General features: G+C 31.6%; 2 protein-coding genes and 1 long non-coding RNA gene across 3 annotated transcripts; 1 reads left to right on the plus strand and 2 right to left on the minus strand.

Moving 5' to 3' along the window:
- Positions 1 to 2,705: 2,705 nt before the first annotated feature.
- On the minus strand, positions 2,706 to 3,733 carry LOC105786049 (uncharacterized). The gene has a single exon (XM_012612303.2). The coding sequence runs from the start codon at positions 3,553 to 3,555 to the stop codon at positions 2,923 to 2,925; it is 633 nt and encodes a 210-aa protein (XP_012467757.1). The 5' UTR covers positions 3,556 to 3,733; the 3' UTR covers positions 2,706 to 2,922.
- A 17,614-nt stretch (positions 3,734 to 21,347) lies between these two features.
- On the plus strand, positions 21,348 to 29,061 carry LOC105786034 (pleiotropic drug resistance protein 1). The gene is made up of 24 exons (XM_012612285.2): positions 21,348 to 21,865; positions 22,201 to 22,321; positions 22,915 to 23,003; positions 23,081 to 23,165; positions 23,248 to 23,407; positions 23,485 to 23,561; positions 23,650 to 23,703; positions 23,788 to 23,878; positions 23,969 to 24,270; positions 24,355 to 24,636; positions 24,736 to 25,052; positions 25,175 to 25,335; positions 25,417 to 25,520; positions 25,603 to 25,759; positions 25,844 to 25,966; positions 26,047 to 26,207; positions 26,326 to 26,658; positions 26,899 to 27,189; positions 27,283 to 27,366; positions 27,448 to 27,581; positions 27,714 to 27,941; positions 28,033 to 28,204; positions 28,289 to 28,543; positions 28,636 to 29,061. The coding sequence occupies exons 1-24, from the start codon at positions 21,528 to 21,530 to the stop codon at positions 28,903 to 28,905; spliced, it is 4,389 nt and encodes a 1,462-aa protein (XP_012467739.1). The 5' UTR covers positions 21,348 to 21,527; the 3' UTR covers positions 28,906 to 29,061.
- Positions 29,062 to 29,387: 326 nt separating this feature from the next.
- On the minus strand, positions 29,388 to 30,121 carry LOC105786042 (uncharacterized). Its single transcript, XR_001131304.2, has 2 exons — positions 29,976 to 30,121; positions 29,388 to 29,698 (listed from the first exon to the last, which is right to left on the minus strand). It is a non-coding gene; the product is annotated as an uncharacterized LOC105786042 (long non-coding RNA).
- Positions 30,122 to 72,089: the final 41,968 nt, after the last annotated feature.

The raw sequence follows: 72,089 nt of genomic DNA on the forward strand, positions 1-72,089 counted from the left end.
AGAACATTAAATATGAATTAATATCCCTAAAATATTAAAACACGAAATAAGCATACATAATTGAGAACAAGAATCAAGTATTTATCATGTAATTCATCAAATAATAAGATTCGTCATAGGTTTCATCTTCCTTAGGTATCTAGGGAGTTTAGTTCATAATCTGAAAAGAAAACATCTCGAAGTTAGAAAAAACTACAAGACATAAGGAAATTCAAATAAACTTCAAAAAGGAGTTAAAAGGAGATTTTCAATCTTGAAGGAGATCCGCTTCTGAGTTGGCTCCGATGGTGTTCTTCGAGTAATTTCTTCAATCTTCTCTGCATGTCCCCTTAAGTCCTCTTATCATATGTATTTATAAACTTTAGAATGCTCAGAAATCCTAAAAATTGAGTTTTTTTTTAGTAAAAGGGAAGCAGGGTGCGAAATCAACACGAGCAGGCACATGGGCGTGTGGCCAGCCCGTGTGGCTTACACGGGCATGTGCCCAGCCTGTGTGGAAATGCGCAGGCCGTGTGGATCTTGAAAATAGCTTTTTTTTGTCTGATTTTAGCCCGTTTTTCGCTCCTTTCACTTCTCTATGCTCACCTAATGATAGAAACATAAAGTTAAAGGATTAGGACAATCAAATTCACTAATTTACATAATAAATCATCCAAAAACGATTTAAGAATGAGATTAAAAACATGTTACTTTTACGGTTTATCAGAGTTCTTACTGTTGGAAAAAAAAAGGTTTGAAAATGGTTTCCTTGCACAGCAGAAAATAAAAATTTTGAAAATCAACCCGATTTGTGATATTTATAGCAACAAACCCTAGACCGAAATCGTACTTGTGTTTTCGGATAGACGAATCTTTGTCATTATTGGCTTTCAACCAAATAATCTTCTATGTTGTTCTCGTACCATGAATTGCTTCGAGTGTGGGCTCGAACGATTTGAATCAAACACAGAACTAGAAATGATTTTTTTCTTTAATGTGAAAACGAAACTTTTTTCTCAAATAGAAACCGAAAAAATTGTTATTTCGAAAAATATATTTAATTATTAAAGAATAAAAGTCTCTCAATTTTAAGGTAGAATAACGATATCTTAAAGTCATGTAAATAGCCCTACGAGTGCCATCTATTTATAGGGAGAGAAGGTAGAACATTTATTGAATTGTAGAAGTTTATTTCAACTAGTAAAACAAAATCCTAGTTCAACTAGGATGTAGTGGGCGACAACCTTAGTTCGTAATACTAGGGTTTGTCGTCCTACCTTATAACGTAAGGGGCTTTTGGGCCTCTTCCATATTGGGTCCAATTACAAATACTTACCGAGCTTTTAATCCGATACTTTATAATTTGATCCAACCTAATATTTATTTTTCTATTTCCCAAAAAATAAAGTTCAATATATTTCCAACTAAATAATTTTCTCAACCAAATGCTAATTCTATTAAAATCATGACGATTTTACCGTAAAAGAATATATGAGAAAATATATTTAATATTTCCGTATTCAATGATTCACGATGAGCAAATGATTTATTTCAATTTTTGAACTTCATTTAATTTGAAAAACATAAATTCATTTTTAGGTCATTTTCATTTTCATTTTGGAGAAAACCTTAATTATTTTCAGATGTTTCCTATTTCTCCATTTCTATTTATTTCTGTAACGATCCGAAAGTCAGTGGTGCCGAAAAATATGGTTTCGGAATCCTATTTTTGATGTTCGAGTCTGTAAGGTTAATATAAAAATATATTAAGGTTTAGTCCTTTAATTTTATTGAATTGATAGTTAATTAAGGTATAATGACTAAGTTGTATTCGCAACTATAGATTTATAATTGGAAAAAGGCTCAAGGAGTTATATAGAAATGAAACCAAGGTCTAAAAAGGTAGATATACCATTTTAGAATATAATGGACAGTTGGTAATATGTTTTCTTAAAATAATATTAAAGTTTTAAATTAAATTATTATAAAATGTATAAAATAATAATAAAAGAAAAGAAAAGAAAAAAGGAAATGGAGAAAGAAGAATAGGGTTGAAGCTCAAAAACTTTCTGTACTTGCATGATCGGAAATTGTACTAAATCAAAATAATTGGGAAAAAGATAAAGTCATTGAATAGTCCTTAAAAGTTCAATTTATTTGTTTATTTAATCAGGTAAATTTATATGACATGATTGTATATTTGATTTATGAATTTGTGTATGTCCAATAGTAATTTTAAAATGTTTACAATTTAGTATAATTACGAATGATCCGACTCATCGACAAGTCTATTCTCTACACTATAGCAAACTTATTTGCTTCTTTTTAGATGAATAAGAATACACTGAAAGACCTTTGTTGCCACCACTTTTGCTTTACTTTCTAAAAGCACTTTAAATGGGAAATCTATTTTGTTTTGTAAAGCTTGGAAATTTAAATAAAAATTTATCAAAAATATGAATTATTATTTGATTTATTTTTTTTACTCTAGGAATTAAGAAATCATCATATATCTCATTTCTAAAATATTAATTAAAAACACTTGTCGGCATTCACTATCAATATGTCAAATAATTATGTTAAAAATTAAAAATTAAAATATTAAATATTAATACCAAAAAGTACACAAAACCAGAAACAAGAAAGAGTATTCTCCTGAAATGAGTTTTCCAGAAGAATGACATATATTTCGTTTAAAATTGAAATTAAGGCAATGCAAATTGTGATTTAATCAAAATACGTTTTATAGTTCAGCTGAGCTATACAATATATGTTCTTAGCTACAATTCACTACCAATTTTAGACCCTTAAACTCTGCAACTGATTTGACTGACTAATACAGACACCCAAAAAATATAAATTTTCATGTGACATTGGAGAGAATCTTTAATTCCAAACAGTTGGAAAGTGAAGAAAAATAATAAAAAAGAAGAGAAAATTTCACTAGATACTAGTACCCCACAGGCTCCAGAAACGAGAGTTTAATAACCCTACCACATCTGGTAAAACCTTCCTGGCCAAACCCTTATGGCTAACTCCACCCCCACCACCGGCTACGGCGGCCGCCACCTCCATTTCCAGTTTTCCTTCACCCACTTCATCGTTACCCTTACTTTCAGTCTCTACCAACCCTTCACTTTCATTAGGTTCACAAATGTTATTAACCATTATTACCTTCTCTTTCTTCCTTGAAGCTTTGCATTGTTTCTTTGGGGTTGCTTCATTTTGCACCAAATGGTCTTCAAAAGCTTCAATAACTTGATGAATGAGGTCCCTATTGGGTGAAGAATCCCACCTATGCCAAAACCTGGTGTAACACTCAAAACACCCACATTGAAAAAGTGGGGCTTTGTTATTACCTTTCTTGCACTTGTTCTTGGGTTGATGGGTTAAAATAATGGACCTTGTTATCATGTAAGCCAATACTTCTTGGTCTTGTGGTGGTAAAGTTGAGGCTAATGCTAGGATTGCCATTGGGAAAAGCTTGAAAACTGAGTTACGGTCTTTGTATGAAGACGGTGGTGATGAAGAAGGTGAAGAAGGATGGACTCTTCTACCTTTCTTTTTGACCTCCATTGTTGAAGAAACCTAAGGATTGGGTGGGTGTGTTCGGATTGGGAAGAAAGAGAGAGAGGGTGGTGTTGTTTCTTGGGTGCGGTTCGAGAGTACTCAAGACTAAAAAGCCTTAAAACTTGCAACTGCGTTTGAAAAAAATCAAATCAGACCGGTTGGCTGAATTATGTAAGTTGAATGAAAAAAATTGATCATCAATTATTGCCCTAGTTTCAGTGAATACTTTAAAAAAAATTAATATATATATTTTTATAAATGTCTACTATAATTTATATTTTTTTAATCTTTAAACTAAACTAAAAATAAATATAAGTGTACTTAAATCGAAACATATTTTATAACTTAAATTTAATATTTAATTTTTTAACATTTAATATTTTTTAACAAACAACACTTTAGTTAAAATTATTAAATGAATTAATTTTGTAAATATAATTTTGTTTTTTTTTTGCTTTTCATGAATATTTTAATTTTTAAATATATGGGTTTAACTTTTGATTGGATGTTTTCACAATAATGGGGAACCATGAAAAGAAAGTTTGTATTTATTATATATATTGTGTTCTAGGATTTTGGGAATGGGATACATTTCAACTTTAAAAAATCAATACTTAATAGTTTAAGTAATAAAAAGATCCTTTTTATATTAGGTGATTATCACTTTACTAGTTGTCCTCCAATTCCTCTTTTCATTAAATTAAGGAGAAAAGGGCTTAATAATTATTGCATCAACTAATTGGATTTAAGAACAAAATCATTGCTGATTGACTAAATATGCCCTAATCAAGTTTATGAATCAAATTTCAGGCCATTATTCTCAATAAGAGACAAATGACTTAAACCCTTAGTTTGTCTTAGTTGTATGTATATTAGACAACAGCTTGTCGAGATTTCATATGTCATCTTTTGTCCAAGCTCTTTTTCTTAATGCTTCCCACGTTGATTTGTAAGAGACAGATTACGTAAGGTTCGATAAAGCAAATCAATCATACTTTCACATAAAAATTTTATAACCACAGCCATTCTTATTCATGTTATGGTTTAAAATAACACTATGTTCGGGCCGAGATGATATTAAAGTAAAACTTTTTCAATAATATCAAATCAACATTCAAATTTGATACAAATACCTAGGAAAGAAATTTAATTTTATATTTTCAATCACTTATTGGTACTCTGATTTCAAAGAGATGGAGGTGATTAGTTTTACTTTCTTGAAAATGTTAAAAAATATTTTATTGAAAAATAAAATTGAAATAATTAGGTGAAATTTTGAAAAATATGGGTTAAATTTTTCTTAGATCCTTATACTCTTCACAAATTTGATTTTAGTCTCTATACTTCTATTTCTCATAATTTAGTCTCTCAATTTTCATATCTCAAAATTCAAGTCAAACTACTAATATCGCTAATTCTTTTTTGTTAAATTTGTTCGTGTGACATTTTGAAATAAAAAATTTCACTTGCTAGCAAGCAATTTGAAAAATGGCATTGTAATGAACTTGAATTTAACAAAATAATTTTAACAGTGTTAATAGTTGGATTGGAATTTTGAAATCTGAAAAATAAAGAGATTAAATTCTTAAAAATAAAAGTATAGAAACTGAATTTTAAATTTATGAAAAGTATAAAACTTATGACATATTTTAAACTAAAACATATTTTTGATATTTTAGCTAAAAATGCTTTCGAAAATTATAAAAGTAAAAGATAAAGATTTTGAATTTAATTGACTTCAACTTTTTTTATTATAATTTTTAAATTCACCACTGATTTTTTTATTATATTAGTAACATTTTCTTAAGCATCGTAACTTTATTATTTATCAACAATTATTTTATTTGATTGGTTTTGTTTATTTAAATTAATTTGATTTTTTATTAGAAAGATTTGAGTTTCATTAAGAACTTATGGAGGAGAGGATATTTAAACTCAAGCCAATAAATTTATTTCATACATTCTGATCTAAAATTATACTCTTTAGTCGGTCCACATGGTGAAATGTCAAAAAGCAAAAGAGACTCAAGGAAATTGGTATCATTCTCCCACATAGTGAAATTGTGTGTGAATATAAGAACAATCCTGAGCAATTATATAAATTCGGATAAATCATTAGTTCGACCTATCAAGGCATACCAAACTCTAAGACAATCGGTCTCAACAAGCACATTATCAAAACCGTGCGATGGTAACCATGACAGAGCCTCCCTGGCAGCCATGACCTCCGCAATACTACGGTCCATCCACTGCTGCCAGTAACCTGAAATCCCTCGAACAATAGCGGCCCATCCAGTTGCATTCTCATTATCGACAGTAGCAGCATCAACATTACACTTAATCCGACCAAACGGTGGCTTTGACCAACCCAAATCAACAGCTGGAGATAATGGTGCATCTACCTGCACTCTATCTAACGGGCAGACATCCACTCCTATAGATGAAATTCGCAAAATACAGCACTTGGGTGGCCGAAACATGGTAACTGAGTATATGAGATATTAACAACTGCCAGCTGACAAACATCACGTGCAAACTAACACCCCAAAAGTACATGCACAAAATCCTCGTATTGGCCACAACAAACAGAACCAGTCAACAAATTAACTCCCCTATGTATCAAATTCGCATTACAAGGGACAAAACCCCGTAAGCAATGCCACACAAATTTCTGTTCTTTCGAAGGTAGTAAACGAGTTCACCGCGAGTTTATAACCAGAGCTCACCATGTAACTACTACCAACCTTATTGAAATTCCATATTTGACAGTTCGGATGCTAATGAAGACTAATTAGAATACATAATACCCGCTATGCATATATGGAGAGATAAAAGCCCCTCCACGAGATTCATGTCCCATGAGCTATCATTACCACCCACTAGCTCATTCACCATCATATCCTTTAAGCCTTGAAGTGGTATCGAATCAACATAAAAATTATCTTCATCACAAATCCATGGTCTTTGAACCCTATCCCCTTATTACTCGTTTCCACACGCCATCTAACTCTCTTGACAAGCAACTTTATAGCAGCATGAATACTCTTCCAAATAAAGGAAGAATATTACTTTCGTATCCACTGTTTGGAATGCTGGGATGTAATTCTCTTAGTGTAATATTTATGTCTATATATATACTTGTATTTTACGAATAAATTGGTTTAATAAAATATCCATCAGTTTATTTTTTTGTCACCCAACTATGAAAAATTACAAAATGGTCACTCAATTATTTATAATTTTTATTACCAATTGCCTAACGGTGGCAGCTTTTAAAAATAATATAATAGCAACTTTAACCCTCAATATTTATAAATTATGTTAATTTAGTCTTGATTCTAAAAAATTAACCCTCAACATTTACACATAATATAATTTGATTTTTTTTTGTAGTTATGCTAATTTTAAAAGTTGTTACTGTTAATTAGATGGTGATAAGAATTAAAAGATAAAACTGAATAGTTGAGTAACTATTTTATAACTTTTCATAATTAACTGAATTAAAAAATATTGGATAACTAGTAATATAATTTACCCAAAAAACAAACCAATTTTTGAGAGCATGCGAATGCCAATAGTGCCGGTATATGTTTTTCTAAACTAAAATTTTTGTAATAAAAAAGCTACAATAACCCATTTAATTTCTACTATGAAAGTTAAAAAGTCAAATTACCCTTAAAAACTAGGACCCAGGGGGGGCCTCCACCACAACATCATCACATGCACGGACAATCAAATAATTTTCCTTTTTCTACCACGAAAGTTAAAAGTTCAAATTACGTTAAATCTTAATATTATTTTTTCAAGATTCAAACTCGAAATATTATTTAAAAACATTAAACTTCTTATCTCTTCATTCAATAGTTTTCTTTTTTTTTTTTAAATATATCTGAACTGAATTTCATTAAAATCAAATTCGAATCCGATCAAACATTTAAATAAAGGGTAAAACTTTTGTCACAATTCACACCATGTTCTTCCTTTTTAATACTCAAATTCGAAATTTTCTCAGTTCAATAATTATTAGTACAATCACATGTTAAGACTTTTCACATGCAATGAATGACATTGAGCCACTTTGGCAATCCACCAAGATTGAAGTGGATCAGTACTATTTATATGATTTGGAAGTTATCCTTGTCCTATTTTAACCTGTTCTACTATTTTGATGTATTATTTTGCGAGTCTTGTATTATTGGTTAAAGACACAACTCGCTAATTTAATTATTGTACATTTAATTTTGAAGTGTAAAATTTTAAACATCATACAGTTTTTTGGCCAATAAACATCATACCTTTAAATGTTAAAAATTCCTTACTTTTCGTATTTTAAAATGACATTAAAAAAAAAAAAAGAAAATAAAATTTAGTATTTTAAAAATACAAAAAATTAATTTGTTCAATCTTTTCCACTTCACTTCTCAATATGATAAGTCAACGCATTTTACATTTAAAATTACCAATGTTTGGAAGTATAGAGGTACAAGTGCTTGCTAAAATCCCTGAGGAGTTTTTTTTTTTTTATAAATTTGAGATCGATAAAATAGTTAAGTGTCCAATTGTAATTATTTAGTACAGTTGTTAGTTTTATTTATACACCAAAAGAAAATTACCAATGTTTGTAATTTTATCTGTTTGTATAAAAATTATATATATATATATATAGATAAATTAAATTGCTAACTTTTTAGTAAAATGATTAATTTGCTCTTAAGCCTATAATATAGGGACCTGTAAAGAAATTTAACCTTTACAAAAAGGAAGGAACTTCAGTTTTCCATTTGAGTATCTGAGTCTTAAACACAAATTACAACAGTACTTTAAAATTTGAAACCAATTGCCATAAATTGAAGGGTCATGTTCTTAGATTAATGGAATTGTTTGATTTTTTTGAGATAATATATAATTTGTCCAAAATTTATCTATTTATATTTAGTTGGTATTTCCGCACTAACACTATTAGCTTGTACTGATGTGACACTACTAGTCAATCCGATGGTGCCACGTGCCGGGCTCTCAGATAAATAGATAAATTTATGTTATTTTACCATCCTATTTTTAGATTTTGATAAATAACTCAATGCTTGAACAAATGTACGAGTAAAAATCCTTAGACAAACATCTAAAAAATGCTACATCATATGTTTATATTCAAAAGCCATCACCAGCTCATCACCTTCAAACCTTTGCTTCATCAACTCATTCGCTATATATGGCATTTAAAAACTTTCCATTAAAGATTATGCAAAGTGTTGTCTTTGACATAGATTTAGTTGCCTAGAAATTTATTATTAGGGGTTTAGTTCGGATTAAATTCAAATAATTCATTCTGATCCAAAATATGTAATTAAGATTTTGTTCGAATTCGTACATATTTGTAAATAGCTAACTTAATTTATTTAGATCTTTTTTACTATTTTTTATTCTATTACGTTTTAATTTAATATTTAATATTTTTATTTTTATTAAAATTTTAAGAATAGACAACTCAACATATTTTTTAATGTTTACATTATAATATTACATCTTATGCATGCGTGTAAATCCAATCGTCATATTTCATACTCCATTCATGTAAATCATGCCATATTTAAATAAAATTTGGGCCTTGAATGAGATTAATTAGGAGGACTTGAATTTCAATTTTTAAGTATAAGGACTAAATCATAAATTTTATCAAAGTATAGGGACTAAGAACACTTTTAACCTTATACATAATCTCTTTCTTTAATTAAATATTTCTATTAGCAATGTACTATTTTCATTTATAACATTATATGATTATGAATTACGACCAAATCACATTAAACTATAAAATCAAAACTATTTTTTTAAGGCAAAATCAAAACAAACTTATTTGGTCAAGATTTTGAATTTGGGTCCACGAAATTCTTCTGAGCAATTAGTTGCGGTAAAAATATCATAGAGGCCCTTATATTAGGAGTTAGATTACATTTTGTCCCCTCAACTAAAAAATAGGTAAATTAGTCCATGTACATTAGACCAAAGAGCAAATTGATTTTTTTCTGTTAGTAGTTCCAACCATTTGTACTGGTGTGGTTGACGGAACAACTAAATAGTAACACGTGGCTTGCCATGTGTACTTCATGCTGACATATAGGGACCGGTTTTTAACAGCGGAAGGGATGGAATTTTTAATAGAAAGATTAGCTGTTCTTTGATCTAACATATATGGACTAATTTATCTATCTTTTTTAGTGGAAGACGCAAAATGTAATCCAACTTTTAGTACAACGGCCTTTATGATACTTTTACAAATTAGTTGTAAAGTTTAAGACAAAATAATCTTTAACCAAAAACATAAAATCCATAGAGGGATCCAAATGTTACTATCAAAAGAGAAGCCTTGTAACCAAAGAACTCAAATCTAATTTGTTTTGAATAAGTCAATTATAATGTTATTGAATTCGCAAATGGTGAAATGGCCAAAGATTACCCAATTCTTACTCTATCTAGAAAATCAAATAATGGGGCCTCACTTTATTTTATTTTTCAAGAATTATCACGTTTTGTTGAAAAAATTTAAAATGATAAAAATGTCTACATAAATTTTATAATTTTATTATAGGTTTATATTTAATGTCTAATTTCAATAAAGTTACATAATCACTATGAACTACTAGTTTTAGTATTATAATCAGGGAAAAGCTAGAAAATTTTTAGGGTCGAAATTAAATTATAATTTTTACGATAGTAAAATGTAATTTCACAATTTTAATAGCTTATATCTTTATAATTTTAAAGGACTAAATCAATTTTATCATTTTTAAGGGGTCAAAGCATAATTTTACCTTTACTAATATAAAATTTAAAAATTTTAAGGATGGGACCCTATCGGACCCCTAGCTACACCCTTGATTACAATACCTAAAGCAAAAAAAAAAAAACTTTAATATATTTTAGAAATTTTATCACTGTGTTAAATTATGTACTTAGAATACAGATGTTAATTTTAAAATAACATATAATAAATAATAAAATGTAAGATTTGAAATTAATTACTAATAATACGTGGAATATGTACAAGATTAAAATTAAACATATATATTAAATTGTGAGCAAAATAGATTTGAAATTAATTATGACTACTAAGTGAGTGATTTTTTTAAAATTTCAAAATGTCACAACAACCAATTTAATAAAAAAATTAACAGTGTTAACAACTAGACCTAAATTTTAAAAATTGAAAAGTAAAGAGACTAAATACAAATACAAAAATTTTAATTTTAATTTTCAAAAGGATAAAGACTATAACCACATTTTAACCTTATTATTATAAGACTAAAAGAAAGTCAAACCGAGTCTTTATTAGTACTCATTCCTTGTTCTTCAAGTTGTTTTGTTACTTCTAGTACAAGAATGACATCATTTGTGGCTTTTCTAGATTCAACTAATCTTAAATTAAGTCAAAAGGATAATATATATAAATGGATATATAATAATATTTATATCCCTTTAAAAGTTGATGATGTCACATTATTTTATTAATATCTAAAAATTATATATTTTAAGATAATTTTAAAATAAATTACTCCCATAAATAAATTATCTAAATGTTGTATTTAATGACATTTTTCCATAAAATTTTGAATTTCTTTTTTTTTTTAAATTTATATGCAAGTTAGAAGGTATCTAAAATTTGGAACACAAGAAAAGTAACGTGTTAGATGGATTTTTTTAAAGAGTGTTTCGAACGGTACCAATTGATAGTAGCATTTGGTACGCAGAAAAATTATCATGTTTGAATTGGCAAATTCTGGTTATAATTTCTTTAGTTGGTTGAAGTACTAGTCAACCCATCCTTGATATCCAAATTAGTTTTAGCAAGAGATCTTGAAGATTTGTTTGGATTAGAACAAAGCAATATCATCCCTTATCTTATGGATTGGATCGACTCAAGTCCATTGAGGGAAAGATATCAAATTGATTGAAGAGTTATCTTGTGCGTGTTGTTTATCTTATTTATTTTTAGGGATACTTAATTACAACAGAATAAGTATGCTAACAAGTCTCATTCACTTATATATTATTAGAACTAGTGTAAGAATTGTACTGATTGAAAGCACTTTACTTTGTTTAGTAAGGAATGTTTTTGTGAGTGCATTTATATTGTAATAATCAAGTGTGCGACTTGGTTAAAGTTGTAAATTTTCAAGAAGAAAAATTTAGAGGGAAGATATTTAAATCTTAGGTGGTGAGTGGTAGATGTTGAAATCATTTATTGTACGATGTACTAAGATAATAAATATTCTCTCTAAACAAGATTCCGTAGATGTAAAGAAATCAAATTGCGTAAATATTTTTCTGCACTTCTGAATATTTATGCCCGAAGTAGTTGGGAATTACTTCTGGCATTGCTGAAATCTACCTTCAAATATCAATTTGAATTAATAAATAAATAGTTTGAATTTGATTAGTCTAATTAACACGTGAAAAAGAAAAACAAACAAAACAATTTCACCTAAGTTAAGAGATAAGACGCAACAATGAAGGTTCTAAAAAATTGGATTTATTGTCAACGCTCATCTAATCTGATGGCACCATAATATTGGAACTTATTTGGTTATTAATTTTACTGCTTTCCAATGCGTTGTGTTGTGTGTGATTTACATTAATTTTTAAATATTATATTTTTTAATTATAATAATTACATAATACTTTTAATTGAATATAATAATTAAATTATTTTTAACATATTTAAAATAATGACTAATTAACATAATTAAGTGATAATTAATATGTTTAGAATTTTATTCAAGTAATAACTCTATTTTACATCAATAAAATTAACACCAACTTTTGTTCATGTCAAAACAATTTAATTAACAATTGTAAATTATAATTATAATTATCATAATTTTTTCCCTATTTTTTATGCTTAGAGCTCCATTTTAAAATTAGAACAACTATTTTAACTGATAATTGTAATTTAAATTTTAATTATTTTTAAATGTGTAATTATCACAAAGATGGTTTCATGTGCTCTGATTCATTATTGATACAGGAGCACTTCCAAAGTGTTTCAAAGAGGGGAACGGTTATCTTGACGTAGGTCTGCTTCTGGCCTAGATCAACCTAAGTTAAATGGAGCATCTACGATCCTGATTAAAAAGTTAAACATGAAACTTCATGCACCTTAAGATTCATAGGACGAAAAGAGTATTTTTGAGGTCTTTATACTTTTTATGTCTAGCATTGAATAGACCGGGTATTCACCCTATCAGCATTTCAAATCAATGATGGGTTTGATTCGAATCTTGCCTAAACGGCACCCGAATCGGACCGAACCATTTGTCAGGCTATTGTTCTCTCGTTTTGTTCCTTCAAAGTAATGGAGTAAGACATCGATTTCTTAAAAATATTAATTCTTTTGATTGCATGATAGACTTCCTTGAAAAACATTGGTGCATGTGTAAACGAGGTTCTCTCCCAACTAAGCTATAGCCCTTGTGTTTGTAATACATATTTTATCATATTATGTAGATAATTTCTTGTCAAGATCAATATTACATGATCTAACATCGTAATCATACCCTTTTGGTCGATTTGATTGACATTACTTAGAAGTAATATTGGATTTATAATCCATTAATGTAATAGGTCCCTTTTCTTTCTCTTTATGACTCTTTATGATAATAAATGACTTATTTAATTCAACAATTAGAGTATTGCTTTCATACGGCGAGAGTCATTGGTTTAAATTCAATAATAGGTTTAGGGTTTATTGATCCCGATGTCCAATAAGCCATAAAAGTAACATGTTTTTAATCCCATTTTTGATGCGTTTTTGGATGATTTATTATGTTTATTGATCCCGATGTCTGACAAGCCATAAAAGTTTCATGTTTTTAATCCCATTCTTGATGCGTTTTTGGATGATTTATTATGTAAATTAGTGAATTTGATGCTCCTAATCCTTTAAATTCATGTTTCTATACTTAGGTGAGTATAGGGGAGTGAAAGGAGTGAAAAACGAGCCAAAATTAAGCAAAATGAGCTGTTCCAGCATCCACACGGCCTGAGCATTTCCACACGGGCAGTTCACACGCTCGTGTGAGCCATATGGGTTGCCCACACGCCCATGTGCCAACCCGTGTTGATTTCGCATCTTGTTTCCCTTTTACGCAAAAAAAAACCCAATTTTTAGGGCTTCTAAGCATTCTAAAGTTTATAAATACATATTAGAAGAGGACCTAAGGGAGCACGCAGAGAAGATTGAAGAAATTACTCAAAGAACACCATCGGAGCCAACTTAGAAGTGGATCTCCTTTAAGATTGAAGATCTCCTTTTAACTTCTTTTTGAAGTTTATTTGAATTTCTTTATGTGTTGTAGTTTTTTTGACTTCGAGATGTTTTCTTTTCAGATTATAAACTAAATTCCCTAGATACCCAGGGAAGATGAAACCTATGACGAATCTTATTATTTGATTTCTAAATTACATGATAAATACTTGATTCTTGTTCTCAATTTTGTGTGCTTATTTCGTGTTTTAATATTTCAGGGATATTAATTCATGTTTAATGTTCTTATTTAAGTGGAGCAAAAGTCCTTATTTAAGAGTAGATCTAGCATAATTGAGTAGAGGTGCATGCATGTAACACCCCCAACCCATATCCGTCGCCGGAATTGGGTTATGGAGCATTACCGGACATATCGGATAACTTATCACTAGTTCACAAATAAATAACATACATAGCATACTTTAATTAATACATTACCTAAATACATGCCACAATATCAAAAGAAAGGCACATCACTAAAATTTATCTGAGGTCGGGATTGCTCTGGATGCTGGACCGGACACTGGCTTTCTACTAACCTGCGCACGGAGACAACCGTACGCTGAGTATAGGAATACTCAGTGGTATTACCATAATTCAAATTAAAAACATTAATCGATAAATTATAGACATTTAAATTTATGTCTACAATTATTCATTAATTATCTCGTACTTTAAATCAACTTGATAATTAATAACAATAAGCAATATTTCAATCTTATATTTAATTGTATTCATACCTTATTTCACTATCTAAATTTTTATTGGATTTTTCAACAACAATTATAATAACTAATTATTATCTTTTAATTGATTCGTTCATTTATAATCAATTTACACTTATAATCTTTTAACACTCAATTTATTCATTAAATCCATAAATAAATTTCAATAACTTGTATTCAATTAAATTCGCATATTATTTCACTATTTCAAATCATTTTATTTTCACTTCTCATTTCTCAACAATAGCTATTTTAATTTTCTTTTCTTCACTTAGATTTTTACATTATCTCATACTACCAAAACCACTTCATGAACTATATCATTATCTATTTCTTGAACCCATGGTTCAAACATTTCATTTTCTATATCTCAATTTAATATCTCTTTTTGATCCATATTCAAGATCATTCAATAAAATTTATATTATCAAAATTATTCATTTACCCCTATTAACTTGACTCGGACTCTGACAGATACGCGGATTCCACCCAAACACACCAGAATATCCAACCAAAACACACCCGAAATAAATATAAATCCTCCATAACACACCAATATATCATATCCTCCCAAACACACCAATAAGGCATTAAATGCCTCTTTGAATAAACCGAAGCATATAATAACATAATCATCTTCTCGGTCGAGCTACAAATCTCCTCATCACATCACAAATCCTATGGCATGCCATTTGTATCCAATCTAGTCCGATAAGTTAATAGGGTATTCGAATCACATTTCAATTCAATCACTTTCTCATACTTTCAATTCCAATTTAATCACAATTTAATTTAATATATTTTTCACCTTCCAATCAGTATACCATCAAATGTTCATACATATTCATACTTCATTTTAATTTCATTCAATTCACATACGATTCAATATCATTTAATTCAATATCGATATTCACCTAATTTTTATTTACTAAACATATTATTCAAAATTCAACAATTGCTATTAATAAATTCAATATCAATACGTATTTATCATTCAATTCAATCATGATACTTACTTCAATTTGCTTATCATGTATATTAATTTAAATTTTTAACAATTAATAATTAAATTTGAATTATGGTAATACTAACCGTAAATTTTCTCGAGCCACTCCTTGTTCACCTTCTCCTTTCCTTTATCGGACAATGACTCTTGCACGACATTAGGTACGTAATTAAATAATTAAAAATCATTAATACACAATTTTATCAAAATATTTCCATTTATACCTAAACTTTACCTAAATTCTAATTTAATCCCTTATCAATACTAATTTTATTTTCCCAATCTAACTCCATATTCTCTCTTAATTCTTACTATAAACTCATTTTAACTTTTCATTTTCACCATAAATTCCTAATTTTGAAATTCTCTCAATTTAGTCCATATTAATTCAAAGCCTATAATTTATTTTACAAATCAACCTTTTACTAACTTCTAACTTGAAATTTAATCAATTTAACCCTAATTCTTTCATCTATTCAACATAATCAATGTCTAGAAATATAACTTCTCAAATTTCAACATAAATCCAATAATACTTTGTTCTAGAATACCAAAACTCAAAATTATAAGAAAATGACTTAATTTGACTTACCAATTCAGCTTGAAATCTTGAAATCCCAAATTTTCTTCCTTTCCTTCCTTTTTTCTTTTCTTTCCTTTCCTTCTTTCCTTCTCTGTTTCGTTTGCCTATTCTGTTTCTATTCCCTTCTCTTTTATTTCTTTTATTTAATTAGTTTAATATAATAACAATAAAATAATAATATAATATTACTTACTTAAATAATAAGTAAATATGTAATCATTACTAATATATATGTATTTCATTTTCCACATTTCATCATATACACCATGCATTTGTCAAAATTTTGTTTATTTGAAATATAATAATATAATATAATTAATATAATTTACAATATAATAAAATAATAATATACTTAAAAAATCTAAGATTTTTATCATGCATATGCCGACTCAACTTTAGAAAAAGGCATAATTGCCTATTTGGCCCTTTTAACTTTTTAATCTATTATTCAACTTTTACCCTACTTCAATTTAGTCCTTTTTTACAATTAATCCTAATTAAGTCAAATTCACCTAATTAACTACACAAATAACTTCTTAAATATTTATAATAAATATTTACAAGTCGATTTATCGAAGCGGAGTCCCGTAAATCTATTTTTAATTAGATCTTTTTAATCAATTAACCATCGAAACATTAAAATTTCTTAACGAAACTTTAATACTACCTAATGACACTCGTAAATATTTATAAAAATATTTACGACTTAGTTTATAATATTGAGGTCTCGATACCTCGTTTTTGACCCAATTTACCTAATAATTTATTTTAAATCGCAAAATTCACTAATTTTAGAAATATTTCTAAAATCACGCTTAACTTATAATTATTAATTAATAAATTTTCTAACTTTTTCATCGGATTTAGTGATCTCAAATCACTGTTCTGACACTACTGAAAATTGGGCTGTTACAATGCAATCCTAGAGATAGGACGACATAAATCTACCGGATTAGAGTCAAATCTAATAGAGGTGTCGAAACTATTTTTATAAACGAGGTCGACTTTAATCTTGAAAATAAAAATGAAGATGAGAGTCGCCACCAATCCTTTTTGATGAGGTGTGATCGGGTCACCTCAGAAATGGTTATTTTTAATAATCGGTTTGATTTATTAAAACAATGTTTTTTTGGTCTACAAAATTTAGAAAGACGGGTTCGGGAGTCGGTTACGCACGAGAAAAGATTAGCATCCTCGTAACGCCCAATAAATTGGTACCTAGTTGATTAATTAGTGTCTTAATATAAAAATGTGTAAAGATTTTAAAATACGATCCTTGTATTAAAAAACTTGTATAAATCAAATTACCCGTTAAGACCCTCTCATTTCGGAGAGAGAAATGTCACACCCAATGAGTTAGGGCATGATATTTCACCTACTCAAAAATGAGCTTGTCCTAAAAACTCATGCAATAAAATTTAAAAGGATATTCAATTGTTTAAGTCAGATGAAGAAATCATAGCTCAATACGTTAGGGCACAATTTCTCAGAATTCCAAATATTGAATATTGCCTTTATTATTTTTTAGAAAAATCCTCATCTCGAGAAAACAACATGTCATATCCAATGCGTTAGGACACAACATATCGAATTCCCTAATAATGAGCTTTTTATTTATGTGTTTTGATTAAAGAATATTCTCGATTATTTGGATTCAACGAGAAAAATTGGAACCCAATACGTTAGGGCTCAATCCTCTCGAAGATCCCAAATACCGAATATTGCGTTATCTTGAAAGCTTTTGAATAAAATGATTCCCAAAACTTAAACCATATTAAACATAATTTTTGAGCAAATAAAGCATGATAGAAATGATAATATGCAATGCGAAGTAATAATTTGTAAACCAAAAAAAAAAATTCTAATGGATGACAAATAATCGATAAGTACAAATAAGCAATACAATACACATAAGGGCAATAATCTCACATCACACATTATATAAATATTAACATTAATATTTGAAAGCTAGTGAAAAAGCTAATTAAAAAATAAATCTTACAATAAAATAAAAAATGATTTAAACTAAATAATATGTTTACAGAATAAAAATATGATTTAAACTGAAATATTTAATATTAGGTTTGAGTTTATTAAAAATAATAGGATAGCAAATAATAAATATAAATGAAATCTAATAATAATAATATTACAAAACTAATAATATAACATAATAATTTAATAGTAATGAATAAGTAAATATAAAAAGAAAATACAAGTATAATATAACTAGATTAATTAACAAGATAACAAAAAAGGACTAATTCGAATTTTAAAACAAAGATTTGGGCAAAATCAGGAATAAAATAAAAGGATGGACCATTTTGAACGTGCGAATAACAAGGAAGGACTAAAAGAGAAAATTTTCCTTCCCTTCCAAAATGGCGTTGTTCAAGAAAGGACTAAATTGAAATCGCAGAAGAATTAAGGGGTAAAATTTAAAAACAACTAAAAGTACTTGATTGTAAAACCATTAAAAAGTGGAAGGATTAAAAGGGTAAATAACCCAAAACTTGAAAAATCGCGGATCCCCTGGGTTGGATCGGGTCGACGCGCGGGTTGAGCCAAAACGACGCCTTTTTGGTACCTGAGAGGCCTGCCCAAAATGGTGTCGTTTTGCAGGCCTATTTATATTAGTTTTTTTTTTGACAAAAAAAAATTTAACCACTGTTTCAAAAAAAATACTAAAAAGTCTCTCCCCATCTTTGGCGAAGCCCGAATTCGTGAAGGGGGCTGTTGTCAGCTCATGGCGCCTCATTGTGTCACGGTGGTCGACGCCTGTAAGTTTCCGTTTCCTTTTTCTTTTTCCTTTTTTTTATATATTTAGTTTTTAAAAACAAAGGGAAATAAAAAAAAGTTGAATATAAACAGTTTTAAAAAACGAAAATAAAAAAATGACCTTTCGCATGTTTCTAGTTTTTTTCGACCTGCTTTGGTTTTTGCTATTTTTGTGCTTGAATCTCTTTTTTATTTCAAAGAAAAATCCCCCTTTTACATTCGGTTCAAATGGCTTTTATAGCCATCTTTTTACACTTTTAAATTTTTGTTGTCACTTCCTCTGATTTCTTTTTGCAGGTGCAAGTGGCACAAGTGGCAGGGGAGTGGCGGAGCAGGTGGTGGCAGTTGGGAGCAGAGGCTAGGGCAGGAGCGACGACTAGCTAGGGTTTTCTTTTGGCTGGTATTTTTTAGTTTTGTGGGCTAGGGTTGTTAGGTTTTCTTTGGCCTTTGGGTCATATTGGGTCTGCTATAAATGGACTATGTATATTTGGTCTGATTTGAGGTTTGGGTTTTAATTAATTTGTTTGGGTCTTATTGGGCCCCGGGCAAAATTTGGGTCTTACAAGAGGAATCCATAGATTTAGTTAATGCAACAACAGGAGTTTTAATTAGAAAGAGATTTCGATTAATCAACCTAGAGTCAGTTGTTCTTACTTTCGAAAGAGCTATTAACATAATTTAAGGATTTTTACTGATCAAGACACAAGTGAATAAATTATTTAATTTAGATTCGGAATAATAAGTGAAGTCTGGGTGGATTCTTTCCTGTGTATTATCTTTCTCTTTGGTTATCTTCAAATATTTTCCTAATTCATTCTCTGTCGCGTTCTTAGTTAATTTAGATTATTAAATTTAGATTAAAACAATCATCCCAATTTATCGGCTAAATAATAGAAAAATAGTAATTATTAGTACTTTTAGTTATTGTGGATACGATATTCCCTACTCACCATGGCAATACTATTGATTGATAGGTGCGCTTTCATTTGTCTTAATTATAGTTAGTTTAGTGACCATCAATGTCTAACAAGTTTTTCTACACATCTTCTTTTATTGATTTTCTATCTTTTTCATCCTATTCTGTTTCCGTTTTCAATTTTCTTGTTAGATCAAAATCTGATTCCACTTTTGATTGTATTTGATTCTATTCAATCGACGGAATCAAAATGGGATGTATAAACGGAAGTTCTATTTCTACGGAAATTCTTTCGATTAACCAACTCGTTACGAAATCGCGTTGATAGCCTCGACTCGTGTCCTAGCCCGTCTAAGAGCTAGATTTGCCTAAATTGTTTGCCTCTTGCCTTCAACTTTCCTCAAGTTAGCTTCCACTATTTCAAGAGCTTGCTGAGCCTTTTGTGGATCAATGTCACTACCCTTCTCCACATCATTTACTAAAATGGTGATTTCATTGTTGCCTATTCTAGCAAAACCACTCATCAGAGAAACTTCTATTAAATTATAATTATTTTAAATATATAATTATCATAATTTCTATTTTATTTTATTTTTTAATTAATGATTTTAAATTAAACATTATAATTATTTTTAAATAGAAATTTTAATAATAGAATAGAAAATAAAAGATATTTTCTGCAGTTGATTTGTTTTTTCAAATTTGTAATTATATATTATTGAAATAGATGAAGAGTGACATGGGAGTCTCTTGGATTTTCGCTTTCACATAAAGATGAGTTGAAAAGTCTTAAATTAAGGATTTATCTAGAAGCCATTCAATTTCAAAGAAAAAGACAAGTGGCATGGGAGTCTTATGGATTTTCTCTTTCACATCAAGATGAGTTGAAAAGGCTTATATTAAGGACTAGTATTATTATGATTATTTTGTAATTTAGGTTTTTCTAATAATATTAAAAATAATCTATCTTATTATTTAAGCATCTATTGAGTTAGTGTCACAAGTTAATAAAGTACCAATCCGATTAGAGAAATTATAAAATATTCTTTTGTAAGTAAAATAAATTATTTTATTCTATGATACTTTAATTTTTTTGTTAAAAAAAGCCAATGAAAAACTTGCAAGTGGTGAAATCTAAACCTACACTAATTATATTGACAAAAATTAGCTTTACCTCTTAACCAAAAGCTTATCCTAATATAATATTTACATTTTAATTATATTATGCATACTTTATATTACCTCTATTAATGCCACCATAAGTGCCACATTGGCACAAATTAAGAGTGTTAGTGCAGAGATACTAACAATATGGGTGACGGAATACAAGTTTAAGTATCGATTTAAAAAAAATTCAGATACCAATTAGATAGTTTTAAACAAATTTAGGGGAAAAATTACATTTTAACAGTTAAAAAGAAAAGGAAAAACAAAAAATATTCCATAATTCAATCCATGCAAAAGAAAGAACTTGGAAAATTTTGAAGTTTGACATTTGAAAGAGCCGCCAGCAGCCATGCGTTGTAGTCGCCCGTAATCCTTCTATATATGCCAAACATCAAACTCTCCCTTTTAACTTCATACCAGAAACAAATCCCTAAATATAATTATTATTCATTCGTTTTTTATTCTTTGATTTCGAGCTCCGAGAGATATTGTTTTGGGTAATGGAGGGGGGTGATATTTATAAAGCGAGTACTAGTTTAGGGAGAAGTATACGGTCTGGTAGTTCTTCGATATGGAGAAACAATGGCATCGAAGTTTTCTCAAGATCTTCTCGAGATGAAGATGATGAAGAAGCTTTAAAGTGGGCTGCACTTGAGAAACTACCCACCGTAGCTCGTTTAAGGAAAGGTCTATTGGCAAGCTCTCAAGGTGGTGCCAATGAAATCGATGTTTTCGATATTGGATGGCAAGAGAGGAAGGCTTTGCTTGAGAGGTTGGTCAAAGTTGCTGAGGAAGATAATGAGAAGTTCTTACTCAAGCTCAAGAATCGTATCCAAAGGTATGAAATTAGGGTTTTTTTTTATGAATAGATTCTCAAATTTGTATACTCACACCCACTCATTTAAACTATCACGTAGATATAGTTGTGAATCAAGGCTACGATCTCAGTAATATAATGAACATCCTTAAATAATAAGTCAAATGTTGACTTTTGAATAATGAATAAAGGGAGAATTGATGAATATTCTATGGAAATAAAATAGGATAAAAATGTGTATTACATTTGTTTACTTAATTAAATGGTGATTAAAGAATATCCAATAAATATGTTTACAATGACAAATTTACATTCAACTAAACATGATGCCAATGTTTTGCAACGGAATTCCTCAGGGTTGGCATCGAAGTTCCCACTATTGAAGTCAGATTCCAACATCTAAATATTGATGCTCAAGCTTACGTAGGAAGCAATGCTTTGCCTACAATTATTAATTTCGTCACTAACATATTTGAGGTAGGTCTCATTTACATTTTCCTATTTTATGATATGTTTGGAATTCAAGATTTTGGAAAAAAATTATATTTCGTTTTTAATTTCAAATTTTTGTTTGGATATACAATAAAATTTATATTTGGATTTAAGGAAATCCGAGCTCAATTTTAATTTTAAAATTCATTTTAAAATTTTAAAATTTTAAAATTAAAAATCTAATTTTTTAAAAAAAAGATTTTTTCTCGTGTTCTAAACACAAGGTATTAAGTATTGTATATCCTAATACTATCGGTGGTGTGCTTTGGTGTACCATTTCGATTTTTTTACATATAAATAGTCTATTTTAATTTCTTAATAGATTACATATTATTTATATATATATATATTCAAATATATCTAAAATACATGTGTATAATATAAATTTTATAATTATTAATTAGATTCAATAAATTAATTTAATATTTATATTTTAATTTTAAAAGTAATTATAAAAACATTAAAAGTTAATTTTAAAATAATAAAATATTGCTACAAGCAAATATTGATCAAAAGTAGCTGAAACACATTACCTTAATGTTTGTTTCCTGACATTTCAATTTGTATTGTGATTAAAGAGCTTATTGGTTGAGATGGGAATTCTTTCTAGTAGAAAGAAAAAGCTGACAATCCTCAAAGACGTCAGTGGAATCATTAAACCTGGCAGGTAACATGAAGATTTAATTTTTACTATTAAATTTAAATTTTGGGTATCATGAAATTAATCAAGTTTTATTGCTTCAGGATGACATTGCTTTTGGGTCCTCCAAGTTCTGGGAAAACCACTCTCTTGTTGGCTTTAGCTGGAAAGCTTGATACTGCTCTCAAGGTGCTCTACAAAAGTTCACTTTGGTTCAATGCATTGGATGTTGTCTTTGATTTTATTTCTATCAAGTAAAATTCTCTTTCAGTTTTCTGGGACAGTAACATACAATGGGCATGAGATGAATGAGTTTGTGCCCCAAAGAACAGCTGCGTATATCAGTCAACATGATCTTCATATAGGAGAAATGACAGTGAGGGAAACTTTGGCCTTTTCTGCAAGATGCCAAGGGGTTGGAGATCGTTATGGTTAGTTTTGTTTGATTTATTGTTTGACATTTTTTATATTACAAAGCATGAAATTTTATTGTTTTGGATGTTTACAGATATGTTGGCAGAATTGTCAAGAAGAGAGAAACAAGCAAATATTAAACCTGATCCCGATATTGATGTCTTCATGAAGGTAAGAAGTAATGAATATTATTTTTACGTTTCAATTGTAGAAAGAATTAAACCTGTGTTGTTGATTCATTTCACCTTTAAAATATTAGGCAGCAGCAACTGAAGGTCAGGAAGTAAATGTTATCACAGATTACATTCTAAAGGTAATGTTAAAGGAATCTAAAAGATATCCCAGAACTAAGATAAATATATATACTCATTGAACTCCTTTGGCATGAAACTTTTAGATTTTAGGACTGGAAGTATGTGCAGACACTATGGTAGGAGATGAAATGTTAAGGGGTATATCTGGTGGACAAAAGAAGCGTGTCACAACAGGTAATTGATAAAATCAATTAAACCAGTGATTCCATTACCAAAGTAGGCTCAATTTTTTATCATGAAATCCATTTCTGTCAATGCAATTAGGTGAAATGCTGGTTGGACCAGCAAAGGCACTGTTTATGGATGAGATATCTACTGGTCTGGACAGCTCCACAACTTTCCAGATTGTAAACTCCCTCAAGCAAACTGTTCATATCCTTAATGGAACTGCAGTCATTTCTCTTCTTCAACCAGCTCCAGAGGCTTATGACCTTTTTGATGACATTATTCTCCTTTCCGATGGTCGGATAGTATATCAGGGTCCTCGTGAACACGTTCTGAGTTTTTTCGAATCTATGGGCTTCAGATGTCCTGAAAGAAAAGGCGTTGCGGACTTCTTGCAAGAAGTATGTCTCGACATTGGTTTTCTTTCTTTCTTTTATTCGGACAAAGTTCATCTTCTATCACATTACCTGACTTCTTCATTGTAGGTTACGTCAAGGAAAGATCAAATGCAATATTGGGTACGTAGAGATCAACCTTACAGGTTTGTCACGGCCGATGAGTTTGCTGAGGCATTCCAATCTTTCCATGTTGGATTGCAACTTGAAGATGAACTTCGAACTCCATTTGAGAAAGCAAGGAGTCACCCCGCTGCTTTGACAACCAAAAAATATGGTGTTGGAAAGTGGGAGTTGCTGAAAGCTAACGTCTTAAGGGAGTTTCTGTTGATGAAGAGAAATTCTTTTGTCTACATCTTCATATTTATGCAGGTGAGTGCCAAGGACAATTAATTCTATCGCTGTAATTGTTATGGTTTATATTACATGACAACGACTGACTTCCTTTTTTTTTTTTTCTTTCTGTACTAGCTTACAGTTATGGCAATAGTTACTATGACTCTCTTTTTTAGGACTGAGATGAACCGAGATTCAATTGCTGACGGAGGAATCTATATGGGGGCAATTTTTTTTGGCTTGATTATGATCATGTTTAATGGATTCTCTGAGATTTCTATGACCGTTGCTAAGCTTCCTGTCTTTTTCAAGCAAAGAGACCTCTTATTCTTTCCTGCATGGGCATATGCTTTACCAAGATGGATACTCAAGATTCCAATCTCATTTATAGAAGTTGCTATATGGGTATTTCTTACCTATTATGTCATCGGATTTGATCCGAATGTTGAAAGGTAAACAAATGAAACGGCAATAAAAGTTTCAAATGAAACCTTAAGTAGCAGTGTACATATTTATATAGTAGCTTATTAAATCGTGATCCAAAATTGATGTGTATGCAACTTGTCTAATGCAGGCTATTTAGGCAATACTTCATACTCCTCCTCGTTAACCAGATGTCTTCGGGGTTGTTTCGCTTCATCGCAGCATCTGCTAGAAACATGATTGTTGCTAATACTTTTGGCTCATTTGCTTTGCTCATACTTTTTGCATTGAGTGGCTTTATCTTGGCAAAAGGTATGATAAGTCTTAGACAAATCACTAGACATCAAACTTAACTTTTTTTCTCTAATCCATTTTCTTTTGTTAATGTCATAGATGACATAAAGAGTTGGTGGATATGGGGTTATTGGATTTCTCCTCTGATGTATGGACAATCCGCATTGATGGTTAATGAGTTCCGTGGGCACCAGTGGAGTCATGTAAGACTTTAAATTTGCAATGTTTATAGTTTTGCTTTGATCTCAGAACAATCATCTGATTATAGCTTCTTTTGTATTAAAGTCTCTTCCGGGTTCAACAGAACCAGCAGGAATCGATGTTTTGAATTCCAGGGATTTCTTCCATGAACCAAAATGGTATTGGATAGGAGCAGGAGGATTGATTGGTTTCATAATATTGTTGAACTTTTGTTTCACTGTGGCTCTTACCTATCTAAAACGTGAGTATAGCTTTGTTTATTTAAAACTTATTCCTCTTCATAAAGGAGAGCTAATCTTTTACATTTTATCAAATAATTATGCAGCATTTGGGAGTTCAAGGGCCGTAATATCAGAACAAACGGAAAGCAATGAACAAACCAATGGAGTTGGAGGAAGCATTCAGTTAACAAACAATGAAAGCAGCTCAAATCGTGTAACTAACTTAGGTATTATAGCTCGCCTATATTTCTTTTAGGGTTTTTGTTTACATGGCATTGTGTAGAATACTAATCCATTTGATATGCAGAGATTCAAGAGGAGGTTCAAAGAAGCATCTCATCGAAGTCCTCGTCTGTGACAGAGGCAACCGTCGGGGACATTGCTATCAAGAAAAGGGGAATGGTTCTTCCATTTGAGCCACATTCCATCACATTTGATAACGTTGTTTATTCTGTTGATATGCCACAGGTAACTTAAGGTTCCATGTATAAATTCCATATATGTTCAACGGTTGGATTATATTCTGTTTGCTGTTAATGTGGTCCACATATATAAAAGTTTGTTCGATTCATTTGGGACATTTCAGGAAATGAAACAACAAGGTATTACTGAAGATAGATTGGTGCTACTGAAGGGTGTTAGTGGTGCTTTCAGACCAGGCGTTCTTACAGCTTTAATGGGTGTTAGTGGTGCGGGTAAAACCACTCTTATGGATGTGCTTGCTGGTAGAAAAACAGGTGGTTATATAGATGGGAACATCACAGTTTCAGGTTTCCAGAAGAAACAAGAAACATTTGCTCGAATATCTGGATACTGTGAACAAAATGATATTCACTCTCCTCATGTCACCGTGTACGAGTCTTTGCTGTATTCTGCTTGGCTTCGATTATCTGCTGACGTTGAAGCTGAAACTAGAAAGGTTGGCATTCATGAAACTTTAAGCTATTTCATGTCTCTAAATCTTCTTTGATATATGTTTAGTGGTTTTTACTACGATAATCCAATAAACACAATCCGATCTCAAACTCCAAGGACCTATTGAAGTCAAGAAGTTTTTAGTTTTGACACCCCTTAATTGCCTACTGATAGAGTCCCACAAAATAACCCATTTTTCCAAATGATCATTTTGGTATGGCTTAAGTTAATACTTTTGTTTCAGATGTTCATTGAGGAAGTCATGGAACTCGTGGAATTGAATTCGTTAAGGCAAGCACTGGTTGGTTTACCTGGTGTAAATGGTTTATCAACTGAGCAACGAAAAAGGCTTACGATTGCAGTAGAGCTTGTAGCAAACCCTTCGATCATTTTCATGGATGAGCCAACTTCAGGGCTTGATGCGAGAGCTGCAGCAATTGTTATGAGAACAGTTAGGAACACAGTAGACACTGGAAGAACAGTTGTGTGTACTATCCATCAGCCAAGTATTGACATATTTGAAGCATTTGATGAGGTAAGGAACTTGAAATTCAATTCAAAAAGAATTTATTGTGCTTTTGTTGGTTCTTTGTATGAGTTTATATCTAAATAGAACATGGAATTGCAGTTATTCCTTATGAAGCGAGGAGGAGAGGAAATATATGTCGGGCCATTAGGACACCATTCTAAACATCTTATTAAGTATTTTGAGGTAAGATGAAATGAAGGACCTTAAATTGCATGGTTTAATATAATTTATTCATCTAACACTATAGTGTTCACCTTTCTATAGGGAATTCAAGGAGTTAGCAAAATTAAAGAAGGATACAATCCAGCGACTTGGATGTTAGAAGTTACCACAACAGCACAAGAATTAGCTTTAGGTGTTGATTTCGCCGATATCTACAAAAACTCGGATCTACACAGGTAATGATAGATACTCATACTTGACCTTGCAACAAAAATTTATACGATGATTCAACTAATTACTTTAATTCAACACGAGATCGACATCTGAGATAGCTAACTCAAATTTGATACTAATGTATATCTGTTCAGGAGAAACAAAGCTCTTATTGAAGATTTAAGCAAGCCTGCTGCTGGTTCAAAGGAACTCTATTTTCCAACTCAGTACTCTCAGTCATTCTTGATTCAGTGTGCAGCTTGCTTATGGAAGCAACACTGGTCATATTGGCGCAACCCGCCATATACCGCTGTTCGATTTCTTTTTACAGCTGTAATAGCATTGATGTTTGGGACAATGTTCTGGGACCTTGGCTCGAAAATGTAAGCTACAAGTCAAAACCACAAAAGTAGATGCTTCAATGTTGGTTTCGATCAACTTGATATATCTAATTGTCACATTGTGGAATTACAGGAATAAAGGACAAGATCTGACCAATGCTATGGGTTCAATGTATTCTGCTGTTCTTTTCCTTGGTATCCAAAATTCTTCATCTGTGCAGCCTGTTGTTGCTGTTGAAAGAACGGTCTTTTATCGAGAAAGAGCTGCTGGAATGTATTCTGCCATGCCATATGCCATTTCGCAGGTAAATTTCGGTAATTTGGGAAACTTGTTAAAGTTTCGAAACAGTTAAGAAAGTTACACAAACTTCCATTTTTGTAAATTGCAGGTTATTATCGAGATGCCTTACATTTTTATTCAAGCTACTACGTATGGCCTTATAGTCTATGCTATGATTGGATTCGAATGGACTGCTGCAAAGTTCTTTTGGTATCTCTTCTTCATGTACTTTACCTTCTTGTACTTCACCTTCTATGGCATGATGGCTGTTTCTGTTACGCCAAACCACCACATAGCATCGATTGTTTCTGCTGCATTCTACGGATTATGGAACGTCTTTTCAGGGTTCATCATCCCACGACCGGTAAGCTTTTTTTTTTTCTTTTCATCATGTGATTCTCCAATTTTCAAGTTTATATAGATTTTTGAAAAGTTAAAACTTGTTGAATTTTGCAGAGCATGCCTGTATGGTGGCGATGGTACTATTGGGTTTGTCCAGTAGCATGGACCCTGTACGGATTGTTTGTTTCACAATTTGGAGACGTGGAATCAGCCCTTGAAGATGGAGACTTTGTTGGTCAAACAGTGGAACAATATTTGAGAAGTCGATATGGTTTCAGACATGAATTCCTGGGAGTTGTCGCTGCCGTAATTCTTGGATTCACTGTTTTGTTTGCATCCATCTTTACTGTGTCCATTAAGGTCTTTAATTTCCAAAGACGTTAGAATTTATGGTTTCCATCCCCGTAATGTTTAAGGTCGTGTATTTATTCATATATTAAATCTATGCCATTTTAATTTTAACATACAAATTCTTTCATTGTATCTGAAGATTTTGTTGAAATACAATATATTAAATAAATGTAAGTGTTTTTCATTGCAGTCCCTGAACAATGATTTTTAGCATATTCAAATCATCTTCTCTTGAAAATTATCTTTACCTCAATCAAAAGCGGATTGCAAAAATAACTATCCCAACAAAAGGATTCACCCAGCCAAGAGCTCACCCAACTTGGAAGCCATCTGACTACAATCAAATCCCAACGGAACCTACCCAAGGCAAATTCATGTCAAAACCTGTTACATTCAAGGTCTCCTTAAACAGTACATTAAACTGAAAAAAACCACGTCCAAACCTTTCAATCATGTCTAGTCATGTAGTACTCCATGTAATAGGCCAATTTTGGCCTGGCCCAATATTAACCAAATTTAAAAAGCCGAATCAAAAAATTAATAGAAATGTCCAATTAAAAGTCCAGATACAATAAAGGTCCAATTACAAATAAATAGGCCTAAATTTCAACCCAAATTAGCCGAAATACCATACCCAAACAGCCTAAAATAAAAAACCTAAGCCTAACCCAATACCTAGGCCCAAAACCCATAGCCCAATTACATCAAAATTCCAGAAACCCCTAGGTTTCTGGAACAGTCTAGGCGCCGTTCCTCCTCCGCACGCACCAGCCCCATGCACGCTGCGCCAGATCCACGCGCACCTCCACGCCAACTGGCCATCTACCTGCAACAGACGCAACAAGAAAAGAGAAGCAAAATAATAGAAAAAAAAGGGCCATCAAATAACAAATGATTTTTTTTTATTATTTGTAATTTTATTTTCGGCTATATAAAGGCCGATCGAAAATTTGTAAAGGGATTCGGAAAAAATCAATAAAAAAAAAAGAGAACATATAGCAGTGAATTTTTAAAGGTGATTTTCCGATTTCTATTTTTTTTCTTTTTTTTCCTTTGATTTTTTTTATTGCGGATTAAAAAAGAAAAAGAGAGGAGAATCTTACCTTTGTAGTGCGCCGTCGAAACCCTCAGCTGCTCTGTTCAAATCGGAGAAGATGGGTGGGGGTTTTTGAGTTGAAACGGCATTTTGGGAGGCGGAGGCATTTAGTTTTTTTTTAGTTTGTTTTAAAACTGATAAGTGGCTGCTGATTTAGGGTTTTAAAATGGGTTATGTACTGTGTAAGAAACGACGTCGTTTAGGGTTGCTTCGATGGCCTCAAAACGATGCCGTTAATATATGTATATTATTTTATGTATTTGGATTTTCTTCTTATATAATATTTATTTTAAAATTTATTTAGATACTATTATTTTATGTAGTATTTATTTTTAACTCTATTTTTGATTTATTTCAAACTTTCATATATGTATATATTATTTATTTTAAATTTATTTTAATTTATAATTTGCTGATTATAATTTCTCTTCTTTCATGTTATTTGTTTTTAGTTATTTTAAAACTTATTACATTTTATTTGTGTTAATTTGTTTGGTATTTCTGTCAAAATTGACTTTTAATTCATTAGCTTTTAAATGTTAGTATTTGCATGGTATATAATGTAAGATTATTGCCCTCATGTGTATTGTATTGCTTATTGGTATTGATTGATTATTTGTGTTCATTAGTATATATTTTGGCTTATGATTTATCATTCCGCGTTATACATTATCGTTCCATCGCATTTTATTCGTTTAAAATGTTACGTTTAATATCGTTTAAGTAGCGAAAGCATTTTTATTCAAAAGTTTTCAAAAATAACGATGTAATAAGCCCAATTTACCTGGGCCCGCATGCATAAACCAAATAAATAAATAAAGTCCAGTTTTTTTTCAAAGCCCAACAAGCAGCCCAACTACATCTAAAACCCAAAATGGCTCAAACATTAACCCAAACTTAGCCTAAAAAAAATACAGCAGAAACCCTAAACAGAAAAAACCACCACCCGCCGCAATTGCCGCCCCTCTTTGCGAGCCTCTGTCGTAGCACCCACCCCGTGCACGTCACGCGCGAACCTACAGCAACAAACAGCCAACGACAACAATAAAATAACGAAAAAGAGGGGATTTTTTTTCCTTTTATTTTGTTGGCTACAGATTTTAAAAAAAAAAAGAGAGAAGGGAAACTGTTTTAAATATTAAAAACCAAACGGCGCCGTTTTGAAGGGGCCAGACCCGCGCGGTGACCCGACCCGGAGGGGAGGATCCGCGCGTTCTAGCCTGAATGGGGAAATGTCGCGTTTAGTCCCCTTTTTTGCGTTGCGTTTCAATTAAACTCTTTTGTTTCTTTTTAAATTGAGCCGCATATTTAATTTTTGTTTCAATTTGACCCCCCGATGCGTAGGGTTTTGGAAGGCGGGGATAATTTCTCTTTTGGTCCCCCACTGTTATGCGCGCGTTCGAGTTGGTCCAGCCTTTTTAATTCATTCAAAATCTACCCCATTTTTTTCGTTTTAGTTCAATTTAGTCCATTTCAAGCTATTTTTTTATTATTTTCTTTTGTTTTTTCTTTTTTATATTATTATCATTATACCATTTATTTATTTATTATCAATATCATTTCTATATTGCGCATTTTTTTATATGTACATATATGCATTTGTATGTAGTGTATGTACTTGTATATATTTCATACAGTTTTTATTTTTATTTTATTTCTTTTACCTCTATATACGTATATATATACTATTATGTTTTAGTTTTTACTTTTATAAATATGCATATACGTATGATTTTTTATTATTTTTACCCTTTTTAACATATATATATATGTATACATACCTATTTCAAAATACACGTGTTTTCCATATTTTACCATTCAAAAAATACATTCATTTTCTATAAATATCCTTTTTTATATTTTTAAATTATTATAAATATTTCCTTATTATTTTATATACTCCATTATTTTATATACATATTGTACATATATAAGTATTTTAATATACATATATGTATTTTCATGATTTACCAATACTTACACTTATACATTTTTATTTTGTAAATATATACACATATACATACTTTTTCTATTTTTATTTTATTTTCACAATTTTCAAATACATATACATGCATTTTTTTGTTAGTTTTTTATTGGTATATTTCATTCCTTCTTTTTATATGTATATTTGTATATGTGTGTTAAATATATGCACACACATATTTTCAAACTTACTTGTATGTTGTGCTTGAATTTATATATTTTGTAAATACTCATACATGTATATTTTAAATTGAAGTATTTGTTTTATATTGTACATTAACTTTTTAACGTATCCTTTGGGAAAGATATTTTGGTTTCATCAATTTATCAAAATCATTTTCCCTTGATTCAAAGTTTTTTAAATCAAAGCAATATTCAAAGTTTGAGATTTTCAAGGAAATTGAGCCCTAACGTATTGGGTTTCGATTTTCTTTGATAATTTTAAATAACTGAGAATATTCTTTATTCAAAATACATGAGTATAAAAATCATTTTCGGGAACTTAACTTGTTGTGTCCTAATGTATTGGGCGTGACATATTATTTTCTCAAAATGAAGATTTTCGCATAAGATAAAAGCGATATTCAAAGTTTGGAGATTTTGAGAAATTGTACCCTAACGTATTGGGACTCGATTCTTTTCAGATTTCATCATTTGAGTTGTTTTAAAAAAAATTTTAGCCCTCGACACTAAGACATCAAATAATCAATTTGGTACCGATTTTGGGCGTTACGAGGGTGCTAACCCTTCCTCGTACGTAACCGACTTCCGAACTCGTTTTCTCAAAATTCGTAGACCAAAGTAATTTTTGAGGTGAACCAATCACACCTTAATAAAGGATCGATGGTGACTCCAGTTTTTGTTTTTTTTACGTCAACAACTAAATTTTTGTTTTTCAAAAAACGGTTTCGACAAACGCAATACTCGAAATTTAGGGTCCTCGAGATGATGGTGTCCTAACTTACTGGATTCCAATTTTTCTCGTTGAATCTAAATAACCGAGTATCCTTTTTCAATCAAAACGTATAAATTTCAAATCAAAGTTTATCTCGGGAATTTGAAACATCGTGTCCTAACTCATTGGATATGATATTTCGTTATCTAAAGACGAGGTTTTTTTTTTAAATAAAAGCAAACTCATATGTCGTCTTTGGAACTTCGAAGAATCGTGCTCTAACTTACGGGGTTTCGATTTCCTCATTGAACCAATATGGCCAAACATTTTTAGTTTTCAAATACACAAAGTTTCAATAAAGGGTTTTAAAGGTTAGCTTATGCTTGGGAATTCAAATGCTGCATCCTAACTTACGAGAGACGACATTTTGTTGCCTCAGGACGAGAAGGCCTTTCTACATATGTTCAAATTTATACAATTTTTTTAAAGATATATCATTAATAAAAGGGGGATCGTTTTTAATATTTTTGAATTTTCAAAATTCGACTTTAAGACATTAAATAATCAATTCGGTACCAATTTTGGGCGTTATGAGGGTACTAATCCTTCCTCATACGTAACTGACTCCGGAACCCTTTTTTTTTTTAATTCGTAGACCAAAATCATTTTTAAGGTGATCCGATCACACCTCAATAAAAGATCAGTGGCAACTCCAATTTTCATTTTTTAAGTCAACACTATTTTTGTTTTCAAAAAGGTGGTTTCGACAGCTTGGCGACTCCGCTGGGGACTGGTTTTGAGAGTTGAGCCACAAATTGATTAGTTTCCATTTTTTTTGTCGAAAGTTGAAAATTTGACTTAAAATTACAATCCTCTCATCACATTTTTATGGTATGCATCATTTTGATATGTTTGCTTTATTAGTTTGAGTCTTTTAATCTCCGCATATTACATTGCATAATCGTTCGGTTACAGCCTCTTAAGTGGGAGTGAGAAACTAGTCCTTCGTGAGGTTTTCACCTCTGTATAGGATAGTTGATCACTTTCGGGATACATCCGTACCTATGCTTTCGTGAGATTTTCATCTCTGTATAGTCACAGGGAAATGTATTCCCCTGAACTGAACTCGGTCTGTATGAACCTATAATGGGTGAGGATCGAGGAATCTTCTGGTTTCGATACCTTTTTTTAGGACCGAACCGCATATAATAAACCCTAAGAGCCTACCCTAGGTAGTACCATACGAAACCCTAGTGGTCACCCAAATAGGTGCTCTATTTATTTTTTCTTGCTTGCTTTTGCTTTGTACTAACTTGTTTGGTTTTGTTTTGGTTATGATTGCATTACATTTTTCATCATAGAAAAGAGGTGTTGATTCACGTTTATTTGCTAAATAGAGAGCTTGTCATGGAAAATGGATTTCTTGATAAAGTGGAAGATAATACAATTGTCCGAATATATTCCGAGAAAACACAACAAGAGAAAGGTGATAGTTTAATAGAGGACTACACGACTTTTCTTCGTTGCTCGAGGATTCAAGTAGACAAAGATTATTCGAGAGTCGTCAACGTTCTGACCTTTTGAAAAGAAGCTAACGAGCATTACAAGGACGGGTGAACGATGGGTTGCGACTCGAATCAAGTAAAAAAGAGGCATCTCTTGGAAGAGTTCATGAGATTTGATCTTAGCATATGGATATGAAGAAAAGGATCGATGTTTTCTCCTAGACTATGAGGGTGAGGCTGTACATGTATTCATTTTATGTAAAAAAAAATATTTCTAGTAAAGTTTTCTAAATGGAATTGAATCGGAATCAACACCTTTTTGCACTCATTTCATGCATTTGCATTACATGACATCATATGCATTAAAGTCCACTAAAAGATCCTAATTGATTAAAATCATTCCTCAGTTAATCTTGAACAATTTCAAAATGAGATGCAAGATCAACTACAAACGCAAAATGCAAGAGCAACTAACTAAAATTCAGCAAGATATGACGGAAAAGATGTTGGAATCTCAAAGAAAAATGATGTCTCAGTTGACCCAATTACTAACTGGAGGAGTAGATAAGGGAAAGGGCCCTATGGCCAATCTTGAGGAAGATAGTGAGGAGTCATTGTATCTTCTAGGTTTTACTCCACCAAATGTACAAACCCAAGCTGAGATGCACCCGCGGAAACCATCCGTCACAATTGGGCCTCAACAATTTCAGGCCGGTGCTTCAATGCCAATGAACTTTCAAGCTGGATCAGGTTCAAACCCAGGAGATAACCCAACTAATCCTGTTATACCCGACTTTGATGAAATGGCTGAGAAGGAAAAAACAAAGGCAGAATTGCCAAAGCAGCTGGAGGACAGATGTAAATGGTTGGAGGAAAAATTCAAAGCTATGGAAAGTGCTGATAGTCATCATAGAATCGACACTAAAGATCTGAGCTTGGTTCTAGACTTAGTATTTCCTTACAATTTTAAAATGCCAGACTTTAAAAAATACAATGGAACCAATTGCCCCGAGGCTTACATCACCATGTTTTACAGAATGATGACTGGTTTCGTTAATAATGATCAACTGTTAATACACCATGTTATACATTATCGTTCCATCATATTTTTTCGTTTAAAAGGTTACGTTTAATATCGTTTAAGTAGTGAAAGCATTTTTATTAAAAAGTTTTCAAAAATAACACAATACTCGGAATTTGGGGTCCTCGAGATGATGGTGTCCTAACTTACTGGATTCCAATTTTCCTCGTTGAATCTAAGTAACCGAGCATCCTTTATCAATCAAAATGTATAAATTTCAAATCAAAGTTTATCTCGGGAATTCGGAACATTGTCTCCTAACTCATTGGATATGATATTTCGTTATCTAGAGATGAGGTTTTTTTTTAAATAAAAGCAAACTCATGTGTCGTCTTTAGAACTTCGAAGAATCGTGCTCTAACTTACGGGGTTTCGATTTCCTCATTGAACCAAGATGGCCAAACATTTTTAGTTTTCAAAAACACAAAGTTTCAATAAAGGGTTTTAAAGGTTAGCTTATGCTTGGGAATTCAAATGTTGCATCCTAACTTACGGGATACGACATTTTGTTGTCTCAGGATGAGAAGGCATTTCTACATATGTTCAAATTTATACAATTTTTTTAAAGATATATCATTAATAAAAGGGGGATCGTTTTTAATATTTTTGAATTTTTGAAATTCGACTTTAAGACATTAAATAATCAATTCGGTACCAATTTTGGGCGTTATGAGGGTGCTAATCCTTCTTCATACGTAACTGACTATTTTTTTAAAAACTTTTAGACCAAAATCATTTTTAAGGTGATCCTATCACACCTCAATAAAAGATTGGTGGCGACTCCAATTTTCATTTTTTAAGTCGGCACTATTTTTGTTTTCAAAAAGGTGGTTTCGACACTCCACATTCGATCCGATCGTTAGGTCTGAATGAAAAATACTACATCTATTACCAAAATAATTAGGATTAACTTTTCTTTTAAACTCAACTCAAACATCAAGCATTTGTCATATTAAACAAACTATTTAATTCAAAATAGACAAGTTCAACATTCAAACACTTTAGAACTACTTGAAAACAAGTCAAGGTTATTAATCAAATCAACTAGAATTAGTTTTCATTCAACATCAAACACGAAGTTTCGCTTTTATCATTATTTACAAAACATTCTTATTGACTAAAATCAAATTCAAATCAATTAAAACATTTTTAATCGAGTTCTAGGTATTCAAAGATAACCGGGATCAAAATTAGGTCTCCAAGGGTCAAAACAAGTCAAATAAGGGAGGGACCCTGTTTTGACATACTTCTACCGCTAGAAGTCTCTACTACTATTCATTTTTTGCTACTAACTTACTTGTACCAATACATCTTGTTGACACCATTTTTTAGGTGAAAAACGGGGTCGACTTGGGTTTTGAAAAATGAAAACGAAAACGGGAGTCGCCACCGATCCTTTTTGATGAGGTGTGATCGGATCACCTCAAAAAGTGGTTGTTTTTAATAAACGATTTAATTTTATTAAAACAACGATTTTGGTCCACGAAATTCAGAGAAACGGGTTTGGGAGTCGATTACGCACGAGGAAGGATTAGCACCCTCGATACGCCCAAAATTGGTACCTAGTTGATTACTTAGGACACGTTTGGTTCGCTGTATTGGATTAGAGGTGTAATGGAATAGAGGTGTAATAGCAAATCAACTGTTTGGTTGAATGTAATGGAATAGAGGCGTAATAGTAATCTTGTGTTTGGTTGAATGGAATAGAGGTGTAATAGCATAATGGAAAAAACTAAAATAACTAGAATACCCTTAGCATAAATTTATTTTGGTAAATGATTATTGTTATTGTTATTTAAATTTTAATAAGATTATTATTATCAATAATAAATAATTTAATCATATTTAAACATAATTATTATTAAATATATTATAATTAAAATATATAATTTAATCAAATTCTTAATAATTAGCGAAATTTGTTTTGGTAAATTATTATTGTTATTGTTATTTAAATTTTAATAAGATTATTAATATCAATAATAAATAATTTAATCATATTTAAACATAATTATTATTAAATATATTATAATTAAAATATATAATTTAATAAAATTCTTAATAATTAATATTCTTATATGAATTTACTCAAATCATAATATATGATCTTGTAAAATATAAATTAACATAATTATTATTAAATTTATTACAATTAAAATATATAATTTAATAAAATTCTTAATAATTAATATTCTTATATGAATTTACTCAAATCATAATATATGATACTATAAACTGTGGTAGCATATACTCATTGAAACATTTATAAATTCCAACTTTAAATATGAACTTATGGAAATCAAAGGCATTTATGCAGCAAGTATATTATGGGAATCTAATATAAATTTGTTGCTTTATAGTGAGCTTGTTAATTTTGAATAACTTTAACACTTCCACACTCCTCAAAGTTTTACAAAACCTATGGCATTCCATAAACCAACAGCATCTCTCTAATGCTTCAAACAAACAACATCAAGTAACCCGTCCTGGAGCATGCGGCGAACCAAAATCGTTTCCCAATCGCTTTTGTCATGAGTCATCATATTCTGGATCTGCTATACAATCTGCCAACAAACTGAAAATTAGTACCATGGCAACAAATTCACCATAATCGATTCTTCCATTCTGTAGAAGCAGAAAATCTTGAACATAGCAAACCTACATCAACAAAGAGCACAAGTTAAGCAAAGATTCAAAATCTTGAACATCTAATCCTGAAAGTAAGTCTTCAGTATCATTTACGATCTCACCTTTTTAAATGATGCCTCTGACATTCCTATAGGTTGATAAAGATCATCTCCACCACCAAACGCACAAGTAGAAACCGCAACTTTGCAACTTTGCATATAACTTTTGTCTTCATCAAATATTTTAAAAGTCATATTTTGGTATGACATTTGGAATAAAAGAAAGCAAAACAACCCTCTTCATACCAAAATGCTTTAAATAAAAGAAAGCTTATAAAAACTGAAGTATGGGAGAAATTTGATGCATAGAAATTGAAACATTCTTAGCTATATATATAACCTTACAAAATAAACTAAGCAGAAACTAGCCTTACAAAAATTAACTGAATCCTAGCAAAAACTAGGACAAACACCAATTTCTTTTTCCTTTTTTAAGTTTTGCGTGCAATAAGTAGACTTATGTATTACACTGATTTTCATCCAATCATCGCCATTATTTTGTCGGACTACAACTTTGAGTTCGATTTTAGAGATGATTTTGCTTCTACTGCAACACTCTGCAAAAGAAAAAAAAAGAGTTGGAATGTAGATATCACATTAGTATAAAACTAATTTAATTTGATGCTTTTGTAATTTTTTCTTCACGATTTGTGTATTTAATCTGACAGTTATATTCCATACTTTATTCATGCAAATCATGAAGATCGATCCATATTTTTTATCAATATGGTATAAACATTGGATTGAGTTGAAACTTAATGTGCATTATGAATGCAATTACATTGTTGAACCATTCAAACAAGCTTTAAAATAAGGATAAGAGTTCTTAGTTCTTACCAGTGGCATGCCTTTCATGGCTCTTTCTTCCAAATATCTCGATGGTTTAAAGTAGCTACCGTACCTTTCTGACCATTTCTTGAGGCTCAAATAGATATGCTTCGACCCAACTGTATCTGCCCAGAACATGATACCACCACTGCAACCAAAGCTATTGTTTTATAAGACATGGTGAAAATAAGAGATCATGTAACTAACTATAACATAGAGAGTGCAAGAAACCAAATTCATTTTCTTATAGCAAATAGTGACTGGATTTGGCAGGCAATCTATTAGCAAATACTGATTCTTAATAGCAGATCCTATAGTAGTTAACAATGGAACCATTAAATTCTCCAAACTTTAGAGACTATTCTTGAGTTCAAGTTGTAGAGACAAAAATTGGTGGCGAAGTAGTTGCCAGTAGGATGGGAAGCTCATTCCGAGTAGAGATGCAATATCAAGGTCTGATGCTCGAGCAACGACACCCTCATCCAAAACACGACATGCCTCGTTAATCGTTGGAAACAATACCATCTCGGTAATTTCTTCATCTGTAACTGATATAGGCTGTTGAATGAGACCCAACAAAAATAAATCAGAAAAACAACGGAAGATATAGAGTGTTTTTTTGTTCTTAAGGCATTGGCACATAGAATGCTTCCAGCAGAAAAAACATTGTTAATATACCTTTGAAATTTAAAGACAGTTATATGTTAATAATCATAAAACAAGGGCCATATAAGGAACCAATATCAATTGACCATAGAATAAAATCAAACATGTTGATCAGATCAACAGAATGAAAATAAAAACAGAAGCTTTCAAACTGCAGAAGGCGGAAAACATTTAAAAGACTTCCAATGGCAACTCTCTTATTCATATGGAATTACAATATCACTCGTGAATGAAATATCGATATGTAAAAACTACCCCATGAATCAATACAAGCCAATCTTAAACCAAAATCAAACAAGTTTTATCGGGTCAAAGCAAATCAAGAATGAAGGCTGAAGCTTTTAAACAGCGGACTATGGAAAACATTACCAAATCAAACGCATGGATTTTACTAAATCAGTCTTGAACGAATATCAAAGCTCGAAAATTACCAACAAATCGCTATCAAAGCTTGAGAATTACCCAATAAATTGATATAAGGAAATCTTAAACCAAAATAAAATACGTTATATCAAAGTCAAAGCAGTCAAGAACAAAGGCTGAAGCTTTTAAACAGCAGATTACAGAAAAAATTACCACAATTCTAACATGAAATGTTAACAACCACATGCAATTTATTAAATCATCCATGAATGAATATCAAAGGTCGATAATTACAGAACAAATCGATACGAATCAATCTTAAACCAAACAAAACATGTTTAATCCACTCAAAGCAGTTAAGAATAAAGGCTAAAGTTTATAGACAGCAGATTTAACATGTTTCGAATCTGCTTACATGCAGAAAAAACAAAATACAGTAACAAGGTTGACAGAGAGTTAGAAACCTACCTTTCAGTTGCACTAACTCGGAAATCGGCAGAAAAGAAAATGGGAAGAAACAAAGGGAGCAAATCGGTAGAAAAGAAAAGAAAATAAATAGAGGGCAGAAAAGAAACGGAGGGAGCAAATCGGCAGAGGCTAGAAGGAACAGAAGAGAAACAAAGGGGAAGCAGATGGGAGGGTATAACAGGGATGGTAAACCTATGCAGCGCCTAATCTGGGCAAAATGGACGGATTACAAATCGGTGAAATCCACCGATTAAATCAGTAACCGGTTACAATGGTATTAGCAATACCATGAACCAAACATAGGAATGAGGGGGGATTGGGTGAGGCCACCGATTAGGGGTGTATTGGCATAGCCAATACACCCAACCAAACATAGTGTTAATGTCTTAATGTCGAAAAACTGAAAACTTTAGAAATATGTAAAATACGATCCTAAAAAAAAAACTCGGATAACATGGATTGAAATTCAAGAGGATATTTGGCTATTCGATCAATCGAGAAATCGAAACCCAACACATTAGGGCACGTTTCTCGGATTTCTAAACGCAAAACATTGCCTTATTTTGAAATTTTTTTAAAAGGATATTTAGCCATTTGGTTGAATGAGAAAAATCGACACCCAACACCTTAGGGCATGTTTTCTCGAATTTTCCAAACACAAAACATTGCCTTATTTTAAAATTTTTAAAAGGATATTAAGCCATTTGGTTGAACGAGAAAAATCGACACCCAGCACCTTAGGGCATGTTTTCTCGGATTTCCCAAACGCAAAACATTGCTTTATTTTAAAATTTTTAAAAGGATATTAAGCCATTTGGTTTAACGAGAAAAATCGACACCCAGCACCTTAGGGCATGTTTTCTTGAATTTCTAAACGCAAAACATTGCCTCATTTAGAAAAATATTCCTCTTTTTCGAAGTATGGTGTTAACATACATAATGGAACAATAAATATGATAATGTGAACAAAGATAATATGAAAAAGAATAGCAATAAAAAATCATGTATATATCATAACAAATAAATAAATAAATAAAATAAACTAAAACATAAAATGGACATATGAATAAATACATAAATGAACATAAAAGATAATAAAGGAAAATAGATGAAAATTATAAAATGTGAACATGTGTATGTACATACATACTTATGTAGCAAGCATCAAATATAAGAAGTATACACTGGTACATATATGAGTCATAAAGTAAAAAGTATATACAAGATATGTATTTTAAAAATACAAAGAGTAAGTAAATATATATATATATATATGTATTTATGCAAATGAAATATATATATATATAAACGTGAATGTAAGCAGGTATGTATAACTATTGTTGACACCATTTTTTGGATGAAAACGGGGTCGACTTGGGTTTTGAAAAATGAAAACAAAAAAACGGGAGTCGCCACCAATCCTTTTTTGATAAGGTGTGATCAGATCACCTTGAAAAGTGGTTGTTTTTAATAAACGATTTAATTTTATTAAAACAACGATTTTGGTCCATGAAATTTAGAAAAACAGTTCGGAGTCGATTTACGCATACGAGGAAGGATTAGCACCTCGATACGCCCAAAAATTGGTACCTAGTTGATTACTTAATGTCTTAATGTCGAAAAACTGAAAACTTTAAAGAAATTTAAAATACGATCCTTAAAAAAAACTTGAATGGCATGGATTAAAATTCAAGAGGATATTTGTCAATTTGGTTAGACGAGAAATCGAAACCCAGCACCTTAGAGCACGTTCCTCAAATTTCCAAACGCAAAACATTGCCTTATTTTGAAATTTTTGAAAAGGATATTTAGCTATTTGGTTGAACGAGAAAAATCGACACACAGTACCTTAGGGCATGTTTTCTCGAATTTCCAAACGCAAAACATTGCCTTATTTTGAAAATTTTTGAAAAGGATATTAAGTCATTTGGTCGAACGAGAAATCGAAACCCAGTACCTTAGGGCACGTTCCTCGAATTTCCAAACGCAAAACATTGCCTTATTTTTGAAAAGTTTTTAAAAGGATATTTAGTCATTTGGTCGAACGAGAAATCGAAACCCAGTACCTTAGGGCACGTTCCTCGAATTTCCAAACGCAAAACATTGCCTTATTTTTGAAAAGTTTTTAAAAGGATATTTAGTCATTTGGTCGAACGAGAAATCGAAACCCAGTACCTTAGGGCACGTTCCTCGAATTTCCAAACGCAAAATATTGCCTCAATTAGAAATATTTTCCTTTTTTTTTGAAATATGATATTTATGTGCATAATGGAATAATAGACATGATAATGCGAATAAAAAATGAGCAAAAACGAATAATGAAATAAATCAATCATGCATATACCATAGCAAATAAATAAATAAATAAACTAAAGCATAAAATGGGCATATAAATAAATACATAAATGAACATAAAATAAAGGAAAATGTATGAAAATTATAAAATATGAACATGTGTATGTACATATAAGGGAACTATATATGGATTATATAAAAAGGTAAGATAAATATATAATGGATATATATAAATATACATATTTTAATATATAAAATATATATACATATGAATAAGTATACACATATTTGTGGAAGAAAAGTATATAGATATACATACGTATGGATATGTTTATAAAAAAAGTATTTATGTATGAATTAAATAAGTTAAAATGTAGATACATGTATATATATATATATATAATCTATTATATAATAACAACATGATAAGTAACAATAATAATAATAATAATAATAATAATAACAAAATTACTTAAAAAGGAACTAAATCGAAACAAAAATAAAAATACTGGGCGAATTCGGGTTTGGTAGGTTATTGGGCTGAGGTTTGCTGGGTTAGTATTTTTGGGTATTGGGTTTGGTTTAAGATGGGTTTGTAATGGGTAAATTTGGGCTTGTACAACTATTATAAAATATGAAAATGTATGTGTGAGTATAAGAAAAATATGTATGCGAATTATAAAAAATAAAGTAAGATGAAAAATATATACATATAAAAATATACATATTTTAATACGTAAAATATATATGAGTATGTATTTACACATTCATGAGAAAAATACGGATATACATATATATAGATATGTGTATAAAATGAGTATTTATATATTAAATAAATTATATATGAAATATATATAAGCACTTATATAATAATACTATAATATAATATGGCACATACATTTAAAATTACATAAGTAAATATAAATAGAAATATAATGATAATAATAATAACATTAATATTAATAATAACAGTAAAGATGATAATAATAATAATAATAATAATAATAATAATAATATTAAAAATAATAATGTTAAAAATAATTAGCTAAATAATGAAAGATGCTAAAAATAGACTGAATCGCAATAAATACAAAGATACAGGGCCAATTCGAAATAAAAAAACAAAAAAGGATTAAATTGCAACTCGCGCCAAACAGAGAGGGACCAAAACAGTAAATAGACGGAGTTCTCAAAACGCGGCGCTGCAGCGGACTAAATTGAAGCAAGAATGAAATTATGGAGCTAAATTAAAAATAAAAGAAAATAATGAAAAAGGGCCGAATTGCAACACATCGCAAAATAGGAGGGACTGCGCGCGCAAATATCCCCTCCAGCGAAAACACGCTGACCCTCCGGGTCGGGTCGTGTCAGGTCGGGTCGACGAGCGGATCCCCCTTTACCAAAACGGCGCCGTTTTGTGTTTAATATAAATATTAAAAAAACCAAAAAAAAAACTAACAGCTTCTTCATTTTTAAAAAAATCAGAGAGAAAGCTCTTTCTCTCTCTTTGCATTCTCCGGGCATTGCCCAGAATCCGGCGAGAGACCGCCATCGACCGCCGTCGGCCCCGCCGCGCCGTCCACCGTACATGGTGGCTGGAAAATTCGAAAAGGTATATTTTTTTTACTTTTTTTTGTGTTATATATATATATATATTTATAATATGTATATTATTACAAATCAAAAGTAGAAAAACGAAATAATAAATGAATGAAATTATAAAACTAGGAAAACCTTTTCGTTTCTCTTCTTTTTTTTCTTGGATTTTTATTTCTCTTCTGTTTGTAAAAAAAAAAGGAAGAGGAAATCCTTCCTTACAGCAGATTCGGTTTTTAACCCAAAGAAAAGAAGAAGGAATAAAAGAAAAAAAAACCCTATTACAGTGATGAACCCCCCTTTTCGGATTACATTTAGTTCGGCCTTTATAGCCAATTATGTTGTTTTTTTTCTATTGTATTCTACTGTTCTTTTGCCTCTGTTTTCTTCTATTGTTTTGTCTTGTTTGCAGGTTTTGGTGAAGTCAACGGAGATGGAAAGCTTCCATTTTGGTGCAAGGCGCAGCTGGCGGTGGCAGACCTCGAGCGTGGTGCACGCTGAAGGCGCACATGGGTAGCAGCGGCACGAGGCAAGGGCAGGGAACCCTAGGGTTCCCTGTGCTATTTAGTTTTTGGGCCCCAATGGGCCGTTTATGGACTGATATATATTTTTTATTTTTTTAGTTTTGTTTCGGGTCTGGGCTAAATTGGGCCTCTACAGCTGCCCCTCTTTGCTCGTTGTCGTGTAACGAGAACAGAGCAAAGACCAAGAAAGGCCAATTTTGCCCGATCTCGCCAGTTTTGGACTTGTCCTGGTGCTTTTCTTCAAGTAGCTTCACTCCAGTCCACTGTGTCTTGTTGCTTCAATCCACTCCACCGCACTTCAAAAAGATACGGCTTGTAGCTTCAATCCACTGCTACGTCAGGGAGATAGGATCGGTTGCTTTATTCTGCTCCACTGTAACCTCAGGGAGATAAGACCTGATGTGATCTATTCTACTGTAACTTCAGAGAGATAAGATCTGTGATTTTAATCCACTTCACTGCAACTTTAGGGAGATAGAATTATCGGCTTCAATCTGATGTGATCTACTCTACTGTAACTTCAGAGAGATAAGATCCTTTATTTTAATCCACTCCACTGTAACTTCAGAGAGTTAGGATTACTAGCTTCAATCTACTCCGTTATAATCTCAGGGAAATAAGATCTCTGGCTTCAATCTGCTCCACTGTAACCTCAGGGAGATAAGATCTAAAATTTTTCAGTCTACTCCACTGTAACCTCAGGGAGATAAGACCTGATGCGATCTACTCTACTATAACTTCAGAGAGATAAGATCTTTTATTTTAATCCGCTTCACTGTAATATCAGGGAGATATGATTACTAGCTTCAATCTGCTCCGCTATAACCTCAGGGAGATAAGATCTGAAATTCTTCGGTCTACTCCACTGTAACCTCAGGGAGATAAGACCTGATGCGATCTACTCCGCTGTAACTTCAGAGAGATAAGATCTTTTATTTTAATCCGCTCCACTGTAATCCCAGAGAGATAGGATTGTGTCTTGGATCTGCTCCACTGTAATCTCAATGAGATAAGATCTCTTGCTTCAATCTGCTCCACTATGACCTCAGGGAGATAAGATCTGAAATTATTCGGTTTACTCCACTGTAACCTTAGGGAGATAAGACCTGATGCGATCTACTCTACTGTAACTTCAGAGAGATAAGAACTTTTATTTTAATCCGCTCCACTGTAATCTTAGGGAGATAGGATTATGTCTTGGATCTGCTCCACTGTAATCTCAAGGAGATAAGATCTCTTGCTTCAATCTGCTCTACTGTAACCTCAGTTATCGTGCTATCATTTAAGTTCAATGCATTTTCCAATACCATCCTCTCTGAAATTCTGTATCGGTATAGGATGACCTTGATCCATGAAGTAGCCTCTAAAAAATGAAGCAATGCCCATTAGAAGTCTTCGATAATGGTGATGTTCATGCCCCATTTTGCTCAAAATTTGAGTCGCCCTTTTCGGGATTTCAACTCAAAACCTCATTTGGTCACAAAGCGCCCTTTGCGGGTTTTCGCTTTGGCCTCTCCTTTTCTTTTTCTTTTCTTTTTCATTCTGATTTTTTCATCTAGATTTCTCTTTTTTCATTTTTATTTCTTTTTCTCATTTTTATTTTGATCTTGATTTTGATTTTTTTCTTTCTTCTTTTTGTTTTTTTTATTTTTGATTTTTGATTTTTTTCATTTTCATTTTGACTTTGATTTTGATTTTTCTTTTTCTTCCCTTTTTTGATCTGAGCCTTTTGGGGTGCAACTACGACAGAAAACTTTGGATCTTCCTATTTAATCAGGATGGACCCAACAACAACTTGAAGAGGTAGAAATTTGACTTCAAATGGGCAAAGCTATGTTGACTCCACGAGAAAGGCATTGCCCGGGCAAAGAATTACATCGTTCATACTGCAAATTTCTAACATCGTGCTGTTGTGCAGATTTCGTTGGTGGCGTTTAACCCGGGGCATATCCTGGTATGATCATACGAAGACATATTTGAACCCTAGAGGTCACTCAATAAGGTGTTGCTTCGTCTCTGCAGTCAGGTCAATTCTAATCTTTACCACGCTCACAATTTCTAATGATTCTTTGTGAGGTAGGATCTGTCTATTCTTTTATTCAACCATCATTAACAAGTCAGGAGATAAACTACAATTTTTGTCATTTTCAAAGCCCTGAGATCCCTCTGAACACATGTCTCGCTCAAAAGGAAAATCTGGGTCTGTAGCAGAGTCATTCACGTCATTAATATCCAGGGACTCATAATAAGTACCAAAGAATATACAAAAGAAAGCATAAATTTATGAATAATTATTTATACAATATGATTATGAATGAAGAAAATCTAAAAGGATGAAATAATCAGAAATAATTATTCAAAAAGAATGAAAGAATATTGGCTCAAAAAGGAATACAAAGATGTATTTTATTAGAATAATGACGATCAGACATTAGCCTATTTCACAAAGGAATTTCTATCGCTTTAGGCTAAAAACAACAAAAATGTTCTGAACATTACTCTAAATAAGCCTTGATAAATTCAGGGATTTCTTCCGCAGTTTAATTGTTTAGAACACTCTAGATTTATAAGGGCAGGTATCTAACAATGTCCCTTTTCCTTTGTGTCTTCATGTATGCCATTGGTGTGAACACTTGCCAACATTGCTTCATACATCTCATTCATCCCGTTGTCAACATGATTGGGTAGATGGTTTTTTTGCACTAGATGAATCACCCAACTTGACAATACCCATGTTGATGAATTTTTCGACTAGCTTCTTGAAGGCAATGCAATTCTCTATTGAATGCCCCGTAATTCCCACATGGTAGTCACATTGTGCGTTCATGTCATACCATTTAGGATACGGGGGTTGTATGGGTTTTAAGTAATGAGGAGTAACAACATGCGCATCGAACAAGCTTTGATACAGCTCCTTATATGACATCGAAATTGGTGTGAACTGGAGCTTCTCAGTACCTGGTTTCACTTCAGATTCTTGCTTTAAAGGACTTTGATGTCTGGTGGTTTCTGTCTTTGGCCGGCCCATAATGATTGGTTTTGAGTGGCCCTTGTTATATCTGCCTGCATTATCCCCTTTATTCCCCTTCTTCCCTAGGGACTTTGTAGTATCTGGGTATTCTATCCTCATCTTCTTTATTTCGGCTAGATTAGCAACAGGATTAGCTAAATCATTTCTCAAATTGGATCCTAAGCCTATCAGGCAATTCACTGGTGTCGATGTACCAGTCTGATAATATTGGGATCCGATAGTAAAAAGTGCTCCTTGTGGACGCCCATCTGGCTGAATCTGGACACTTGTTGGAGTACAATCTAAAGAATAGACAAGATCCTCATTATCAACCCCAAAGTAAACCACCGGGTCTTTCACTTCTTTTAACTTTCCAGCTAGCAATCGGTTGAACTGATTTATCATAGTTCTCCGTAATTCTAGCATCTGATCTCTCATCTCCTGTTGAAATTCAGTCAATTGCTCCTGCATCTGAATCTGCATTCGCTCTCTAGTCTTTGCTTGGATATCGTAAGGGTGTTTGGTTGGTTGGTTTTCCAGGTTAGCTGAAATAAATTTACTCGTTTAGACTCTTTTAATGGATTTTAATGCATGTAATGCAATGTAATGTAAATGCATGACATGAATGCCTAAAGAGACATTGATTCTGAGTCAATTACATTTAGGAAACTTTTCTAGAAAGCAAATTCCCTTACATAAAACGGATACATGTACGGCCTCACCCTCATATTCCAAGAAACAACATCGGTCTTTTTCTTTATCCGCATGTTTGAGGTAATCTCGCCAATAGATGCCATTGCTAGCTCCTTCTTTTGATCTTGGTTGCAATCCATCACCTGCCCGTCCTCCTAAGGCTCGTCCGCCTCTTTAAGGGGGTGGAATGTTGAAGGCTCTTAGACAATTGCCTTGAATCATCAGGCCACGAAGCAGGGTCACGAACTCTTCCATCGCCATTCTTGTGTTTCTCAGAATATATTCGGGAAGTCGTATTGTTTTCCACTTTATCAAGGAATCCGTATTCCATGACAAACTTTCTAATTTAGTAATCGAACTTGAATCAATATCTCTTTCCTAAGATGCAAATGCAATGTAATGCAATCATAATCAAAACACAACAAGAAGGGTTAGAACAAAACATAAGCAAGCACGGAAAACAAAAAGTACCTAATCAGGTAAATACTAGGGATTTGAAGTGGCTCTACCTAGGTTAAGTTCCTAAGTCCACTATATGAAGGCTGGTTCTAAAGATAAGGTACCCGAACCAGCAGATTCCTCGATCTTCACCCATTATAGGCTCATACAGACCGAGTTCGGTTCAGGGGAATACATTTCCCTATGGCTGCACAGAGATGAAAATCTCACGAGACATAGGTACGGATGTATCCCGAAAGCGATCAACTATCCTGCACGGAGGTGAAAACCTCACGAAGGAAATAGCTTCTCACTCCCACTTAAAAGGTGTGACCAACGGTCATACAATGCAACGTGCAGAAAGATATAAAAATTTAAAATACAAAAGATGATGAAAACTATAACTCAAAACAAATGAAATGCAATGAGAGGATCGTATATTTAAATCACATTTTCAACTTTCGACAAAAAGACAAGAAATAATCAACTCGTGGCTTGACTCTCTTATTTTATGTCCCCAGTGGAGTCGCCAAGCTGTTGACACCATTTTTTAGGTGAAAAACGGGGTCGACTTGGGTTTTGAAAAATGAAAACGAAAATGGGAGTCGCCACCGATCCTTTTTGAAGAGGTGTGATCGGATCACCTCAAAAAGTGGTTGTTTTTAATAAACGATTTAATTTTATTAAAACAACGATTTTGGTCCACAAAATTCAGAAAAACGGGTTCGGGAGTCGATTACGCACGAGGAAGGATTAGCACCCTCGATACGCCCAAAATTGGTACCTAGTTGATTACTTAATGTCTTAATGTCGAAAAACTGAAAACTTTAGAAATATGTAAAATACGATCCTAAAAAAAAAACTCGGATAACATGGATTGAAATTCAAGAGGATATTTGGCTATTCGGTCAATCGAGAAATCGAAACCCAACACATTAGGGCACGTTTCTCGGATTTCTAAACGCAAAACATTACCTTATTTTGAAAATTTTTTAAAAGGATATTTAGCCATTTGGTTGAATGAGAAAAATCGACACCCAGCACCTTAGGGCATGTTTTCTCGAATTTTCCAAACGCAAAACATTGCCTTATTTTAAAATTTTTAAAAGGACATTAAGCCATTTGGTTGAACGAGAAAAATCGACACCCAGCACCTTAGGGCATGTTTTCTCGAATTTCCCAAACGCAAAACATTGCTTTATTTTAAAATTTTTAAAAGGATATTAAGCCATTTGGTTGAACGAGAAAAATCGACACCCAACACCTTAGGGCATGTTTTCTTGAATTTCCAAACGCAAAACATTGCCTCATTTAGAAAAATATTCCTCTTTTTCGAAGTATGGTGTTAACATACATAATGGAACAATAAATATGATAATGTGAACAAAGATAATATGAAAAAAGAATAGCAATAAAAAAATCATGTATATATCATAACAAATAAATAAATAAATAAAAATAAACTAAAACATAAAAATGGACATATGAATAAATACATAAATGAACATAAAAGATAATAAAGGAAAATAGATGAAAATTATAAAATATGAACATGTGTATGTACATTCATACTTATGTAGCAAGCATCAAATATAAGAAGTATATACTGGTACATATATGAGTCATAAAGTAAAAAGTATATACAAGATATGTATTTTAAAAATACAAAGAGTAAGTAATATATATATATATATATATGTATTTATGCAAATGAAATATATATATATATATATATATATATATATATATATAAACTTGAATGTAAGCAGGTATGTATAACTATTATAAAATATGAAAATGTATGTGTGAGTATACGAAAAATATGTATGCGAATTATAAAAATAAAGTAAGATGAAAATATATACATATAAAATTATACATATTTTAATACGTAAAATATATATGAGTATGTATTTACACATTCGTGAGAAAAATACGGATATACATATATATAGATATGTGTATAAAATGAGTATTTATATATTAAATAAATTATATATGAAATATATATAAGCACTTATATAATAATACTATAATATAATATGGCACATACATTTAAAATTACATAAGTAAATATACATAGAAATATAATGATAATAATAATAATATTAATATTAATAATAATAGTAAAGATGATAATAATGATAATAATAATAATAATAATAATAATAATAATAATAATAATAATAATAATAATAATAATAATAGTAAAAATATTAAAAATAATAATGTTAAAAATAATTAGCTAAATAATGAAAGATGCTAAAAATAGACTGAATCGCAATAAATACAAAGAGACAGAGCCAATTCGAAATAAAAAAACAAAAAAGGATTAAATTGCAACTCGCGCCAAATAGAGAGGGACCAAAACAGTAAATAGACGGCGCTGCAGCGGACTAAATTGAAGCAAGAATGAAATTATGGAGCTAAATTAAAAATAAAAGAAAATAATGAAAAAGGGCCGAATTGCAACACATCGCAAAATAGGAGGGACTGCGCGCGCAAATATCCCCTCCAGCGAAAACACGCGGACCCTCCGGGTCGGGTCGTGTCGGGTCGGGTCGACGCGCGGATCCGCCTTTACCAAAACGGCGCCGTTTTGTGTTTAATATAAATATTAAAAAAACCAAAAAAAAAACTAATAGCTTCTTCATTTTTAAAAAAATCAGAGAGAAAGCTCTCTCTCTCTCTCTCTCTCTCTGCATTCTCCGGGCATTGCCCAGAATCCGGCAAGAGACCGCCATCGACCGCCGTCGGCCCTGCCGCGCCGTCCACCGTACATGGTGGCCGAAAAATTCGAAAAGGTATATTTTTTTTACTTTTTTTTGTGTTATATATATATATATTTATAATATGTATATTATTACAAATCAAAACTAGAAAAACGAAATAATAAATGAATGAAATTATAAAACTAGGAAAACCTTTTCGTTTCTCTTCTTTTTTTCTTGGATTTTTATTTCTCTTCTGTTTGTAAAAAAAAAAGGAAGAGGAAATCCTTCCTTACAGCAGATTCGGTTTTTAACCCAAAGAAAAGAAGAAGGAATAAAAGAAAAAAAAACACTATTATAGTGATGAACCCCCCTTTTCGAATTACATTTAGTTCGGCCTTTATAGCCGATTATGTTGTTTTTTTTCTATTGTATTCTACTGTTCTTTTGCCTCTGTTTTCTTCTATTGTTTTGTCTTGTTTGCAGGTTTTGGTGAAGTCAACGGAGACGGAAAGCTTCCATTTTGGTGCAAGGCGCAGCTGGCGGTGGCAGACCTCGAGCGTGGTGCACGCTGAAGGCGCACATGGGTAGCAATGGCTGTGAGAAGGCGTGGAACCCTAGGGTTCCCTGTGCTGTTTAGTTTTTGGGCCCCAATGGGTCGTTTATGGACTGATATTTATTTTTTATTTTTTTAGTTTTGTTTCGGGCCCGGGCTAAATTGGGCCTCTACACATCTGACTACTTGTACCGGTAGAAGTTTACCAAAATTGAAAAATGATCCCAAAACTTACTTAGTTTAGTTCAAAATATTACCAAATAACCTCAATGCATAATGGAAGATTATAAACAAGTTTAAATAACTATTTCAAGCATATCTAATATAACACACATTCTCAAACATGTACTCAACATTAGGGGTGAGTGTTTGATCGAATCAAGTGATAAAATCTCAAATTAATTGAGTTGTCGAGACATATTTTATCATCCTAACTCGATTTAAAATTTCCTTTATTTAATCGAGTCGAGCGAAATAAAATTTAAGTCAAGTCGAATCGAATCGAGTGAAATTAAAAAATTAGACATAAAATCTTATTATAGTATAACTAATTCTATGTTAGAGTACATAAATTTGAAAGCATATATATCTTCAAACTTTTTAAAGCAAAATAATAAAAAGTAAGATGCTTTAGTATGATAAATTTGAATCATTAATTAACTTATTCGTGTCTCGAATTATTATTTTAGAAAATTTCTAAAATTTTAACTTTCTTTATATATTCTTTAGAATTTATTTTTAAACTTTTATAATTTTCTAAAGTTATAAATTTTGAAATTTTTATAAATATTTTGAATTATAAAAATTCTTTTGAATGTTTTGTAATTTTTGTTGAGAGGAGATCAATATGTTCATTTTCAAAATTGACAGAGACCATAGAAGTATTTACACCAATCTATTATTTGAATTGTAAATATTTTAACCTTATACATAATAGTTATATTTAATGTAAATTTTTTTATTAGTAAGTACAATTTTCAATTATAACAGTATAATTATGATTCAATCACATAAACTAAATTATTTGGTCAAGATCTTGAATTTGGGTCCTCCAGATTATTCTGATCAATAAATCAGTGAATGAATTAATGTTAAAATTAGGAGGAAAAATTTAATGTCTCAAACTGAAAGTATTTATTACAACACACATAAAATAATTCTGTAATAATGTCCATACATTTATTTTATTGCCCAATTTTGGTTCGGTTACTGCAAAAGAATTTATGACTTTTTTTTATTTTTTTACCAAACCACATTCATCATTGAATTAATACACTATTTCTAGGGAGCAATTATAATGATCTGGCATGTTTCATTAATGCCACGTGGCTCAATCAAACGGTTGCTTGATTTTGTGGTTGGAAGTAATAACAAATAAATTAAGAAAATATGTAATTTAGTACTTGATTTTTTTTCTAATATAGTATTTGTGTTTTTTTTTGGTCCAATGTGATATCTGTATTTAATAAAAAGTTATATATATTCATATCCAAATTTCAGAGGTAACGGTACTAATCTTTTAGTGTTTAATTCAAGTTTTAGCGTTAATTTAATAAAAATTAATTGTTAATATTGTTAGGTTTGAATTTTTCATAATTTTATAAATAGAATAAAACTAAAGTTAATTGTAAATTTCTTTAATTTATGCGTTTAATTTGTCAAATACAATAAGATGAATGTGATTTATTTCAAATTTTAGTGTTAATTTATTGAGAATTCATAATTTGCTACGTTGTGTTTCAATTAATATTGTTTTAAAACCGAAATAAATAAAACCTCAACTTTAGTTTAGTGGCACTGGGAGTTCACCATAAAATTTAGGATTTGAATTATAGGAATAACCTTATTGGTAATGTGTAATTTAAAAGTGATTTGTTCTTATCAAAGATGTATAAGTTAACTTTTAATGTATAAAAAACAAAACCGAAACAATTAAAACATAATTATTAGTTGAAACTTTGGGTCATTGTGTATCTAAATATAAGTTCCATTTTACGTATTTTTCATGTATGGATTTTTAATTCCACCATGCATAGGTTTAGGCTTGGTGAGTTGGTTAGTTTGAATTATTTTGATTCTTGATCAGTGGCGAATTTAGAGGGGGGTTGGCATGGGCCCCGACCCCTTTAAAATGTAAAATTACTATTTAAGCCATTAAATTTTTAAAAAATTTTAAATTAGTAAAGGTAAAATTGTACTTTGGGCCCCTAAAATTATAAAGATATAGATTATAAAGAATTAAACTTTTATTCAGCCCCCCTTAAAAGATTGTTTTGGCTTCGCCCATGTTCTTGATCTATTTATAGTTTTATATGAATTTAATTTTACTTTATAACTACTTGAATATATATTTGTGATTACCGCATTAATAGCGAGTACTTGTATATATAGAATATGGTATGTAATTGTAAAATACAAAAAAGTGTAGGATAAGAAGTTGAAATTTGGATATCCCCAAGAAACCATTATTTGTCACAACCTCATATAGTATGTGTCTCTCTTCATATCAAATTTAGTCTTCAACGTTTATATTTTTGTTAATTTAGTTTTTTTGTTTAATTAATTTGGTCAATAACATTGTTAAAAAGTCAAATTATTTTTAATGAAAATATTAATTAAAACATTAACTTTTTAATGATGTTGGTATAACAACCCACGTGATAATCCATATGTATTTCATGATAACCTAGTACTATTTTTATGTCATATAGGCTGTCAAGTTTAAAATTTTAACATTTAGTCAATATTTCTGGTAAAAAAAACAATTCAGCTATTTTAGAAAGATTTATGGTCAAATTTGACTGAGAATGTTTGAACCTGACTGGATTGGCTGGTCGAATTGATTATATTGGGAACCAAGTAGGGTATCGATCCAGAGAATGGCTTTGAACCGATTAGATCAAGAACCGGTACAAACCAATTAAACCAGCTAAAAATTGGTTGAACTGAGATTTTTTTATTTTTATTTTGTAATGATTTTTAGTTGAACCAGTCGAATCAATCAGACTGGAAAACTGATGGCTTGACCAGTTCAACCGCCGGTTCAGTTTAAAAGAATAAAATTAGAATCTTTTTAAAAGGTTGGGATCAAATTTAGCTAAAAATAATAATGGTCAAATTAACAAAAGATATAAATGTTGAGGGCTAAATTTGACATTATGCCTTTTAGATTTTGAATAATTCAAATGTAAATTATTTTAAGTTTGCATTATTTTCTTACTTATTTTTTTTCTTAATCTAATCATTTTTAAGTTTTGTTAGTCGAGTTTGTTATTTAGTTTAGATAATTTATTTGTATATTTTTTATTTAAATAATTGTACTGTTTGACTTAGATAGTTTGAGTTATTCACAATTTAAAATCAAATCGAGTCTACCGACAACCGTTAGGTGTAGTAGTAAATCATACTGCACTATTAAAGATAAAATTTTAAGTTGAAATCCTAAAATCGATATTATTAAGAAAAGCCACCACAATCCAAGGAAAGAATAATTTTTGTGAACACTAATTATACCGAAAGAAAAGGTAAAAGTACTACAAAGGCCCTTGTACTAAAGTCGGATTGCATTTTGCCTCCTCTACTAAGAAAAAGACAAATTAGCCTATGTACATCAGATCAAAGAGCAAACCGGACTTGTTGAAACTCTTTTTTTTGTAAAAGTGGTCGACTTTAATTTTGAAAACGAAAACGAACAAGGGAGTTGCTACCAATCCTTTTTGATGAGGTGTGATCGGGTCACCTCAATAAGTAGTTGTTTTTAATGAGCGACTTGATTTCTTAAAACAATAATTTTGGTCCACGAAATTTAGAAAGACAGGTTCGGGAGTCGGTTACGTACGAGGAAGGATTAGCGCCCTCGTAACGCCCAAAATTGGTACCTAGTTGATTAATTAATGTCTTGGTGTCAAAAATTGAAAACTTTGAAGAGATTTAAGATACGGTCCTTTGTTAAAATATCGCTTAATTAAAAAAAATTTAAAAGGGCATATTTCACGTTAATCGAGAAAAAGAATTATGTCCCGTAAATTAGGACACAATGTCTTAAATCACTGAAACGAGAATAAACACCAAAAGTTTTACTTATTTTAAAAGATATTCGATTATCTCGGTTTAGAAAGAAACCATATTCCGTAAGTTAGAACACGATCTTTTCTTAATCCCCGAGATTATTAAAAAACTTATGTTTAAAAAGGATTCGTGTATTTGGATTTATCGAAAAAATCAAAACCCCGTAAGCTAGGGAATGAATTTTTGAATCTCAAAATACGACATATCATTTATTTAAAAAATTTATGTATTGGGTAAAGAATAATGTAATACGAATTGGTAGAAATAAAGTACGATGTTAATACGCATAACAGAACAATAAATACGTTAATACAAGTGACAATAGGAAAGACAGAAATTGAATAAAATACATATAAAAAATAGAACTAACAAGCTAGCAAAAAAGAAAAAATAAGAAGTAAAAAAAACTAAAATATAAAAAAAAACTAATAATGTAACAGCCCGATTTTGGGTCTAGTTGGAACAGTGGTTTCGGGACCACAAATTTGACGAGAAAAAATTTATTTTAAAATTATGACATGGGTTGCATTATGATAGGAAGGTTGCATGAAAATACTGATATGAAAATTTTATCAATTTAGTGATTAATTAAGGAAATGACCTATTTGTACAAAATGTAGAAATTGAATTCTAGAAGCTAGAAGGGTTAAATAGCTATGAAATTCAAAACTAGAGGTCCTTATATGGTAAATAAACTATCAATAAAAAAGATGGTAGATTTTTATGGATGAATCATCCATAGAATTTGAGAAAAAGAAAAGGACTAAATTGGGATTTGGGGAAATTAAAAGATGATAATACCCTCAAAATTTTTACAAGAAGATATTATCTTTGATATAATAAAATAAGGAAATAAAGCGACAAAAAGGGGAAATTTTGGTGTTATGTCAACATTGGGAAGTATATTATGACATATTAGTTTAAGAAAGGATTAAATCGCAAAAGTGAGAAAAGTTTTGTTGCCCAAGAGTAAATACTTAAAATTTGAGGGGTTAAAGTATAAATATGAAAAATTTGAAGGACCAATGGTGTAAATATTTTAAGGGTGGAATAATCTAGAAACTAAGAATCTAGAAACTAAGGAAAATGGATGAATTGGAACCAAATTGAATAAATGAAGAATTATGAGGGACTAAATCGTAATTTTTCCAAATTAAGTGATGACTCAAGGATGGAATTTTAAAAGATCTAAAGGGAAAAATGGTCAATTAGAAGAAAGATAAATCTAGAAAATAATGATGATGTTGGAGATATTTTAGATTAAATAAATAAATAAATATTAGTTTATTAATATTTTAATTTAATTTTTAAATGACATTTTGTCATTTTATTATTATTTTATTTAGCATATATATATATGGAAGAAAAGATGAAGAATCATCTTCCTTTCCCATGCATTTCACGTTAGAAGAGAAGAGAAGAGAAGAAAGTTTTGCTTTCTTTACAATTTGGTCCTTCCACCAAAAATTTACCATTTTCACCTAGAAATCAAAAGAATTTCCATAACTACCAAGAGAGAAAAATGTTAAGGAGACTATGGGGAGCTAGAATATCAAGTTAGATTCAAGAAATAGAAGCTGGAGGAGAGAGAAAATTAAGTTAAAGATTGAAATCAATAGCACAAGATAATAACATCAAGATTCCAATATACTTTTGAGTTTGATATTATTGAAAAAGTAGGAATTAATGTATAGTTTCATTATGTAAGGTTCTATATTCTTGTTATGTTAGTAAAGGGAAATAAGAGAAAGTGATGGAAAATATTGAAGAGAAAGGAAAGGAAGGTGTTATAAATTTAGTTATCAACATTTTATACTAAAACAGTTTTGGACAGTAGCAGTAGGTTAACTTTGAAAAATCACCATAAATCGTGGAAATTGAATTAGAGGATGAAAAAAATATGGAATTAAAGCTTATTAAGTCTAGTTTCTCATAGAAGAAACGGTAAGTAATGGAATTGTAAATCATGAGATATAATGAATTTTGTGAGACAATGACAGAATGAATTTGGATTCTCCTGTTCTGAATTGGAAAAATCATTAAAAATTGTATAAAAATATTTATGGGTTATAATTTATATATTTAAAATCCTTAATGAGTCTATTTTCAATATAAACAAACGAGGACATCATCCAAATTCTATACAAAGATATAATTAATTTTTAGTGAAGAGGGGTTGAAACTATCGAATAGTGAAACAGGGGAAATTTAGAGAATAAACTGTACTTATTGGCTAAACCAAAAATTCTGAAAATTTTATGGTAAGAAGATATTGAGTCTAGTTTTAGGGAAAATTAACGGATCTTAATTTGGAGCACTGTAGCTCAAGATATAAATAAATTAGTGACTCAGACTCAGACAGACAGCTTGAATTTACATAAAGGAAAATAATGATAGTATGGATAATGTTGATTAAATGTGTTATACACATTAAGGATGAGGAATGGAGAGGAGGTGGAGGAAAAATTGGAAAATATATGAATGATTTGTGTGTAATTGGTAATACACTCGATTATAATTGATAGACGATGAAATAGAAATGATGCATATATTTGTGCAGTATTGGTCATGGTTTAAGCTCATGTGGGAAAATAAAGTTCATAGTACGTGTGTATGGTATATTTGGTATATGATTTGGCATGAAGTAATGTCATGAATGGGTACACATGTTGGTAAGTTTGATACATGAATAAATATTGTGATCATGAAAGGGGTGGTAAGGTTTAAATTATGAAATCTTTAGTGAAATGGTTTATTATGTGATTATTTCCAAAAAGAATTATGTTTCAATGCACTAGCTTGCGACTATGGTTGAACGATTTGTTTATGTCTTGTATGATATGCATAGGAAACGGGTGTGGAAAGGTAATGAAATAGTAAGTTCATATGGCTGAACTTTTATGATTAATTGATAATGTGGGAATAATATAATGTATCAATTCGTATATTGTTGTTGAATTATGATTATGGCAAAAATGAGAATAAGATGAGATTGTTAGTTCAAATTAAGGGATACACAAGATTGAGTACATACGTTCGGTAACCAGTGATGAATTGACGGATAAGTCCATGGTGGATCCATGGCAAAGTGTGGAACGTAGGTATGGTATTTCAGTGAAGAAAACCATACTGAGTTGTGAAAAGTAGGTATGGTGTTTCAGTGAAGAAAACCATACTGAGTTGTGAAAAGTAGGTATGGTGTTTCAGTGAAGAAAACCATACTGAGTTGTGAAAAGTAGGTATGGTATTTCCGTGAAGAAAACCATACTGAGTTATAACAATGTAAAATATTCAAGCAAATCGTGGCACTGGGCAAACGATGTACTCAAATCCGTAAGACGATCCTTAATTTGACAAGTATTTGTAGTAAAATTGAAGCTAAATGTTGGAATATAAGTTGACATCTGATATTGAGCTTGACTGAGAAAATTCATTATTTGAGATTGTGGTTGGCAGGAAATGTTACATTGTATATTGTGAAGAATTATAAAAGCATGTTAATAATTTGAAAATTTTAATTATTAATGAAATTTTATAACTCGGTTCAATACGTTTACAGTGTATGTGTTCTGGTAGTGCCTCGTACCCTATTCTGGTGTTAAATACGGGTAAGGGGTGTTACAAATTTGAAAGATAATAGTGATAATGACAATATTAATAATAATACGAATTATAAGCAATCTAGAGTTTGAAAATATATAAAAAGATATAAGTAAATAAAACAATAAATAAATGTATTTTAAAAAAATTAAGTAAATAAATATAAAAAGTAATATAATAGGAATAATAATGCGAAATGAATTAACTTAATAGTATGGTAATAATAAGTAAAAAATAATAATAGTAATAATAGTAATAATAATATTTAAATTAATTAATTTAATAATGAAATAGCCAAAATAACAAAAAGGACTAAATTGAGCTTTAAAACAAAATTTTGGGGCAAATCAGAAATAAATAAAAAAGCAAAGGACCAAGTTGAACGCGCGAATAATAAGGAAGGACCAAATGGAAAATAATCCCCACCCTCTAAAATGCACAGATTCAAGGTGGACCAAATTCAAAGCCAAAATAAATTATAGGGCAAAATTAAAAAATGAAAGAAATTTAATTGTAAATAACAAGAAAAGCGGAAGGGCCAGACGCGCAAATAGCCTATTAATCAAAAAACGCGGATCTTCCTAGGAGGGTTGGGTCAACACGCGGGTCAAAGGCCAAAACGACACCGTTTTGGTGCCTGAAAGGCCTGCCCAAAACGGCGTCGTTTTGGAAGCCTATTTAAGTCAAATTTGTTTCAAAAAAAATCATTTCAGTCTCTACCTAAAAAAACCTTCCCTTTTTTCTCTCAAAGCCCCCTTTGGCCGACTTTGGCTCCGGCGATTTACCGCGGTCTTTTTTCTCTCAAAGCCCCCTTTCGCCGACTTTGGCTTCGGCGATTCGCCGCGGTGCCAACCGCTAGTCACCAACGACAGTGCCGCCATACACGGTGGCCGAAAAGTCCAAAAGGTAAGTTTTGTTTTTTCTTTTTATTATATATTTGCTATATATATATATGTATATATAGTTTTTGAAACAAAACGAAAATAGAAATTTTTTTTGAATATTAACAGTTTCGAAAAATAGAAAATAAAGGAAATAAAAAAACCTTTGCACGTTTCTGTTTTGCTTCTTTCTCTCTACTTCGTTGCTTATTGTTTGTTTTCTTTTTTTTTTTGAATATGTTTTTGTATTCAAGACTCGGTTCCAAAATGGCTTTATAGCCTATTTTTACAAGTTTTTTATTCTATTTGTTGTCATTTCTTTGCAGGTGCAAGTGGGCGATGGCAGGTGGGGTTGGTGCGGCGGATGCAGAGCAATTGGCGGTGGCAAGGCTGCAGGGGCTAGATGCGGCGACAGCAGAGCTAGGGTTTCAGTTTTTTACTGAAACTGAGTTTAGTTTTGGGCTAATTGGGCCTCCTACGAGTTTTTAAATTTGGGTTTTTTTTGTAATGTAATTGGATTGTTTTTTATTTGGTTTTGGGCTCGGACAAATTGGGCCTACTACAGCTGCCCCTCTTTACTCGTTGTTGTGTAACGAGAATGGAGAAAGACTTTTCAGAAGGACCAATTTCGCTCTGTCTCGCCGAATCTTGACTTCTTGGTGTTCATCTTCTTCAAGTAGCCTCGTTCTAACCCGCTGCCACTTTAGGGAGATGAGACTTGTGGTTTTAGTCTGCTCCACTGCAACTTCAGGGAGATAAGACTTGCTATGGTAGATTTAATCCGACCTACTGCAACCTCAGAGGTATAGAATTCGTCATTTTAATCCACTTCACTACAACTTTAGGGAGATAGGATTAGTAACTTCAATCTGCTCCATAGTAACTTTAGGGAGATAAGATTGGTAGCTTCAACCTGCTCTACTGTAACTTCAGGGAGATAAGGTTTTTGGCTTTGATCTACTCCACTACAACTTCAGGAAGATAAGATCCACCATAATTTGTAGCTTTAATCTATTCCACTGCAACATTAGGGAAATAAGATTCGCTGTCTTCAGTTTGCTTCGCTGTAACTTCAGGGAGATAAGGCTGGTGGCTTCAATCTGTTCCATTGCAACTTCAAGAAGATAAGATCCGCCATAATTTTTAGCTTTAATCTGTTCCACTGTAACGCCAGGGAAATAAGATTCGCTGTCTTCAATATGCTCCGCTGCAACTTCAGGGAGATAAGGCTGGTGGCTTCAATCTGCTCCACTGCAACTTTAGGAAGATAAAATCAGCCATAATTTGTAGCTTTAATCTGTTCCACTGCAACGCCAGAGAAATAAGATTCGCTGACTTCAGTCTACTCCGCTGCAACTTCAGGGAGATAAGGTTGGTGGCTTCAATCTGCTCCACTGCAACTTCAGGAAGAAAGCTCAAGGATTAGGAGAGGAAGGACGAAAAAGGGATTCCTTGTTCCCTTGTGCACATTAGATTATATAGTGGGGCACTATTTGGCTTTTAGTGTTATGTGATGGATCGTATGGTGGTTCAAATAGCTGCACAGGCTAGTTGGATTTAATAGTCAAAGTTTAAGTGCCCGACGAGCACTGTTGTTATAGGTCAGTTGTCGTCGTGGTACGCACAACATGGTCTTGCTTGTGTTGTAGGTTGCCTTGCTCTTATATCTTTGTTTTTGAGGCTATAGAAACGATTAAGCACCAGTGACCAAAGAGGGTTGCCTTACTAGGGGTAAGTTGTAGATCATCCACAGGCTTGCCAATGATGGATCCACGAAAGGTTAGTCGTGGGTTGTTCGACAGCCTACCATGTGTCTTGCAGTACTAGGGTATAACAAAATCATAAGTTTATTTTTTGTATCTTTCATGTCCAGTTTAAAATCTATGTTTGGGGTTCATGTTTGCACCTGCAAACAATGTCATCTCCAAGGTTCAAACATGCATACAATATATATATATATATATATATATTTACAACAATCATTCAAACCCAAATTATTCCTAAAATAGATGAACACCCGATTAATGGGTCACAACTAGAGATGATCATGGGCCAGGCCGGGCCGGGTTTAGGTCGGGCCCAAAAAAATTTTTAGCCCGCTTCCTATGCTCGGGCTCGGGCCGGCCCGAAATATGGGCCTGAAAGTTTGTCCAAGGCCGGCCCGGGGAAAAAATACTAAGCCGAGCTCAGTCCTTTTTTTTATGATAGAAAAAAATGATTTTACCATTTTAGTAGTCTGTATTTTTATAATTTTTAAAATATTAAATTAACTTTTTTTATCATTTGAGGGGCAAAGTGTAATTTTACCATTACTATTTTAAAATTTTATAAATTATAAAAAAAAGAATTTTTATTTTTATTTTAGAGTAGAAACCTTGCCCATGAAATATCATATCAACAAATTTAACAATACTAATAATTAAAATTAAATTTTAAAATTTGAAATATAAAAATTAAAAAATTAAAAATAAAATTAAAAAAAGGAGGAGGGAAAGGCTTAGGGATTTTTACGGGCTTAGGGAAATGGGAAATGGGAAATGGGAAATGGGGAGGGGAAATGAGAATTTTTTTTAAATATATATTTATTATATTCAGATTTTTGCCCGAACGGGCCTCGTTTTTTGCCTAAACCCATATTTTAGGCCTTTATTTTTACCCGAACCCGCCCATATTTCGGGCAGGCCGTAGGGCCAAGCCGGGCCACCCGGCCCATGATCACCTCTAGTCACAACTTAAGACTCACAATAAATCATATGTTGATACATAAATAAGAACTTTTAATAATAAATACAATAAATCAAACTTTTTACTACTTAATTAAGTTTTTTTAACACACATGTAATCACAAAATTTATTATAGCAAACATAATAATTCATTAAATATAAAACATTTTCATATGTTTTATTAGTAATTCTTTATATTTAGTAAGAATCGGAGGCAAAAGTCCTTGAATATTATTGCATCCATCTCCACTATAGTCTTTTAAAAAATTAAATTAAATATCCAACAACAAAAAGGAACAAATAACAAAGTTCACAAAAACAACCAACACAGAAACGTAATCGACACCAAAGAGATTATGTACTTATAAACCTCTAAAAGATAGATAATTACATAGGTATTTCATGGCAAATGAATAAATAACCATTATTATTATTATTTTCACAAACCCTACTTTCGTGCCATTGGCGTTTATATAGTTGATGCTTTTAGGGTTGTATTTTTTCTCTTCATTACTTTTTATTTGAATATTAATCTCATTATAAGTTTTATCATATTTAGATTTTTTTTATACAATGCCTAAAACTAATCATAGCTCCTCACCAACCCTCAAACAAGAGGATGATGCACTTCAGTACACTCAAACTTATATTTTTCTACATTGACAATAATATTAATACCAATTATACTAATTATTACCTACATATAACCTGGGTTAATAAATTCTGAATCTGACAAATTGTGGGTACTCACTCACAATGACTGCAGGTGAAAAGGTTATTGCGCCTCTGTTTTGCTTTTTTCTCTTTGGCTTTTATATTGGAGAAATGAAGAAGAAAATAAAATTTATTTATTTATTTATGAAATTAAGAACAATGCCTTTTTAATATACTTTGCTTTTCAGAATTCCATATTTACTTCTATCTCTTCTTGTGTTTCACATTTACCATCATATAAAAAGGAATGAAGAATTCTAAGAATGATTCTTTAAGTGGCATTGTTCTTATAATTGATGCATATTTCCATATTTATCTTTAACTGTTATTATAATTGATGCATGCTCTTTTGTGTTTTACATTTTTATATAAAAAATATTAATAATAAGTAACAATAATTAAAAATTAAATCCATCAAATTACGTGGAACACTTTTTACATGGTAGTTTATTTGAATTTTTTTTTCTATATCTTCTATCATCAACTTCCTCCTACCATCGTCCCTCTTCTGTCTCGTCCCTGCAGTAAGGTTTTTTTTTTTTCCCTTCTCTTTTCATCACAGTTCTCACCCACTGCCGTGTCCGCTGTTTCTTTTCCGGATCTGACTCGTATTCCGTGTTGGATCGTGTTGACACGGGTACTGCACCCCAAATTACCGAGTCCGGGTAACGAAGGCTGTGGTTGCCGATGTTTGGCCCTTTCGATGGTTACTTGTCCGCCCTTTCACTCTTGCAGGTCTGGAGTTTGACCAATTCGCTGTCTTTTTGTGGTGAAATTGGACTTGATGTTTTTGAATTGTGTTTGTGGTGGTTGATATGATTTCACTATCATTTTATACATAATATTGAGATTCTTGTTACTTTTATTGCAAAATGAGTGCTTCTGGTGCCAAAAGGTGATAGAATTCACAAAAAGGTCGACTCTTGATTGGCTTTTGGGAAAAAATGAGCTGTGGTTCCGTTTATGTTTTGGCAATTGAAAGTTGTTTTTAAGGATTATATTAGTCTTTATGGAAAATTGGAAGCATGAGTGAAGAATTAAGTCAATACCATAAATGCATGATTACGCTTTTTCATGGAACAAAATTTTTTGTTGGCAAAATACCGTTTAGTGTTATTTTGGCTTCTTACATTTGCATCCTGAAACAAAAAATGCAAACTGAATGAGTTCATAAAACTATCCTGGTAGAGAAATGAAAAATCATAGGCATGCCAACTTGAATTCTAATATTTAACATATTTGGGTATTCGATGGATATTGTTATTTTATTTGGATGTGAAGTTTGATGATAATGTTTTCGTAATTATTAGATAATATGCGAATTTAAATATCATACAAATTTCTCAAATTCGATTCAAATACCTTAAAATTTCTCAAATTTTAAGCCGAAATTACTTGTTGTTTGGACAACAGTAGTAGGCTAATTTTGAAAAATCACCATAAATTGTGGAAATCGAATTAGATGATGAACAAAATATGGAATTAAAGCTTATTGAGTCTAGTTTCTCATAGAAGAAACCGTGTAAGTATGGAATTGTAAATCATGAGATATAATAAATTTTGTGAGACAATGTCTGAAAGTATTCGGGCTCCCTTGTTCTGACTTTGGAAAATCATCAAAAATTGGAGAAAAATAATTTGGTTTTAAAATTTACATGTGTAAATTATTAATGAGTCTATTTATACAAACAGATGGAAATATCATCCAAATTTTCTACTGAGAGATAATTAATTTTTAGCAAACAAATGTCAAAACTGTCAGACAGTAGAACATGGGTAAGTTTGAAGATTTTACTGTACTTATTGGCTAAACCAAAAATTCTGAAAATTTTAAGGTGGAAAGGTATTTGAGTCTAGTTTCAAAGATACCAAGCGGATCTTAATTTGGAATTCTGTAGCTTAAGTTATAAATAATTTAGTAACAGTGACTCAAGTAGACAGTTTTGAAGGAACATATAAGTAAATAGTGAAAACATATATAAATATTTAGCTAGCATGGGTTACATTAAAAATGGACCACGCGACCAAGGCCAATTTGGGTCGAGTGGGCCACACGGGCATGAGGGCCCATACGGGCAGACCATATGGGCGTGTGAGCCCATTTTCACATAATAGATTGCTAAGGTTGCAACCTACTGTGAACCTATTGTAGGGTCGGTAAGCATCACTTAGACCCCTAATTGTACGAACTGACTATTTGATTTATATATGTGTTGAGCATGATGATAGTATGCTTGTATACTGAACTGGTTATATATACTGATGTCCTGAGATAACATGTCATGGCTTGTATGTTGCATTGCATGAGGTTGGGTTAATTATATTTGAAGGAAGTGTACTGAAAGGCTCTTAAGCCTAACATACTGGTAGCTCAACTGCAAATTATTGTTTTGTGCCGCATTCGGTACTACCTGAAGTGTAGGGATGGGTGGGTTGATTTGATCCCCACATGGAGTGTAGGGTTGGACGGAGATGGTGTGTAGAGGCTGCTACTGATACTGTGATGGGCTAAGGCCCTACTGCATAATTGGTACTGTACTGAGATGGGCTAAGGCCCAAGCTATTACTGATACTAAAAAAGCGATTAGGCCAAGGATTGCTTTAATTGTGCACTGTAATTTGCTATTGTTTGTTCTCTGTGGGATCATACACTGAGTTTTCGTAAACTCACCCTGTATAGCCCGATTTTATGCCCGGACCCAAATAAGCCCAAAAACCCATTATAGAGCCCAGAACCCAAAACCTTTTTTACAATTAAACCCCAAGCCTGGAGCCCAATAACCAACCCATTGCAAGCCCACTACCCCTAAACCCGAATGGCCCAATGACCAAGGCCCAATTTCCCCCCAAAAAAATCTGTCTAGGGTTTCAGAGACTGAAACCCTAGGCGGGCCTCTAGGGTCTTTGACCCTTGGCCTTCTGCCACCGCCGCCAACGTCACGCCGCCACCGCCACGGTCACATCACCACCACCACTTGCGCCGTCACTTGCAAACACACAAGAAACAGTAGCAACCAGAAGAAAAAATCATAAAAAATAATGTAAACAGACTATAAAAATCGAGGATCCCCACTGTCAAGGGGTTCGATTTTGGATTCTCTATTCCTTTTTTCTTTTGGTAACGTTTTCACAAGAAATAAAACATCAAAGATGATTTTGCCACTTGATTTCTCTGTTTTTTATTTTTCTTTTTGCAAGTTTTTTTTATTTCGATTTATTTCTCTAAAAATCAAAAAGGGGGCGAAAGGAGATACCTTTTACTCGCGGCGCGCCACCATCGATGCCCCCTCCTCCCCTTTGCGCCGGAGCCATAAAAACCTTTTGGGGTTTTGTTTAGGCTGCGTCGGAGGAGAAACGGGTTAAGGGGGGAAGATTTTTCTTGTCTTTCTATTTTCTGGCAAGGTGAAGCCATGACGAGGCTACAACGAAGCCTTAGCGCGAGCTCACCGGCGCCGTGGCCGGACTCAAAAGGAGGAGGGGACATCGGGTTTTTTGAGAAACATATAGAAGCAAATTTTTTTATTTTCTGCTGCTAAATGAGTTTTTATTAAAAATTTTAGTTTAAATAAACTTTTTAAAACGACGCCGTTTTGCCTTTAGGGGACAGGTGCCAAAACGATGCCGTTTTGCCTTTAGGGGTTAGGTGCCAAAACGACGCCGTTTTGGCCCTGACCCGCGCGGTGACCCGACCCTGGGGGAGGATCCGCGTGTTTTCTTCGAATGGATTATTTGTGCGCGCAGTCCATCTGATTTTGAAGCGCGTCGCAATTTGACCCTTTTCGCTATTTTCTTTTATTTTTAATTTGGCCACAAAGTTTTATTTTTCTCTCAATTCGGTCCATTGCAGCGCAACGTTTTGGGACTTTGGTTTATTTACCATTTTGGTCCCCCTCTTTCGGCGCGCGTCACAATTTAATCCTTTTTTGTTTTTTTATTTCGATTTCGCCCAATACTTTCGTTTTTATTTCGATTTAGTCCATATTTTAGTAATTTTATTATTTAGTTGTTATTATTATTATTATTATTATTATTATTATTATTATTATTATTATTATTATTATTATTATTATCTTTACTATTGTTCTTAGTATATTTATTAATATTCTTGTTATTATTGTTATGTTTTTATTTATATTCACTTATGAAAATTTTAGATATATGTGTTTTATTATTATTATTATTATTATTATTATTATTATTATTATTATTATTATATTATTATATAATTGTTTATATATATATACACATATATATATACCCTTTTAACTTATTTAATATAAATACTCATTTTATATACATATCTATATTTTATAATCTATGTATAAATGCTTGCATTTTATTATCTTAATATATACATACATATTTTAGGATATATATATAAGTATTCATTTATCCCTTTGTTATTATTTATGTACATATTTATGTATTTATATACTTCCTAATATATATCATATTTTATACCTTATATTATGTATGTCCTATATATACGTTTTAATTTTCATATATATATGTTTAATAATCTTATATATGCATATTTTAATTTTCATATATACATGCTCACATATTCTTATATACACATACGTATATTTTCATACTTTATAATTCTAACATACATATATATATTATAATGTTATTCATTACTATTGTTTCATTTGATGTTAATTTATTTATTTATTTATTTACATGCTCATTATTATTATTATTTACTTAAGTGCTTTAATTTTTATTTGTTTATTTACTTTTATTTGTTTATTTCTTTTTATTATATATTTGCCATCTTATTTATTTATCTTTTCTTATTTTGCTTGTATTATTTGCATTATCATCATTATCCTTATTTTACATTCTTTTTTTACTCGGATTTATCCAAAAAGCGGAAAATTTCAAAATAAAAGTAACACTCGGCACTTGAGATCCTTGAAAGAATCGAGCCCTAATGTATTGGGTTTCGATTTTCTTCGTTAAATATAAATAATCGAGGTTACTCTTTTTTATAAAAAAGACATAAATAAAAACTCATTACCGAGAATTCAATACGTCGTGTCCTAATGCATTGGACATGATACGTTGATTTCTCGAGACGAGGATTTTTCAAAATAAATGCCATTTTCAATGTTTAACATTTGAAGAAATTGTACCCTAACGTATTGGGTTGCAATTTTTTCATAAGATTTAACCAATCAAACACTCTTTAAATTTTTATATGCGAATTTAGACTTGCTCATTTTTGAAGAGGTAAGATATCGTACCCTAACGCATTGGGTGTGACATCTTCTCTTTCTGAAATGAAAAAGTCTTAATGAGCAGCTCGGTTTTTATAAATTTTCTTTCAAAATAAGGATCATATTTTAAAATTCGTCAAAGTTCTCAATTTTCGACATCAAGACATTAGCTAATCAACTAGGTACCAATTTTTGGGCGTTACGAGGGTGCTAATCCTTCCTCGTACGTAACCGACTCCCGAACCCGTTTTCTGAATTTCGTGGACCAAACTCGTTGTTTTAATAAAATTAAAATTGTTTATTAAAAACAACTATCTTTTTAAGGTGATCCGATCACACCTCATCAAAAAGGATCGGTGGCGATTCCCGTTTTCGTTTTCATTTTTCAAAACCCCAAGTCGACCCGTTTTTCAAAAAAAATGGTGTCAACACACCCCTTTTGTTTAAATGTGCACAGGTAATCCCCAGATCTAGACAGATCGGTGCGGCGGAGGACCCGGCGATGACCACGGTTTTAGATTTTCATGGTTTTTAACCCATATTTACAATAATTGGTTTTATTTCTATTTTGTTTTTACTGGTTAAGTTGTTGGGTTGTAATTGGACTTTCAGACTTTGGTTTGGGGTTTTAATTATCTTTACCTTATGGATTACAACTGCTAGTAGTAGGAAACCTCGGTTTTTCAAAACAAACAATGTTTTTTTCTAAACGCACTATTGTTTAATCCGTTTTAAAAGATTTTGCAAATGAATCACGTTTTGAAACTATCGATTAAATGAGCAACACAATTTTGGAACTAATAAAATATTAAGATAAGGAATTCAATGGAAATGGTTTTAACGCGACGACACGATTTTCAAACACCCTATCATGTGACATCACTAGATCTGACCATAACGTCTGGGCCAAGTTTGGGGTGTTACATACGCGGCCTGAGCATTTCCACATGGGTAGCTCACACGCCCGTGTGAGCCAAACGGGCTGACCACATGCCCATGTGCCAGCCCGTGTTGATTTCGCACCATGTTTCCTTTTTACACAAAAAAAACCTAATTTTTAGGGTTTCTGAGCATTCTAAAGTTTATAAATACATATTAGAAGAGGACCTAAGGGAGCACGCAGAGAAGATTGAAGAAATTACTCGAAGAACACCATCGGAGCCAACTCAGAAGTGGATCTTCTTTAAGATTGAAGATCTCATTTTAACTTCTTTTTGAAGTTTATTTGAATTTCTTTATGTCTTTATGTCTTGTAGTTTTTTTGACTTCAAGATGTTTTCTTTTCAGATTAAGAACTAAATTCCCTAGATACCTAAGGAAGATGAAACCTATGATGAATCTTGTTATTTGATTTCTGAATTATATGATAAATATTTGATTCTTGTTCTCAATTATGTATGCTTATTTCGTGTTTTAATATTTTAGGGATATTAATTCATGTTTAATGTTATTATTTCAGTGGAGCAAAAGTCTCTGTTTAAAAGTAGATCTAGCATAATTGAGTGGAGTTGCATGCAATCCTAGAAATAAGACGACATAAATCTACTGCATTAGAGTTAAATCTAATATGAGAATCCATATATCGAGTTAATGCAACAATAGGGGTTTTAATTAGAAAGAGATTTTGATTAATCAACCTAGAGTCAGTTGTTCTTACTCTTGAAAGAGATATTAACATAATTTAGGGATTTCTACGGATCAAGATACAAGTGAATAAATTATCTAATTCAAATTCGGAATAATAAGTGAAGTCTAGGTGGATTCTTTCCTAGGTATTGTCTTTCTTTTTGGTTATCTTCAAATATTTTCCTAATTCATTCTTTGTTGCGTTCTTAGTTAATTTAGATTAGTAAATTTAGATTCAAACAATCATCCCAATTTATCGGCTAAATAATAGAAAAATAGTAATTATTAGTACTTTTAGTCCTCGTGGATACGATATTTCCTACTCACCATAGCTATACTATTGATCGATAGGTGCGCTTGCCTTTGTCATAATTATAGTTAGTTTAGTGATCATCAATGTCTAACAAGTTTTTCTACCCACCTTCTTTTATTGATTTCTATATTTTCATCCTATTCTATTTCCATTTTCAATTTTCTTGTTGGATCAAAATCTGATTCCACTTTTGATTGTATTTGATTCTATTTAATCGACAGAATAAAAATGATATGTATAAACGGAAGTTCTATTTCTACGAAAATTCTTTTGATTAACCAACTCGTTACGAAATCGCATTGATAGCCTCGACTCATGTTCTAGCCTGTCTAAGAGCTAGATTTGCCTCAATTGTTTGCCTCTTGCCTTCAACTTTCCTCAAGTTAGCTTCCACTATTTCAAGAGCTTGCTAAGCTTCTTGTAGATAAATGTCACTACCCTTCTCCACATCATTTACTAAAATAATGATTTCATTGTTGCCTATTCTAGCAAAACCACTCATCAGAGAAACTCCTATTAAATTATAATTATTTTAAATATATAATTATCATAATTTCTATTTTATTTTATTTTTAATTAATAATTTTAAATTAAATATAATAATAATTTTTAAATAAAAAATTTAATAATATAATAGAAAATAAAAGATATTTTCTGCAGTTGATCTGTTTTTT

The sequence above is a fragment of the Gossypium raimondii genome, chromosome 7 (genome assembly GCF_025698545.1).
Source record: "Gossypium raimondii isolate GPD5lz chromosome 7, ASM2569854v1, whole genome shotgun sequence".
Classification (NCBI taxonomy): domain Eukaryota; kingdom Viridiplantae; phylum Streptophyta; class Magnoliopsida; order Malvales; family Malvaceae; genus Gossypium; species Gossypium raimondii.

Bases quoted from the DNA above. Each gene is read 5' to 3' on its own strand.
- LOC105786049 (XM_012612303.2), bottom strand. From the start codon at position 3,555: ATGGAGGTCAAAAAGAAAGGTAGAAGAGTCCATCCTTCTTCACCTTCT.
- LOC105786034 (XM_012612285.2), top strand. From the start codon at position 21,528: ATGGAGGGGGGTGATATTTATAAAGCGAGTACTAGTTTAGGGAGAAGT. The intron at 21,866-22,200 runs GTATGAAATTAG...GGAATTCCTCAG, and splicing joins CTCAAGAATCGTATCCAAAG to GGTTGGCATCGAAGTTCCCA. The intron at 23,166-23,247 runs GTGCTCTACAAA...ATTCTCTTTCAG, and splicing joins AGCTTGATACTGCTCTCAAG to TTTTCTGGGACAGTAACATA.